The sequence below is a fragment of the Nuphar pumila genome, chromosome 6 (genome assembly GCF_984573655.1).
Source record: "Nuphar pumila chromosome 6, dmNupPumi1.hap1.1, whole genome shotgun sequence".
Classification (NCBI taxonomy): Eukaryota; Viridiplantae; Streptophyta; class Magnoliopsida; order Nymphaeales; family Nymphaeaceae; genus Nuphar; species Nuphar pumila.
Genome location: NC_143254.1, coordinates 34,426,909 through 34,498,997, shown reverse-complemented (window position 1 = coordinate 34,498,997; position 72,089 = coordinate 34,426,909). Strand labels below are relative to the sequence as shown.

The window sequence follows — 72,089 nt, the reverse complement described above, 5'->3', positions numbered from 1 at the left end:
GCAAACAATATGCCATCCATATACAAAACTAGGAAGATAAATTTACTCCCACTGAACTTATGGTATATGCATTCATCAACCACATTCACCTTAAAACCAAACGAGAGGACAACTCAATAAAATTTATGATACTACTGATGGGAAGCTTGCTTAAGTCCATAGATGGATTTCTTTAATTTGCAAACTATTTTCTTGGCATTGTCTGAGCCAAAATATTTTGGTTGGACCATGTATATTGTCTCATCAATGTTTTCATTAAGGAATGCAGTATTAACATCCATCTGATGTAGCTCTAAGTCATAATGAGCCACAAGTGCCATCATAATCCTAAAAGAGTCTTGTATAGAAACCTGAGAGAAAGTCTGTGTATAGTCAATGTCTTCCCTTTGAGTAAGACCTTTTGCAACAAGACAGACCTTATATCTTTCCACATTACCCTTTGAATATTTTTTTATTTTAAATATCAATTTGCAATCAATGGGTTTCACACCTTCAGGTAATGGGACAAGATTTCACATGTCATTGTCCCTCATGGATTTAATCTCCTCATGCATTACTTCAATCCACTTTTGAGAGTTAGAACTTTGTATGGATTGATGGAGGTTGATTGAATCATTTTCCATTAGGCCAGTATCACCCTCATGTTCTTATATAAAGACAATATAATAATCTAAAATTGACATTCTTCTATCTCTAGTGGATTTCCTTAGTGCCACTGGTTCTTGAGGTGTTTCTTGAGGTTGTTAAGTTTGAACTCCAGGAGTAAAACCTTAATTTTGGATAGGGAGATCTAAAACATTACCTTGATTCAAATTTATCGAAGCAATATGAGGAATGAAAATCTGATCATTGTAATCTACAACTGTAGGAAGAGAAAGAGACTCTTTTTTAAAAAGCAATGTCTTTTACTTTATCATTCTCCCCAAACTTAGCACCCTCAAAGAAACAAGTGTTTCTCGTTTCGAAAAAGGACTTATTCGCAGGGTCATAAAACTTATAGCCCCTGTACCTTTCAGAGTATCCAACAAAATAGCAGCTAACCATTCTGGAATCTAGTTTCTTTTTATATGGCCTAGCCTTAGTTGGACATCCCTAAATATCAAAATATTTCAAACTAGGCTTTCGGCCTGTCCATAATTCATATGGGGTCTTGGTAAACACTTTAGACGGTGCCATGTTCAAAACATAGAATGTAGTCTTTAATGCTTCTGTCCAGATGGACTTTGGTAAGGTAGAATGAGAAATCATACTCCTTACCATATCCTTAAGAGTCATGTTTCGTCTTTCGGCAACACTATTCATGCTAGGGGTGCCTGACATAGTATATTGAGGGACGATCCCACATTCCTCTAGAAATTTAGCAAAAAGTCATGAACGTTGTTCACCTGATTCATCATATTTGTCATAGTACTCACCACCACTGTCAGATCTGACGGCCTTAATTTTTTTGCCAAATTGGTTTTCAACTTCAGCCTTAAACAATTTAAACACATCTAGGAACTGAGACTTTTCATGAATTAAATATAGGTACCCATAATGAGACTAGTCATCTATGAACGTAATAAAGTATTGTTGACCATTCCAAGAAACCATAGGGAAGGGTCCACAAATATTTGTATGAATTAGTTCTAAGACGTCTGTTCTCCTTTCGGCACCTAATTTTCTTATGTTTGTTCATTTTCCTTTTACACTCAACACAAACTTGAAAGTTAGTGAAATCAAGAGAATCAAGAATCTCATTTGACACAAGCCTTTTAATTTATTGTTTAAAAATATGACCTAGGCGCTTATGTCATAACAAAGCAGAATTCTCATTTATCAATTTTTGTTTTGTACCATGAAAACTTAATTGCAAGGTTTTATTAAATGAGGCAATAGTATCAAGCAAATAAAGGTTATCAATTGTAGATAAAGAACCTATCCCAATAAGATTTGAATCAAGAAACAATTTAAATTTATTATTTTTCAAATAAACAAAAATAACCGTATTTGTCTAAAATAGAAATACAAATCAAATTTTGCCTAAAAAAATGACACAATAAATATTTCTTTCAAATCTAAATAATTTTTAGTCTTTAATAACAACTTAAATGTCCTTATTGCCTCAGCTTCAACTGTTTTGCCATCGCTTATATAGATAAATCTTTCAGCATCAATTCGCGGTCGACAACTAAAGCAACCTTGCATAGACACACTTATATGAGTGGTAGCACCAGGATCCATCCACCAAGTGTGTTCGGGCACATAAGTCAAATCAACTTTAGAACAAACCAAAGTAATGAGTACATTTTTTCTCACACTAGGCATGATACTTGGTACAATCCTTCTTCACGTGACCCTCTCCTTTACAAAAGAAACAACTAGATTTTTGGCCCTGATATCTTTTTTGTTTCTTCTGCGATTGAGGGTCAACTACAACTTCCTTGGTCTTTTTCTTTTTCTTAAACATGCCCTTAGAGGTTACTGCCAAATGAGCACTCTCACACTAGGCATGATACTTGGTACAATCCTTCTTCACGTGACCCTCTCCTTTACAAAAGAAACAACTAAACTTTTGGCCCTGATATCTTTTTTGTTTCTTCTGCGATTGAGGGTCAACTACAACTTACCCTTAGAGGTTACTGCCAAATGAGCACTCTCAGTTTTCTTTTTCTTAAACATGCCCTTAGAGGTTACTGCCAAATGAGCACTCTCAGTTTTCTCTTGCTTCATTCTATCCTCTTCTTACAATAGTATGAAATGAACTCATTAAGAGTCCATTTTTCTTTTTGGCAGTTATAACTGATTGTATTGTGCTGGAAGGGATATCAAAACCAAGTGCACAAGTAAGTCCTCAGATAACTCTAACCTTAGTGCCTTAAGTTTTGAAGCAAGACGAGACATCTCCATGATGTACTCCCGAATGTTTTCTTTGCCCTTATACCTCATTGAGACAAGACTTGATAGAAGAGTATTTGTCTCAGCCTTTTCATTTTTCGTAAAACGTTTGGCATTTGTATAAGGTCCACGATATTTTTAAGGTAATATTATACGAAGTGTTCTAATGTACGAGATTTTTTATGCAATTTAGAGGATTTCTCATTTTTGTACCTGAATGGATACACGAAGTTTGAAAATCGCGTAAGCAAAATATAAATAACAATTGAGAGAAATCCGTGAAAATTTAACTTCTAAAAATTTAAGGGTGAATTCATAATATAAATATATAGTTTATCCCTGAATTTGAGACCCAAACGACGAAAAAACCTCTTCAGTGCATGTGAATTACTGGAAAACACTTACTGATAGTGCACGAATAGTAATGAGAGCATTTCACGCAAACGATGAGAGATGTTTCAAAGAAGCCTTGAACAATCTATGACATTTGTGAAATTGAAAGAGGATATGTCATGTGCTAGCAGTATATATATATACAAGCATTGGTATGACCATTCGTTGTTTTGGATCTGGATCCGACCAGGGGCAACCCAGACCCATGGGGCGAGTTTTCTTATGGACGGTTGTGGCCATGAGGACCAGTTGGTCAAGGGCTGACCAGTCTGGGCGGTGGCATGGGGGTAATTCCCCAATGTCATTTTTGAAAACTCGACAAGGATTGGCCAAGTGGGCGGCAACCCATGGCAATCCTGTAAAACTTAAAATGTAGCATAATTGGCATCTCACCATTAGCTGTAGTGGGTGGCAGCCTTGGGGCTCCCCTGTAAATTTCCATGAACTATAATGACATTTTGAAATCCCATTGAATGGCGATTTTGAAAACTTTTTAAAGAAATTTGAAAAGAAGGCAACGTATGGCACTCTTGGGCGGCCATGCATGGCAATTACCACATTGCCATGGCATGGAGGGGCGTGAAACCCCCCTTGCCACCCATCTACAACAACTCCAATCTCATCCATTGATTCACTTAGCATAAAGTATAATAACTTTTAGTGAAGGAGAGAGAGAGAGAGCACCCTTTTTGCAGTTGGCGAGTTGTGCGCCTCTCTCTCTCTTCCCTCTCATTCTCACTCTCTTCCCCTTGGTCGAGTGGTGTGGGTGAGCCATCTTGGGCGTAGAGCTCTTGCAATCGAATCCTTCTTCTTTCGGATTTACATGGTGAAGCTTCATTTCCACATATTCATTTTTCTTGGAAAATTTGTATATGGTTTGGAACATGAAGCCAAGAGGTCAATGGCATCCGTGCATGCACGTCTCTTGGTGGAGTTTAGAATGTTTCTTTTTTTCCTCTTTATGAAGGTGAGCATTTCCCATTTCAGTCCATGGAAAACGAGGGTCTTCTACCAACCGAGGGTGGTTGGCCTTGGTTCACCCCTTTTCATTGTTGCATAGTAGTTTTATCAAAATTTCGTTGAAGTTCCAACCCTTATTCTCAGTTTCACACACACTCACACCTTCTGAAATGATTTTCAGTTAGCCAATGATTTTGTACTTGTATTGCTTCTATCAGTTACTCGTATGTATTTGCATTGGGGTCAATCCGGGTTCTGGGTACTAATGGTACCACTTTTTCCTTTTTTTTTGGCTTGTTCTCGTTTTTCCCCTAACCCTCTTTCTCTGACATAGGGACATCTGGGGTCTTCACTCGAACCTTTTTTTTTGGTGATCTCAGTGTCGAACTGGGTTCAGTCGTAGCCAGTTCGACTATGCCGCGTTGCACCATAGTGCAACTCAGTTTTTGTTGTTTTCCCTCTAGCCCAAATATTTCGTGTTGGTGGGACCTTCGGTTTGGTCTGTACCCATCCGAGACAGACCCAGCTAGGCACACCCTGGTCTGAGCAAAGCTCGGCCAGGTGCACCTAGCCACCCTGGCCATTAAGGCCTTCTACCCTTTTGGTGTGTGACGGGCCACCGGGTACCAAAGGCACCCGGGTAGCCTAGTTGGCCTAGACGCCTGATCCAAAGCTCTGTCACAGAACAGAGTCGGGCCTGAGCTTGTAGGTTCAGACCAGTGAGTTTGTCTGATTCAGTGGTCTGATCCAGAGGACCAGACCCATGACCCAACCCAGTTCGTTTAGCCCTAGCGCATAGCGGACCAATGGGTGCTAGGCGCACCCGGGTCACCCTGTTCCGGGACCACTATCCCCTTTTTGTCTTGCATGTCTGGACTGAACCATGGGTTCAGTCCAGAGCATACTCAGACATGCATGGTCTGGTCTAGAGGACCATACCCGCTTTTCCCTGTTCTGTCCTTGGCGCCATGGTAGCCACCGAGTACTAGCCGCACCAGGTTAGCCTGTTTGACCCACAGTTTTACAACAGTGTGTCCGGTCTGAACTGTGGGTCCAGACCAGATCTCCTAGGAGACATATGAGGTCTGGTCCAAAGGACCAGACCTGCACGTTTCAGCCCTGGTTGTTGGCCCCTATGCGGCAGGGTGTTGTCGGGTGTTGAACGCACCCGAGCACACTGCATGTGGGTGCCTTTCCGTTGGCTGCCAACTTTCACAGTCCCTGGTATGACCATAAGGCTCAGACTAGGATCTTGCCTTAGATTGGGGGTCTGATCCAAAGGACCAGACCGCAACCCATTGGGTTGTTTTGGATGGTTCGGGGTACCGGGAGATGACGCACCCAGGCGGCTTCGCTAAGCTAGTGTATTCCCTGCATCGGGCGACACACTAGGCTGAATTCAATGGTCGGGTGTGACCCAAAGTTTCAGTCACAATGACACTTGCTTTAGAGGAGAAATCCCCACGTACATGCATGGTAAAGAAGAAAGAGATTCTGCGATTAGTCTTTGCAATGAACCTAGTGCTAGCCGTTTTGGTGGGTTCAGGTTCACTGACTGACAACCTCTTTCTGCCCCATGGCAGTATAGTAGGTGAGTGTTCAGAGTGGCCCTGGAGCCACAATTGGGTGTTTCATGCATTTCAGCACTCTGTGTCTTAATGCCTTGCACTTTTAGTTTCGCCTATTGTGAGATGAGCCCACAATGGTCTTCGTAGTACCCAGTTGCCTTTTTGTAGCTTCGTAATGGATTGTTGGCGAGCATTAGGTCACCTTCTTATGCGGATATTTTCCACAATTTTAGGGTTTTTGGCTACTTCAGCAAAAACCATCATATTGGCGTAGTTGTTCTGCGGAGTGTGGCGACCCACACCTTGGAAATGCAAATGTAATTCCCATACGTATGAGAATATTGTAAATTCGCTTACAATACGTGTGTGTATGTGATATTACAGAATTTCTATGTGGAATATCATATGATGAGAACTCGTCAATGAATGATGTATGAGAATGCATGCAATACTTGTTTCAACTTATTGTTCATACAAATATGATTAAGTTATGCTCTTGAACTGCATGTCTCCTAGAAATGTAGAATGGTACACTCACTTACACATTATCATGTGATTCAGATGTGTTTCAGTAGATATGCATATGTATCATTGCCCCTGTTAAATAATTATGTGAAGTACTTAAGAAAATATGTGACATTTAGCTTTGCACGTGCACGTGGCACAACTTGACACTTAGTGCGTACCTAGAGAGAAACCTTTGGTCTCGTAGTCGAGGCATTGAAGAGTGCACGAAGTGCACATTTTACATATGATAAAAGAATAACAGAAACTTAGACACCAAAGGTATGAGAACCACATTGTTGTGGATGTTAGTCTTAGTTGGAGTCTTTGGGCGAGGGCCCTTGTTCGTGAGTGAGCTCACGTATGACTATACCCTAATAATGAAAAAGAATAATATGGTGTTTTGATCGCTTTCATGAGCGATGTACTCTTGTTAGCTGCGTGAGTCTGAGCACATGAATGGGCAGGCCAAGTCCTCGTTTGCGTACCCTACAGGGACCACGAGGCATGAACACCTCGAAAAGAGGTATGACTTAAAAGATGAGCCTAAGAAAGATAAACCTGCTGCGCCCCATTCATAAAACAATTCACCTTAGAGAGGGTAGATGGTACAACCCTGAGTGACTTGTCGTTACTACGACACATGTTTTGATAGGAGCTGTAGCGTTATTTGACCTCTAGTCACTCAGAATCAAGGAGGTCGAGGTTACCTTTTTAGGACCTCACTACTACAGTAGTACGGATTGCAATCCTTACCTATGCGGGGGTTCTCTCAGTTGCGGCTGCCTGCATGAGGTTGACTCGATCTGTAGCATCCCCGGTTATCATATTAAAACTTGAATAACAAACGCTAGGTGTATGGCTCACAGAATGCGAGGTTCATTCGCGTACCCGAATGAGTAATCAGAAGAACTTAAATACTAACTAATCACAGCTAATGTACAATAGTAGTCCTCTTTACTTGTTTACTTGCTTCTGTATATATTCTGTTTCTCGTACTTCTCTTAGCTACTTGACTTTGTTATGCGTAATAAATCGTCCATTGTTTTTATTACGCATAACAAAGTCAGTTGCAATTTTCAAATATTTAATAAATATGTTATTTTCGAATTATGCTGAAAAAGTAATTGATACCCTAACAATAATAATAGCATTAATCAAAGCATTAGGAACACTCATATGAATTTTTCCCAGCTATTATTAAACGTAAATAGCAATATGGCATCTACCAACTCTCTATAATTATAATCCCTTTAGGCTACACGGTTCGTCATAAAAAAATATAATCCCTTGAGGCTATTAAGGCTATGTTAAACTGATAGTTGGAGGGATTTAAAGCAGTTGGAAAAATGGCAACTGCCAAAGCCTGGATTTGACATAAACACAAAGTCATTTTCTATCATAAATGCATAAACTTCAATCCTAGCTGTCAATTTTCAAACATTAGGGATGGTGGTGGACCCGGGTGGGTGCAGGGGACAAGGTCTCCATCCCCGCCTTATCTCAAAATAGTGACCTTCATCCCCGGTCCATCCCCGTGATGGGGAGACTTTGGACCATCGTCTTTGTCCTCGTCCTTGTTCCCGTCTCCATCCCCGTTTAGTATTAGGAATATATATATATATATAAGAATATGTAATTTTATTAAAAAACTAAAGGTATTTTAATCATTTTACTAATGGGGATTGGGGAGGGGGGCAAACAAGAGTGTAGCAAAAAAAAAAAGGTGTGATAGTTTGGGGTTCGGGGGGCAGCGCCCCCCCAATTTTTTTTTTGAGATAAAATAAAAAATGGCTACAGTGGTGCGATAATTTGAAGTTCATAACAATGCATAAATTTTATTTATGAAAAAATAAATCAAAATACAAAAGTACCAACTAAAATGGACCCTGACGGTTACCCGCAACAACAAATTCATCTATAAGAGAATCTATAACTAAAGTCATAGTATGTTCTCGTTCGATATACAATATCATACAGTCAACAAAAAATTTTTCATCCATTTTGTTACGAATTTCCGTCTTCACATGCTTCATCATTGAAAATGATCCTTCTGTAGTAGCCGTAGAAACTGGTAATGTCAATATAAGACGAAATAATTTAGTTAACATAACATAACTTTCTGACCTTTTACTTGCAACCAACTTTTGATACAAATCAGGTAGAGTCGGTACTTGAAATCGATGATAAAAAACCACATCAATCTGATAATGTTGTAACTCTGCTTTTAAGTAAAATATATCTTGTGGTGTAAAATCTTGAGGATAGAACTTCTCTACAAGCTTGCAAATATCAGCCATATTAAAGGATTCAAATGAGTTTCTAGGATCCAATGTCGCACAGAGAAAGAAGTTCGATTGATGTGTCATTAAATCTAATATTTAACTCCACCAACAAGAAATCTATAGCTTTATTGAAAACATCAAAATGATAGTGATGCTCAACTGATGAATACTCACGACCATGGGATAAACCAACCATATATGAACCACTGAAGTCAGGTAGGCAAATATCATTTGTTGAACAAAATGATGTTACCTCTTAAAGAAATTCTTCCCAACCATCTTCTCTCAAAGCTTGAAGCACAGTCTTTGTAGTGTAGATAAATTTCATAGCAATTAAGATATCTTGATTTTTCTTCTGAAGGGCCTCACATAGAATATCAATAACTACAAATATTTGATTCATCAAATGCAAGACAAATACAAATCCGAAACTTGTAATGCAAGTGTATGCACCATCAACTTCAGTCTGAGATCTAGTACTTGGAGAATTTTCAATCAGGCACTTAAGTACTTTACATGTTGCAAGGTACATATCCATCAAGTTCTTTACAGATTCATAATGAGAACTCCAACGAGTAGCTCCAGTTCTATGCAAGTTCTCAATCTGATTAGCTCCACTTCTTGTCGATCGTTCTTCAATTTCTAACAAATGCTCAATTTCTTTTCTATGTGCAACTTTCAACTCACTAACGCGCTTAGGCGAAGAAGTAATAATGTTAACAACATTATCCAAATAAGAAAAGAATTGCCAAATGTCACGAACATCCTTAGCTGCAGAAACCAATGTTAATTGCAAACGATGTGCAAAACAATTGACATAATATGCATAAGGACAATCCTTCAGAAATAAAGCTTGGAGCCCATTCTAAGCACCCCGCATATTACTAGCATCATCGTACTCTTGTCCTCGGATATTCTGAATTTGAAGGTTGTGACTACTAAGAATATCAGAAATTTGATTTTTCAAATTCAACAAGGTAGTATCACTAACACTTTTAATTGCAAAAAATCGTTCTCTTAAAATTCCTTCTTCATTAACAAACCTCAATACAATGCACATTTGTTCTTGTTTATATGCATTTCGTGCATCATCAACAAGGATACAATATGGTGCATCTCCAACTTCATTACGAATCATACCTTGTACTCGGTTTGCCATAATGTGCAAAATCTCCCTCTGGGTATCTGAAGAAGTGTACGTGGCATTTCTTGGAGCATTAGCCAAAACAACTTTACCAACATCTGCATTCATTTTTCCAGAATAATCATCCAGCTCAATAAAATTTTCACGATTCAATGAAGATAAAGATTCATCATGGCCCCTAAATGCGCAACCTTGGAACACTAACCACTGAAGAGCTAACATTGAGGTTCTAACTCTCAAACGAGCTTTCTGACATTCCTCTTGGGATACAACATTCATCACTTTGTCAATGTGATGATGCAGTCTTATCAAAATCTTTGCATTTCTTAAACATACATTATGATATGAAGATGGTGAAGAACCGACATGGGTAAGAAAAGCACATTTTTCTCCTTGACTAACCCCCTTCCAATTATTAAACCCAACTGTTGCCAATGCTGAGAGATTCGAAGAAGGGCTATTATCAAGAAAAAGACAGCAATAAAAACAATATGCTTTATCTTCTGTCGGAGAATACTCTAGCCAACGAAACTTATCATACCAATGTTCTTGACATCGACGCACTTGTTTACCACATTGTCTACTTGGGTATTGTGCAAGTTTTGGTTGAAAAGGTTCCACCCTCAGATAAGCCCATCTAATTCGATCTATTTCATTAATAGGATAATCACACATACGCTTTCTTTTACCCGGATCTCTTTCAATATAAAAAACAGATTCTGAAGTTGGATTCGAAGATGAAATATGCTCAGGTGATGAAGGAATGGTCGGAGTAGGACTTGGAGTTTCCTCGACTTGTCCATCTGAAGAGTTGTCTAACTTTGAAAAAAATGATAACAATTTTTTTTTTCTTAGTGCTCGAAGATTGTCTTCTTTTCATTTCAAATTCTACAAATAAATAAGATACTACATGAGCATAACTTTGACTGTTTCAACTTACAGAAGTATTACTTTCACTGTTCAACATAATAATTATACATAAGTACACTGAATCAGATACAATTACTGATTGGTGATAAATAATAAAAAAATAATTGAATAACATCATGTTAAGGTAGTGAAAAAAATTAGAGAAAAATAAGTATAAATTTTTCACAAATTCAGATATAATTACTGATTGGTGATAAAATTATTAATCAAACACATAAACTATCAATAATCTACATAATTAATCATTATAATTCTACATAAGTACATCGAATCAGATACAGTTACTGATTGGTGATAAAATTATTAATCAAACACATAAACTATCAATAATCTATACAATTAATCATTACAATTCTACACAAGTACAGCGAATCAGATACAGTTACTGATTGGTGATAAAATTATTAATCGAACACGTAAACTATCAATAATATACACAATTAATCATTATAATTCTACACAAGTACACTGAATCAGATACAGTTATTGATTGGTGATAAATGATAGAAAAATACCAATATAACATTATAAGTCTATACCAATTAACAAATTGACACTATAACAATTAATACTTAACAACTATAACAAACTAATAATCGTGCATAGGGTATGGATAAGGACAAATAACAACAATAAATTTGTAAATTGCAACTAGATAAGAGTTATGCATATACTCATAAGTCACTAAGAGAGTAACTAAATAAGAGTTAGCACCACTGAAATGATATTCACTAATTCACAACCTTCAAATATATCTTTTTGTCCTTCAAATAAATTCACTAATTCACAACCTTCTCTTACTGTCCAAAGATAATTAATTTGGATATCAGAACATTAAAACACAAGTTAGAAGTCAGGACTTTTCTATAATTCTATATAATTTGAGTAGATAAAGTAGATAATTGATTCTATAATTCAGAAATCAAGACTTATTCTAAAATTCAAAAGTCACTGATTCACAGCCTTCTCCTAGCTTTGTTCCAACTAAAATGAGTAGATAAAGTAGAATTATTGCACCAAAAAACATAAATTACCATCAACAGTCAACATTCATCTTCCAGTTTAATTTAATTTGTGAGTCAAACAATTAACATGAGATAAAAGACTGAGAGACATCTGCATATATGTATATATGTATATAATTTATACATATATACATAGGAATATATGCATAGGAGCTCATTCAGGAACAAAAAATAGGATTTATCCCTAAAATGGGTAAATTATTTTTTTATTTTAAATAAATAAAAAATAAATGCAACGAATTGTTTCAGGTCAGGATCAACCCTACTTCGGAGTTGTTTTGATTAAATCCACTCTAATACACCTATAATTTGATTAAATCAAACTAGCATATATTTGATTAGTCGAATTACCTAAAAGATCGGTGTCTCGTCTTTGTGCTCGGTCAGTGTCTCGTTATCTCGCTCACTCAGGAGCACGGGAGCAACGCCTGAGGCTTGGAGGAGAAGCGTGGGCGGTCGCCGTCAGAGAAGAAGTTGGGCGACGTTGGATCAGTCGTCGGGAGTCAGGGAATTTAGGGAAGACGAGGGCAAGGGTTAGCTCACTCAAAATCAAGATCGAAGAAGAAGAGGGGTTGAGGGGTAATAAGTTAAACGGGTTGGATCCAGCATGGGCGGGTGCCCACCCTCGCCAGGTGCTGGATCCAACTCGGGAATCAGGGCTGGGTTAGGACTGGGCTTTTAATTTTTTTTTTAACTGGGCTGGGAGGCAGGACTATGCTACAACCCAGTCCTGCCCCCCCCCAGCTCCGCCTTTGGGCCTGGCAACCATAGGTATGACAGGTTGAGCCAACGTGACCAGGTTTTTGTGCCAGGTGTGGTTTCTTTCGATTATAAATAAAAAAAGTAGGGAACCAATGTTTTTTTTCTAAAACTCAGCAAACATGGAAAAATCGCCCTTAGAGAAAGAGTCCAAGGGCGTTTGATTGCAGGGACTATGGTGTCCACCATCCGCCCAATGCATGGGACCCACATGCACCTATGCACCCATAAAAACACAGGATGCGTGGATGGGGGAGGGACACCTCTGAAAAGGCCTCCCTCCAGAATATTTTTTCGTGTCCGGAGGAGTTCTGCCCTCCCCCCTGGAACTGGAGAGGACAGGACATGATACCTTAAACACTTCTGAAAAAAACAAAACAAAAAGGTGTTATTGGGTGTCCTTGTCCTGGTCTGTCCGCAGACAAAACATGATAGATAATCCTTGTCCATGCATGTTTGTGAATCAAACACCCTTTTATATCAAACAACTTTCTTTATGGACCTTTTTGTTTGTCTACGACTTTTAAAAAGACTCTTTTTTGCATTTCAACTTGAACAAATTACAATTTCTTTGGATAGATTATCCTTGGATAAATTTGTGTGTCAGACAAATTCCTTCCCTACATAAAAATGTTATTTGATCAAATGAACTGTCAGGTCCTGTTTGATTGCAGGGGAAAAGAGTTGGAAAAGGAAAAGGAAAAGGAAAAGTTCTCCCACAATTTACAGATCCTGCGTACTTTTTCTGGTGCATTGCAAACGTGAGAAAGTTTCCTAAAAAAAAAAATTTATTCAAGCTTTACACCTTTTTGGAGAAAAAAATCTTGTGTGGGCATATCAGACTTTTTTTTTCCTCACATAAGTTTATCTATAGATAAATTTTATCCGAAACTTTTTCCATTGCAATCAGACGGACCCTTAAGGGTGTGTTTGAATCACGGTACAAACCCGCACAGGGGACAAAGCTATCCCGCGCGCGATGTGTACCACCTTTGATAACACTAGACAACGCATGCAATGCCATTCGGTGGGACCCATCATACTGGCAAGTCCGGGACAATGTTGTCAGTATCGGCATCGGCCCTGAATCGTTGGGCTACCGATTCAGCTGTATGGGCCCATACCCATACTCAACTGAATCGTTTTGTATCGGCCCAAAAATAATAATAAATAATAATGTGTCAATCATAACGTGACACGTGTTAAAACCATTAAAATATTATTACAAAGTATTTTTTGGTTTTTTTATATTTATTATAAAATAGCGGATTTAGGCCTGCAACATATCAAATTTCTGCCGATCGGCTGATACAGGCCGATACGCACGGATACTGATAACATTGGTTCGGGACAAACGCTGCACGTCCTGTCCGCTCAGCCTTTGTCCTGCGATGCAAACAGCCCTAAGATTATAATCTATCATCTCATACCCAGATTCCAGATCTCAGTTGGAAATTGGAATTGCAGCAAGTGCCTAGCCAAGTCGAGGTCTCGGGTCCGACAGATTGTCCTATGTTGGTTGGATCCAGGATGGTGGGTCGGACCTATTGGCTGCTCCAATCTATTGAAGACACGACTCTTTGGGAATCAATGATTCGTGTCTGTGACAGAAGCATCACAGGAAGTCGGAGACGATTGTACTTAGCGATCGAAGGAACAGTCCAAGAAAAGGGAAGGAGCTGCTCTGCTCTGCTGAGGGCCTAAAGCACGCGCACCACCATCGCCATGGCAGAGCCCAAGGTCAAATACGATCGGCAGCTCAGGTTCTCCTCTCGCTCTTCGTCGGACACCTTCTTTTCGTCCTTAGAATAGCTTAAAAATCGATTCCTTCTCTCTCTCTCTCTTGTAATTGGGGCTACCACTGCAATGCAAGTCATTCGTTTGTTGTATAGATTATTGGACTTGCTATTGCTTTTGGTGTATATTTTTGAGATTTTGATGGCTTTGGGACTTTACCCATTTCCGTTGGGATTGATCGTCTTCTGGGGTTTCTGGCTCCCAAAGTGAGTTATTTAGAGTAAAAGGGCTTATGGGCTGTAGATATTTGGGTTGGAATTTTTGGTATTCATTGCCCTTTGGGGAATTTTGTGGGACTCTTTTGTTATTAGATTGTGGGAGGAGATTATAAGCATAAATTGATGCATGCACCTTGTGGTATCTTCTGGATCTTATTCCCCCCCTTCGAGTTCGAAATTTTGTTTTGTTCTTTTTTGATTTTTTTATGAAGAGCAGAAAAATTTGAACCATGGGGGTTGAGATTTTGGTTACCCAGATTTGGTTTTGTCATTGGTTTTCCTCAACCGTTGCTTGAGCTTGTTCATCACCTTTTTTGTATGGTGTTTCGCTGCCTTGGTTTTGTGATTGTAAGATATTTGTATGGTTTCAAGGATATGACTAGTGACATGGGTGGCATAGCAGCTCTATTCAACCAGAGTTCAGCAGTGACTTAGGATTGATAGGGCATGAGCATCCGTTGTGCTAGGCGATCTCTGGGCACCAAAAGAAAAAAAAAAACGATAATAGAGCTTCATGCTGAAGCCAGCAAATGAATTGCTGCTGTGTCTTTTCCCTTTTTCCATTGTATTGTTTTTGAGGTTCTTGTTCCCGACAAGTCCGACACGAGACTCGGTAGAGCGTGCCACTTGCAAGCATGCTATCAAGCATGTCGCTGACCAGTGTTACCAGTGACACTTTCAGTGGCTAGTTATGAAACGAGAAAAGCGGAGCTTCATGGGGCTGTCTGGCTGATGTTTAGGCTTAGGTCTAAATGATCTGCCAGATTGAAAAAATCAAGCCTTATCGGTGTCTGTTTCGTTGCTAGTACTCCTGAATCTTTCATATTCTTACCCAAACTAGGCCAACGTTCACCTCCAAGATGCACTGATTTTGTTTTGAAATTCAAATTGTTTGAGCTTTGTTGATTATACTGTCTATGGTGCATTTTGAGTTTAAAATTGGCTCTCATTTAAGTATTTGGAATTCTATCTGTTGAGACTGGTAAAATGGTCAATCTTTTCACATGATTGATGGCTGATTGCGACAAGCTAAATCACAGGTTCCAAGACAAATAGGGAAGACGTATACATACTGCTAGTCATGTTTATAAATTTAGCTGGTGTTTTCTATACGCTTGAGTGAAACATATTTCTGTTGTCTATATGTAACTATTTTACATGTTATGGTTGCATCCTTTTTTGTCAGTAGTCAATATTGGCATACTGTCAGTATTTTTCATAGACCCTTTTTGACTTCTTTAATTTATCTAGTCCTTTTTTTTCAGTGGTTCATTGTGGTTGATATCTTCACTGTGGGAGGAACAGTTTTACTGATTGGGGAAAGTCTTCATTTCTGAAATATGCACAGCATCATCTCAACAGATTCCTTTACAAGATCATTGCCATGTATCATAGTTAGTGCCGTCGTCAGATTTGTTACTAGAACAACATAAAATTAAGTGGGAAGTTGAATGAAAACATGAGCATGTGTCTTATCAAGTTTCAGTCCTTTGATGCAGGACTCTGAGTTTATCATTGAATAGGTTTGACTGATTGAATAGGACTAAACTGCACTGGAATTAACTTGTGATAAGTTCCTGGTTGAGTTGGGGTTAGATGTATCCATGAGGCAATCAAGCCTATGGTTCCATGAGGCTAATTTTTATTTCAAATATTGCTTATTTGCATTTTATTTTTCACATATCTAGAGTTATGTCTTTTCCACTTATATCCCTCTAGAATCTGTGATGTCTGCAACTCTTGCTACTGTTATTGAAAAGTTTAAAATCTCTAAAATATTTGGGAATATTATCTTATTTCATTTGCATAAAGAGTGAAGTGATTCTGCACTATGAGTACCAAGTGTGCCGATTCACTAATTCCATTTTATGCTTTTAAGTGCTTTGGTTATTTATGTGTTTATGTTCATGAATCATTATTCTTAGTTCTGCCTAGCAGTTTTGATAGGCAATTACTTCTCCAAATGTGGGCATGAGTGCATACAGAAATAATTTTGTGAAAAATGTAATGATTTGTTCCTTTTCATGTTACAGGCTTCAGTTTTTATTGTGTTTGTGTATCTCAACTACTTGAATTTATTCTTCATATTTTGGATATTGTTGCATTATGCAATTTTAGTGATAATTAATTTTAGAAGGAATTTTTTGTTAATTTCCTTTTCTTTTTCCTGAAAACTAATTGTGGTTGCAGGATATGGGGAGAACAAGGGCAGGAAGCACTTGAAAAAGCTAGTGTTTGCTTGCTTAAGTGTGGTCCAACTGGCTCTGAAACACTAAAAAACCTTGTTCTTGGTGGCATAGGGAGCATAACTGTTGTAGATGGATCTAAAGTTGAAGAAGGGGATCTTGGGAACAATTTCATGGGTATGTTGTTGGGAACTGTAAATTTTACTTGTTATGAAACTTCCCTTTGGATCTTATGGGGCTTGATGCTTTGAACAGTGGATGAAAGAAGTGTTGGAGAGTCAAAGGCAAAATGTGTATGTGCCTTTCTACAAGAACTAAATGATGCTGTAAGGGCCAAGTATGTGGAAGAGTCTCCAGAGGAACTTATTGAAACCAATCCTTCATTTTTTTCTCAGTTTACCTTAGTAATTGCAACTCAGGTATGTAATTCAACTGCTGCATTGTCTACTAATTTGTGTTTTCACTTCTTGGTTTTTTTCTCTAAGAGAGACTAGAGAGTCCCAAATTTTGTTGTATTGGTTGCACAAAGCTGTTTCTGCATTACATGAAAAAGATTTTTTCACACACACACACACAGATAAATGAACATAGACACTGCGTCTATATCTTTATTATCTTTTATTTGGCTACAAGTACCTGCTATTCTCGTGGCTTGTACTTCATTGACAGCCAAGTGAAGCTTTTCTAGATGAACCAGTGGCTCATGCTGTGTGCAGCTGTTAGAAAATTCAGTAGTGAAGCTTGACAAGATCTGTAGAAAAGAGAATGTCATGTTGATAGTTGCACGATCCTATGGTCTCACTGGCCTTGTGCGGATCAGTGTGAAGGTAATGTGATGTAAGTATGTGGCTGTAATATTTTATCTTTCCTCTCATGATTTTGCCAATATGTTGAAGAAACAAGACAATCAATATACCATAGGCTAATAGTGATTTATACTTGTATGTACAGGAACACACTGTAATTGAGTCAAAGCCAGATCACTTTGTAGATGACCTTCGCCTTCATAATCCTTGGTCTGAACTCAAGCAGTACGGTTTTGGTGATTTCTATTCCATGGGTTTTGTAATAAGTAGCCTGTAACATTAAATTGTGGTTAACATTTCTTGGTCTGGAATGATTTCTTAGGCTAGATTTGAATTGCTTTGGGTGATATGCAAAAAAAAAATCTCCTATAATTTCTGCAGGTTTGTGGAAAGCATTGACCTAAACACAACGGACCCTGTCATCCATAAGAACATACCATATGTTGTCATTCTTGTAAAGGTTGCTTCAGAATGGAAGGATACACATGGTGGTCTTCTTCCATCAACCAGAGAGGAGAAAAAGGAATTCAAGGTTCACATTTTTTATTTCTCTTAGCACTGCTTGTTTTCCTCTGAGATTAAATTAACTCAGTTAATCATTTTACACTTGTACTTTTCATTTCCAAAATAGGAGCTTTTAAAAACAAAAATGGTTGCACTGGATGAAGATAACTATAAGGAAGCAATTGATTCCTCATTCAAAGTTTCTGCTCCTGCTGGAATCAGTGAGTGCACAAATATGTCGGGTTTTGTTTTGTCGCTGCCATTTTAGGTCTTTGTTAGCTTTGTCTCCTAATGGTGTAGATGCTTGCGAGATTGCTTCAGAACCGCATGCCATATGTGCAGAAACATATATAAGTGTATAGTGTTTATTTTATTATATGTTCATGTATATATAGCAAATCTTTAAACATCAATTTGCCAAAGGTTTAAAGTATTTAATCTAGGTTGAATCATGTAACAAATTATTGCTTTACCTTTAGATCGATAGAGAAAAGCCGGGGCTATCAGAGTCGAACCGATGACATCACATTACAAATGCGATGTTCTAACCTCTCAGCTAAGCGCTCTCAACTCACATAACATAAAATAGTGTGGTGTATGAGTTCGGAAAGCTGATTGGATCTTAGCTTATTATATTTATAGCTAAGCTAGTTTATTTAGATATAAATTATAACGGATCTGGCCTAAGAATGCAATCCCGATCATAATGAGATTATGCTTTCTCTGATTTGACTAGAACTTTCATGTATCAATTTATTTACTTTACATACCCAGGTTCTCAACTGCGTTTGGTAATTGAGGACAGTTCTGCAAAAGTTCATGCTGGTTCATCCAATTTCTGGGTGCTTGTGGCAGCCTTGAAGGTTAGCAGACTCGCTCTCACTCAATAACTCTGATTTTGTATTCATATAATCAAGATTATAAGATTCTTTATTTGTGTGGTGCAGTATTAGAATGATAAAATGAACACATTGGACAACTAATTGTATTAATCTCTGTTAGACCATTAAGGTGCTCATATAGCTTATGTTGGTCCTTTTCATCCCATTAGTTAGGCATTCTTAAAGCTTGAAATTATGTAACACACCATTAATCTTCACATAAGTCAGGATTGTGAACATCGAACTCAATGACATTATTTGGAATCTTGGATAATGAAATCTCTCACAACATGGTGGACTTACTGTATATATCTGAGATGAAAACATTTATGTGAAAATTTTGTGTTATCATTCTTTTTGTTTTCAAGAATGTAATTGGCAGAATATCACTTTGTACCTATGTCACATGGGTGCAGGTGCGGGTACGGGTACGGAGCAATTTAAAAAATTTTGGACACAGGGACACGGCTATATGTATGTATATATATATATATATAACAATAATAAGACTTGGTCAAAGTTGTGCCCATTAGGGGACATGGCTATATATATATAACAATAATAAGACTCGGCTATATATATATAAATATATATAAAAAGATCGATTTTTTTTTTAGTTTTTATACTATTTTTTGCCCTAAAAATAGACAAAAATAGACTCGGTCAAAGTTGACCGAGTCCAAAATATGGACGGACTTGGCCCTGATGCGTTGACCGAGTTTGACACTTGGCTGACCGTGTCCGTCCCGTGTCCGAAGCCGCACCCGTGTCGCGGTGTGTCGACGTGGGTGTGTCAACCTTATAGCCGAGTCCGTGTGACTTAGCTTTGTACTATAAAGTAGTAAATCTACAATTCTATTGATATTAGATTATTTTGAATAAAAGCTGGAGTTTTGTTCGATCAAATCAAAAGCAATTAGGGATACATGTCATAGTTCATCCTTTTAGATCAAAGACTTAGAATTTCATGTAACAAGTTAATCTTAAGAGTTTTTGCCATCCTTCACTAATAAAAAGGTAAATGAAGGACAAAGACAGAGAACTCGTTGTGGCAAAAGTAAATGTGTTCAAAGTAAGAGTTTGAACCTATGTCACATAGAAAGACACATGGGTATGGAATTTGACATGGGCATACTTGTTACCACTGTCACCAATATCGGCAATATTTTGAAAATATCATGATAAATATTAAATAACGATATTTTAAGGTAACTGATAATATCAGGAAAATCTTGCATTATTTTCAAAATATCACTGAAACGAAAATATCATGATATTTTTTGCAAAACTTTTTCAAAAACTTATTTTTATGTATTTTCAGTTCAGTTTTTCCCATTTTTTGTTCTTTGTAATTTAAAAACTTTTAAAACTTGTTTCTTTATATTTTTTGTAAGAAAAAAAATAGAAAACCTATTTTTTCTTACTAATATTTATATTTTTCAATTTTCTAAGATTATGAGATTTTCCTGAGATTTTTCACCTTTTGAAATTATCTCCGAGAAAAACCTTTACCTTGAAAGATATAGGTGACTGCTTGTTACAAACGAGTTGTGTAAAACTAGGACATAAGGATCTTGTCACACACACATGCACTATATCTATCTATCTATCTATCTATCTATCTATCTATCTATCTATCTATCTATCTATCTATATATATATATATATATATACAAGTTCAAAATTCTTCAAACAGCTAACCGTGAATACCATCTTAAGTGCAAATTCTTGGACAACAATTCTAAATCATAATGATGATAAACATTAATGGTAAATCCTGGTTGGAAGTTAATGTGTAATGAAATCAGTGATAAACTTTAAAATAAAAATCACACAAGTAAATAGAAAATGAATATTGAAATCATAAAAAGAAATAGATGAGGTTATGAATATGGTTTTGATCATGTCCAGTACAGGTTTGACTGTGTCCATGAAGTGTTGTGTGTATAGGGTATTGTTTCCAGTGTTGACACAGGACAGAGATGATAAGTGAAGTGTCTGTGTGGTTTGAGTTTATCCATCATTAAATGAAGGATATAAAAAATGGGTATTAATTATTAAATATATCCTGTTAATCGAGGGAAAGGGGATTCGTAGATTGGGTTGTTTATCATTCAGGTTCCTAAGTGAATATGAAAGTATTAGCATATGCCATTATTCTTACATTGGTACTGGATTATTTTCAATTGTATTTTCTGTATACGAGTACTTTATATCTTCCTTTTATTGATAAAAATAACAGATATTTGGTTACTTTAAATATATACTATTCTATGAAAAATTTATTAGAGTTTATTGTGATTGGCTGTGCTCTGTTTCTGTGTAAACTTACAAAGACCAAAATTATGAAAGAAGGGTAAGGGAAATAAGATTCTAAATAGTGAATCATTTCTATCCAACTTCACTTGGACTCATTTATTGCAGTGTAAAACACGTGGATGAAGCATATTTGCCTTTCACCAGTAATCTGATTACATGAGATAGATAATATGAAGGGGAGACAATATTTATTCCATGTACTAGTTTTGCTCTATTTGTCTAACAAGAATTGCTTGTACAAATTTCATTGCTTTGGCTTGTGGACAGCCTTCATTCCAGAGTTTTAGTACAATCTAAGTTAGAGGCTCTTTATCAAGATTTGAAACTCCCCTGCATTGTTCATCGAATCCTTATTACTTTCATCAACTCATGTTTACTGCTTTGAAGTGTGTAACTTGTTCCAGAGAGTATGTTTTTGCACTGATGCAGAAAAAAATTACAGTTGCATGCTTACCTGATTTGAAGTATCTGATGTGAACTTTTTTTCCCTAACAGGAATTCATTGAGAATGAAGGCAATGGAGATGCACCTTTAGAGGGATCTATACCAGATATGACATCCTCGACTGAGTTAGTAATGCAGGATTGATTGTTTAGATTTTTTTAATTTGGTTACATCCTTTAAGGATTATAAATGTTACAAAGTTCTATTTACAGATACTACATAAGTTTGCAAAAGATATACCAGGATAAGGCTGAGGCAGATTTGCATGTGATGGAACAACTAGTAAGGAATATTCTTAAGAGAATTGGAAGGGATCTTGGTAGCATTTCCAAGGCAACTATCAAGAGCTTCTGCCGAAATGCTAGAAAGATCAATGTAAGTTCTTTACCTTTTCTCTTTTTTGTTGTTAAGGCAAGGTTTCCTAGGGTGGTTAGTGTGACACTTCTTTACAGTCCAGATACTAAGACTTGAGGTCAAACAAGTTCAACATGTTTCTTGTGATTCATTTTTACAAAACTATAGAGAGTGTGGACAAGTGCATATAAAAGAATCACAAAAATGCCTGAAGGGCCATAAGTTGCATTGGTTCAACAACAAACTTTGGCCAAGAATTTGTGGATTATGGCTGGGATCGATTAAGTGATGGATTCTTCAAAAGCATCAAGGCAATACTGAGGGGTAGATCTTCTATATGTGGTTGCATTCTTGACTTCGAGGCTGCCGTGTTTCCCTAGGCTATGAGTTGAGCTTAACATAACGAGCTCATTGACATAGCTGGTCCTTTTAGCCATTGCAGTTAGATGTGGGGAATGAATTTTATGTTCTGTGGATGAAAAATGTTAAATCTACAGAGGCTTATGAAAGAATTGCTTCTTTTTTATGCTATTTATTTGAAAATTATGTGCATAAGATATTTTTTTTTTGTTTTATTTATATTGAAGCTGCGGATAGCCCCTTGTGTTACTCGAGCCCGAAACCCCTTGGTTATGATAATGTGACCTAACAATCAAGCTATCTCATTCAACCCCTTTGGTTTGACTATGGAACATGGTACTTGTACGAACCCCCCATGACGATGTCATACCCATGTTGTAATTGTATTGGTACTGGGTACTGGTCAACTGGGTTTTAAATTTTTTAATTTAATTTGATACATAATATCAATTTTATTGCCCAATCAATGTTTAGTCTACGGACTGACATTGAAAGTGTCTACTGTTAATAAATTTATTGATCATTATTTGTCAGTTAATTATATATCTTTAATATGCTTTAGATTTTTAGTTTCTAATTGACAGTCTACAACTTCATATCTAGAGTATTTTTGTAAAATGGACTGTAATTGTGCATTTTTGCATGTGTTCATATGCACTTATATAAAAATATAAATATAAATATAAATATAAATATAAATATAAATATAAATATAAATATAAATATAAATATAAATATAAATATAAATATAAATATAAATAAATAAACAAATATATATATATATATATATATATATATATATATATATATATATATATATATATATATATATATATATATATATATATATATATATATATATATATATATGCACACAAACGCTGTCCATGTACCCATCTTTTCAGAAATTATCGTGTCGTACCATTTTTACTTGTATTGCACCCGTCCTGTAGCTGTACCTATGTGACAGGATTTTGATGATGAACTTATGCAAGATATTAGATATTTTGTAAGGCAAGGATGTGATTTTGGATGCATGGGCTCAGAAGGTTTGGAACTCAATGGTGGAGTTTTTTGTTACCAAAGTTGAGATAGGTTACGGCACATTGCTATCAGGGGTGCAAATGGATCAAGTTTGGCTGGACTGGGATCCAAATTATTGTAGATGCATATCTTAAACTAAGATCCAGATATTTGTTTGGATTGTATTTGGAGTTATCTGAGGGTTTTTACTATTTTGAATCCAAATTGCAACTTTTGTTGGATCTATTTCTAGAGTTGATTTATATTTTTTACACATAAAAGTAAAACCTTTGCCTCAACCATTTTTTACTGGACAAGTATGGTAAATTTGAATCCAGATTCACCCCTGATTCATCAGATCTAGTTTAGATCTGGATTCAGATTCAGTCCGACTGCTTGTACCCCTAATTGGGATACTAGATTATCCTAAAATAGTCTTTCCTCAGGACATTCTGTTGTGGGTTTTTTTGGACAAGAGGTGTGGTTTTGGGCATAGTAACAATTATCGCTGAGAAATTCAATTTTTCAAGAAAAAAACTTGAAAAATAAACTTCCCAAATATTTACCGTATTAAATGGATATATTCAAAATATTTCTTCAACTTAATATCTTACAATTATATCATGCAATTTTTTTAAAATGCAATATAAACACATCCCATTTTCTGCTTTGCCTTCCCTAGGAGGCATTAAATGCCATCTTTAAAATGTCTCACCTTCTTCATTTTTGAAAAAAGAGGCATTAAATGCTCCCTTCCCACATCACGTGGGCAGGCACTTGAAAGGGGGAATAGACGAAGCCTTCTATTTATAAAGCAGTGGAGGGCCTTCCCTCTTCAACTCCCTTCGATATGGGACTAACCCATAAACCTAAATGCTATTTGTCTGCCCCCTCTCTCTATAATACAAGATATCTCTCTAATATAAGAAATCTCTCTCTCTCTCTCTCTCTATATATATATATACTTGTAATTTTATACATGCCGAGATTTTCCCTTTTTTTTCCGAGAAAAACTCATTTTTTAAAAATATCCCGAGAACGAGATTTGTGACTATGGTTTTGGGCTATTGGAAAGATGACCTTTCCTTGAGGTTGTGACATTCTTGGCACTATGTGGATGGAAGAGTGTGCCACTATTTGCAAGATCTTAAAACTTGTTCTGTCCCCATTCATGTGGAATGGGGTAGTAGAGCTTTTGATTCTATGGATCATTTCTCTTCATGGATAAATGCTATTGCACTTATTTGCACTAGCTTCTTAAGATTGATTTGATGTGCGTGATTGCTGGTCTCCTTTTCTTTTTTCTATTTCTTTCGTCTCCATCTGTTATTTCATATGATTTTTTTTTTCTTTTGCTCAAAAGGAAAGAAAAGTATCCCTTAAAGTAACCAGGTCAGGCAAGATAATGAGATTTTTTGATGGTTGGTTCTATGACCCATAATGGAGCATCTAGTGGTAAGGTGCTTTAGTGGGAAATAGGACATATTTGTGTGCAAAATTTCCACCTGGTTGGTACACCATGGGAATCCCACTAATCGAAGAACATCCCTGTCTTTGGCTGGTTTCCTTTCTTTGATTTGTTGTGCTTGAGTTTGATATGTACTTTTTTCCTTAAATGTGATATAGCATCTTAGTTTTGGATTGAAAGTTAGAGAAGAGATGGAACAAAACTTGGTCATGGCTGTTACCTTAGTTGTCAAAGGCGCTAGGCGGAGCCTAGGCGGTGAGCCCCTAAAAAGACTAGGCGGTACCCCAAATAAAAAAATTAAAAACACACAAAATATGTAAACAAACTGCTAAAATTAATAACAAACATGTATACAATATAAAATCAATCAACAATAAGCTATGTCACATGGGTGCGGGTGCGGGTGCAGGTGCGGGGATGCGGTACTTCCAAAAAACCCGGGTGTGGGGGTGCGATAGGGGCAAAAATGTAAAAAAAAATATATATATATATATATATATAATTTTGAAGTTTTAACAGTTTAACATTTAACAGTTAACATTGTCATAATATCATTCATCATGCATGCAGTATATCAACCTAAATATCAAATTATCAATCAAATAAGTAAAGCAATTACATAAATCGACCTAAATATCAATCAAATAAGTAAAGCATAAAAGAACTAAATTACATACCAAAGTATATCCTGATGAAGTAATGGATGTTAATAATTTTCTTCTTCATCATCAAATGCATCATTAGAAGGAATACTGGGCTCAGCTAAATCCATGTTTGTTATGTTGAAATCATATTCTCCTTCGAAGTCACACTCTTCTGGGTTTATATCCCAAAATTTGGATGTTTCTTGTCTGCGTTACAAACCCAATTTAAAAATGTTAAATACAATATAAGTATATTTAAATGAAAACTAAGAAATAATCAAATAACTAAGAGAGTAAATTAGTAGCTGTATTCATCATTGCTTCGCGAAAGTAATCGAATATTTGAATAAACATATACTAAATCCTCTGCACGCTTGCTGGTGAGTTTGTTTCTCTTCATGTTGTGGATTTGAGAATATGTGCTCCAATTTCTTTCACAACAAGATGAATTAGCAGGCTGCGATAGCAATCTTAATGCAAGACGTTGGAGAAGAGGTGTTTTTGATCCAAATGTTGACCACCATGTGATAGGATCTATATTATCTTTTTCTCTCGCGAATAATGCCGATCCATATAATCTTGAAGATGAAAATTTTTCAAACTCTTGTGTGACTTGATGTAGAAGATATGCTTCTGGAAAAAGTCTTGTCATACACATATTTCTATGTCTTGATAGCTCTGGGTTTAAATTTGGAGAGAAACGACCAATACCACCAGCCCACCACTTATTTGCATAATATTTTGGATTAAGAGAATGTGTCATGCAATGCAAAAGAGTGTTGCTCTTATCCCATCTTCTGACTAAAATTGAATGAATATGATTAAAAAAATCTGAATCATCCAATGCAGGATTTTTTTCTTCATGCTTGAAAATTATAGCTTGCATTTTTTCAATCATATTATCCCATATTTCATACACTCTGTGAAGCATGTGCTCATCCTTATCAACTTCTCTTAACATTTTCCAAATAGGTTGCGTAAATTGAAGGAAGTATACCACTCTGTCCCAAAACTCATCATCAATAATTGATTTTTTAATTTCTTGAGCCTTGATATCATCATTAGCACGATAGAATGTCCAATTTTCATCAGTGACCATGTTAATCAAAGCATTCTTCACTCTTTTAATCCTCTTTATCATCACAATGATGGACGCAAAACGTGTTTTAACGACCTTCAACAGTTTCAAATCAGAATGCCTATTAAATATAACATTAGCACGATGATGGTTAACAACAAAATTCCTAATGCTTTTGACATTTCTTTCTAAATCTTCAATCCATGAACATAAAGCATATGCTTGTAAATTTTCTTCTTCTTTGGGGTTGCAGATGCTCTTTAGGGCTAGATTTAAGTTGTGTGCTACACAGGGAGTCCAAAAAATATGAGGGTACTCACTCTCTGAACTCAACGCTGCACTTTTACAAACTGGAGCGTTCTCTATAATGATTTGTACCACTTTCTGATCACCCACTTCTTTTATCACTTCTATAAACAATCCCTTCAAATACTTTGCATTTTTATATTACCCAGATGCATCAACTGCTTTCAAGAATATTGGGCCACTAAGCGAACAAGCAATGAAATTGATTAATGGACGCCTTTGAATATTTGTCCATCCATCAGACACAATAGAAACTCCATTTTGCTCCTATGAATATTTTTTAATCTCTAGCAACCTCTCCATATTTTCCCTCTCTTCTGCAAGAAGTGTGGTTCGTATTTTTTCTGAACTTGGAGGCACATAATCACTCAAATTACAATTTGCCAATGATGTTACTAAATCCTTCTAATAAAAATACCTCCCAACTTTTCTATCCAATTCTTCTCTTCCATATGTATTGAATGCTGCTTGTATCGTTCCTCTACCTCCTACATTGACTTTTTTTTTCAGCATCTTCTTGATGACTTGCAAATGACACACTAACTGCAGAAGAATCGGCCATTGCCTTTCTCTTCTCATATTCTTCTTGTATTTTCTTGTATTGTCTTCGCATTGCCTCATCAACTTTTTTGCAAACTGAAATGCCATGTTCTGGTATCTTCAACAAATGAGCCTTCACTCTTGTATAAGACTCAACAAAATCTCTTTTGCAGAGTTTGCATCAAAATCTCTTGTTTCCACCACCTCCTTCTTCAGTTTTTGCAAGTTTATCTACACGTACCCATAGTGGCCCCACATCATCAATCCCACAGCAACTATCAGCAAAACTAGCAGCAGAACTCACATGTTGGGATGAGGATGACGCAAGTCCTTTCCCTTTATCCGTCATTTTTATTCTGAAAACACAAAAAAAATACATTCAAAATTTCAAATTAGTTATACTCGACCCCCTCCCCCTGTCGAAAACACAGGGAGAAGGAGGGGCTCAGCCCCTCCCCTGCCGACCCAACAAGAGAGCGAGAGCGAGGGAGGCTCGGCCCCTCCCTTGCCGAAAACAAAGGGAGCAGGGGGGGCTCAGCCCCTCCCCTGCCGACCCAACAAGAGAGCGAGAGGGGGGGCTCAGCCCCTCCCCTGAAATCAAAGGGAGTAGGGTAGGGGGCTCGGCCCCTCCCCTGCCAAAAACAGGGAGGGGCTCAGCCCCTTCCCTACCGAAAACAGAGGGAGCAGGGGGTGCTCAACCCCTCCCCTGTCGACCCAACAAGAGAGCGAGAGGGGGGAGGGGCTCGGCCCCTCCCCTGCCGACCCAAAAAGAGAGCAAGAGGAGGGGCTCGGCCCCTCCCGTGCCGAAAACAGAGGGAGCAGGGGGGGGGGGGGTCAGCCCCTCCCTTGCCGACCCAACAAGAGAGCGAGAGAGGGGGGGGGGGGGGGGCTTGGCCCCTTCCCTGTCGACCCAACAAGAGAGCGAGAAGGGAAGGGGCTGCTCGGCCCCTCCCCTGCCGACCCAACAAGAGAGTGAGAGGGGGGGGGGGGGGGGCTCGGCCCCTCCCCTGCTGACCCAACAAGAGAGCGAGAGAGGGTACATACCTGCGAAAGGAGAGGAGGAGCCTGGGAGGTGGAGCTGGGGCGTCGGTAGGAGAGAGCTCGAGCTCAGGGGGAGAGGAGAGGAGAGATTAGGGGCAAATTTTTTTTTGCCCCAATCCTCCTTTTTATCGGGGATTTTTTTTAACGCCAAAAAGTGGACAAAAATGACCCTGGGTGTGTTGACCATACCCAAGGTCATGTTGACCGCACCCGGGTGCCGCACGCGCACCCGCATCGCGTTGCGTCGACGCGGGTGCGACACCTGTTTTGCCGAGCCCCTGTGACTTAGACAATAAGTAATAGACAAAACATAACATGTCGTGTTCTGTAAAGCAATTATATTAAATAATCTGCTTAAAAAATGAAGAATAAATAAACAATTGAATAAACAAACTATACAACTAACAATGTGAATGAACAATATACAAAAAATAAAATCATATATACAACAACAAATTAATAACAATAGACATAAAATAAGCAATAGACAGATAAGAAGAAATGAACAATTAAATAAAAACACCATGCAACTGATAACCTGCTCAAAAAAATTAAGAATAAATGAACAATTGGATAATCAAACAATACAACTAACTATGTGAATAAACAATATACAAAAAATAAAATCATGTATACAAAAAATTAACAATGGACTTATGAGAAGAAGAAATGAACAATTGAATAAACAGGTCGAAAACCCTAGTTGGACCCAAATTAGATCTGATGGTTGCCATGAAGTTTAACTGGCACCTAATTGTATCCAGCAAAGAGGGTTTTTACATGTAAAAACTAGAAGGTGATTATGAACTTGGGTTGAAAGAAAAAAATTATCCGGGTCCGCATTTTTATCACCATACCACAATGATAAAAGTTTTAAATGGAAAACAACAACAATTATGATGTGATTATTAGGATGTCAATGGATCGGATTTTACCCGATATCGGACCAAATCTGATTGTTTAGTAGAATTTGGTAAGCCAAAATGATATCCGATTATAATTGTATGTGGATATGGTTTTGATTTTTTGCTACCGAATCTGACAAATATTCAGGATTTGATGGATATTCGAACCCATTTACATGTAAAAAACAGATAGGGATGAGCTTTTCACAATCCAAATCCAAATTCAATTTCGAATCTGTTTAGCCAACATCTAATTAGTTGAATCTGGTATTAGCCACACCCGATTCAAATCTGAACCCTTTACATCCCTACTTGTGAAAAATTGAAACTTTTATAATTTCGGAGTTTTTCTCAGAAACAATCTGCTGAAATAAAATTTTAATAAAAATTTGTCTAAAAATAAGCAACTAATAAGATATGTAAAGCAAAAAATCCCATTTTTTCTTAGTATATAACTAATAAAATGTGAATATTGTCATAGAATCATGATATTTAAAAAAGTAAAAATGGCACCACATTTGCAAAGTATCATATGATATTTTGACCTTTTAAAATGGCTGGAAAAATATCATAAGATTTTTGTGTTATTATTTCCCAAATAAGCAACTGAGAGAGAGAGAGAGAGAGAGAGAGAGAGAGAGAGAGAGAGAGAGAGAGAGAGGAAAATGGGCGAATTAGGCCCCTTTCCCCCTTTTATATGGGTCTTAAGGTCAATGTAAAAAAAACAAAAAAAGACCAACCTAGGCTTAAGCCTAGGCATGAAAATAGGGCCCCACCACCCAGACCTAGTTGCGGTGGGGCTACGCCTAGCTTGCCTAGGCGCCGCCTTTGCCAACTAAGGCTGTTACTGGCAATTTAATTGTAGATGTGGAACAAAAAGAAACTTCAAGTGATTTGATAGCTGTCTATTTTGGAATCCACTCATTCCTTTGTTACACCAGATATAAAGCTAGCTGCTATGACCAGGTGGTCACATGGTGACTTGGAATGGATGGATTTAACAGACAGTGAATTAATGAATATCCATATTCTGTTTGTTACACTGCTTGTTGATTGTGCTGCTTCTTGTTTGATGGCAACTAAATCTCGTCATTCACTACCTCGTTCTTATGTTTATAAAGTTTCTGTTTTGTGGTAAAAAAAAATTGTATGAGGTTTTAGATGAGGCCTAGAAGAGTCAGATCCTAGCCTATGAACCTCTTCCTTAAATATTAATTATGATGCTTATAACTCTTAATTTCATATTCATCCAAGAAGTTTCCTGCATATACCACTGCTAGTTTCTGTTAAGATATGTTATGCTATGCATATACATAAATGTATATGTATATATGTATACATATACATATATGTATATTTAAAGGTTGTAAACCGAAATACCCATCAAGGGTATTTCGGTACTTTCACTGTAAGAGGCATCAGCCCAATAGGGGCTGACAACCCTTTTTTATTTTTTTCCTTTTCCTTTTATTTCTTTTTTGCCTTTTTGTTTTATTTTATTTTATTAAGTTTCGGGTTATTGGGAGCAACTCCAATATGACTGTTGGAGCTGCTCCCAACGGTTAGAATTCTGACCGTTGGGAGCAGCCCAACAGTCACATTGGGCTGCCCCAACAGCCCCCTCACTTGTTCTATAAATTGGCCTTGAAGGCCTTGTATTTATTCAAGGCTCTCTTGAGTGATTTTATGCCATATATTATTTTAGACCCTTGTGTGGGTGGTTCAGTGATTCATTCTACTTGATTGTGAGTGTGCTCTTGCATGTGTATAGGATTCTATCCACTTCATTACATGGTATTAGAGCTTTGATGTTCCAAAGGACGCTTGTTAGAAAGGAGGTCGTGATTAAAAGAAGGATCTTGGTCTTGGGAAAATTCCGGCCGTTGCATCGGGAAGCGGATCATCTCCAGAAAGGCCTTGTATCACATTCTTCTTCTCTCTTCTACTCTTTCTCATCTTATCTTGCTTTTTATTTTTCGCTTGTTTTAAATGGAGAATGAAAGGGAAGTTATTGTCTCCATTCCCATACGCCTAAATGACACCAACTATGTGATGTGGGCATCCATAGTAAAATATAAGATATGTGAAAAAGGGCTTTAGGGGTTGGTTGACGGCACTGACAAGGAACCTAAGCTTATCCTTACAAAGTTAGAAAATGAAAAAGAAATTGCGCTTCAAGGAGAGGAAATTGCTAAAACCGTTTCCGAATATGAGAAAAGATGGAAAGAATGGAGGATGGGTCATTCCAAAATTATTGGATGGCTCATCAATAGTGTGGACATTCACAAATGTTCTAGTTTGACGAAGTTTGACTTCGCTAGTGATGTTTGAAAATATCTTAAAGAAATGTATAGTCTTAAGGATATTGCGCATATATGTAATGTCCAAAATAAAGTAAGGACAATGACTTAAGGAGAGATGAGCATAAGAGAATACTACAATGCTCTCTCTCTACTTTGGGATGAATTGACTCTTCTTGAGCCAAAGTGACATTGCCCACAAGATATTGAGCTCCGCAAAAATCAAATCAAAGCGGAACATTTTTATCAATTCATAAATGGGCTTAGACCCAAATTTGAAGGAACTAAGTCCGCTCTTCTTCATAGAGGAGGGGTTCCTTCCATAGTTGAGATACTTGAAGAATTAACGATGAAAGAAAATAGATTGAAAAGGCCATCAACTTCTAAGGATGAAGAATCCGTGCTTGTTATGTCAAAGCCCGGAAACCATACAAAGAGTTATAAACCACCTCATTTTGTAAGAAATGAGAATGAAAGAAACTTCAACAACTATGAAAAGAGGGGGTGATCATGAGTCAAAGAAAGGTGAAAAAATTATTTGCTACCATTGCTATGAATCGGGACACATCAAACCATTTTGTCCCAAAAGAAAGAAAGAGGATTATAAAGAAGATAAAAGAGTAGCTTCGATGAAAATGAGTGAAGTAGATGACTCCAAATGCATCGGTTCGCTCTCTTTAGCTCAATTGATGAAGGCATTGCAACCTATGTTCAAAGCTCAATCTTCCTCGTATTCGGGAGCGACTGTATCAACAAGTGACAAACATGGTAAGACCTCTTGGATCTTAGATTTCGGTGCTTCATTTTATATGACTCCTGATGAGTCTATATTATCCGAATGCAAGTTTAACTTAAATGATTCTTGTGTTTTCACTGTCGATGACACCGCTTTAAAAATCAAAAGTTTTTGGTATTTATCAAAAAACACCTATATTTCACATACCAAATATTCGAGTAGTACCAAAATTAAATTTAAACATCCTATCGGTTTCTCAAATTGCGGAGTATGGTTGTAAAATTGTTTTCTCATCCAATGATTGTCTAATACAGGATCTCCAGTTCGGGAAGCCGATTGGGCAAGGCCATAGAAGAGGAGACCTCTATGTTATAGACAATCTTGAATTGCCAAAACAACTTTTTTGTAATTTTGTGAAAAAGAAAAATGTAGGAATTTGGCACAAAAAATTAGGACATCCTAGTATGACCAAATTACAATTATTTTCATTTCTTTCAAATTGTAAAAGAGAAAATTTTGTATATGAAGATTGCATTTTTGGCAAAACGAAGTCTTTACCTTTTGGAACAAGACATCTTATAACTAATAATCCATTTGAGCTTGTGCATTCGGATGTATGGGAACCGCACCAGTCATATCCAAAAGAGGTGTTTCTTATTATGTTGTGTTTGTAGACGATTATAGCAGACACTCTTGGATATTCTTTTTAAAACACAAATCTAAAGTATTTGATTGTTTTAAAAAATTTCATAGTTATATACAAAATCAATTTAAAACCAATATCCAAATTTTTAGAACTGATTATGGGGGAGAATTTGTGTCAAAAGAATTTAAAAATTATCTTGACTCAAATGAAATTGTACATAAAAAATCATGTCCCTATACCCTCAACAAAATGGTATTGCTGAAAGGAAGCATAAGCACATTATTGAATCCACTAGAACTCTTCTAGTATCTAGAAATGTTTCAAATTTTTTTTGGGCTGAAGCTGCGCTTACGACAGTCTACTTGATAAATAGAATGCCCTCAAAAAATATTGAAAACATTTCTCCTATTGAAAAACTTTGTAAAATGTCTCCCGATTATAAAAGATTAAGGGTTTTTGGGAGCAAATGCTTTGTTCTTACAAACAAAAATGATAAACTCTCCCCTAAAGTCATTCCTTGTGTATTTTTGGGCTATGCCGAAAGCCAAAAAGGATATAGGTGTTATGATATTGAAAGGAACAAGTTATATGTTTCTAGAAATGTTATGTTTCTTGAAAATGAAAGCGGGTTTACCAATGATAATATCCAAGAAAGTTGTGATTATTCGTTCCTCTTTGACCTTGTCAATGACAAGAGTGAAGCTATCCATAAGAGTCAAAATATTCATGAGGCAAAATTGAGAATATGAGTAGGAGTTCTGACAATGTGGGCCTACCTCACGATGATTTACAAACCTATGCTCATCGTACTGAAGATCACCCACAAAGTGCTTTAAAAAGATACTCCCAATGCCAAGAAGAAGATTCTTCTAACCTTAGAAAATCCATAAGAATTTCGACAACTCCTAGTAGATTCATATCGTATGATTCCTTTGAACCTAAGTTTAGATCTTGCCTAATGGGCCATTCACTCGTATTCTGAACCTCAATCATATCATGAGGCTAAACACCGACATGAATGGATTAAGGCCATGAATGACGAGTTGGAAGCATTAGAGAAGGTAAGAACTTGGGAGATCCAAACATTACCTAAAGAAAGAAAAGCTATAGGATGTCGATGGGTTTACAAGGTAAAAATCAAGTACGACGAAACATTAGAAAGATATAAGGCTAGGTTAGTAGCCAAGAGATACAGTCAAGAATATGAGATTGACTATGATGAGACATTTGCCCCTGTTGCTTGCATGACTACCGTTAGAACTCTCATTGCTATATCATCAATTAGGAAATGACCCAAATGGACTTTAAGAATGCCTTCTTAAATGACAACCTAGATGAAAAAGTTTACATGAATCCTCCTCTTGGTTTGCCTTTAACACATGTAAAAGCTCTCCGGTTACGTAAGGCCTTATATGGCTTAAAGAAAGCTCCAAAAGCTTGGTATGATAGGTTCAGTGATGTGATGATTCAATTTCATTTTAAATCTTGCTTTACTGATACTACATTGTTTGTTAAGTCTTCTAATGCAGGAATGATGATTTTACTACTGTACGTAGACGATATGATAATCACCAGAGATGATAAGCAAGGAGTTAACCATATCAAAGATGTGCCTAAAGCTAACTTTGATATGACATATTTTGGTTTTCTACGATATTTTCTTGAAATAGAAGTTGCTTACTCAAATCATGGTTATTTTTTGTCACATACTAAATATGCAGCAGAAATCATTGAAAGATCAGGACTCTCGAATGAGAAATTTGTCGATACTCCAGAAGTCATAAATGCCAAAATGAAGATAGATGATGGAGAGCTCTTGCAAGATCCAACGCCCTATAGATAGACAAATGATAAGGGCTTTATCTTATATCTCTATTACTCGCCTTGATATATCCCATGCTATTCATTATGCTAGTCAATTTCAACATGCTCCCACTACAGTACATATGAGTGTTGTAACGAGAATTGTTAGATATATTAAAAAATCTGTTAACCTTAGTTTGTTTTTATTATCCTCTTCATCATTAGAATTCATTGCATATTTTGACTCTGATTGGGAAGGGGATGTCAATGATAGACGCTCAACCACTGGTTTATGTGTTTTTGTAGGTGATTCTCTAATTTCATGGCGATGCAAAAAACAATAGAAGGTGTCACTCTCCTCAACTGAAGTTGAGTATCGGGTCATGGCAACCACTACGTCGGAATTAGTTTGATTGAGACAACTTCTCGAAGACTTGGGGGTTCATATTGCAGAACCTTCAAAATTATGTTGTGACAACAAGAGCACTGTTTACATTGTAAGCAATCATACGTTTCATGAGAAAACGAAACACATTGAGATGGATTGCCACTACGTTCGTGAAGAGTTCCTGCGGAAGACCATCACACTACTGTATGTTCCATCAGAATACCAACTCGCGGACTTCTTCACCAAAGCGCTACCATCACCAAGATTTCACTTCCTACTGGGCAAACTCTCGGTGGTTGTACCTTGAGTTTGGGGGGGGGGGTTAAGATATGTTATGCTATGCATATACATAAATGTATATGTATATATGTATACATATACATATAAATATATTTAAAGGTTGTAAACCGAAATACCCATCAAGGGTATTTTGGTACTTTCACTGTAATAGGCGTCAGCCCAATAGGGGCTGACAACCCTTTTTATTTTTTTCCTTTTACTTTTATTTCTTTTTTGCCTTTTTGTTTTATTTTATTTTATTAAGTTTTGGGTTATTGGGAGCAGCTCCAATATGACTGTTAGAATTCTGACCGTTGGGAGCAGCCCAACAGTCACATTGGGCTGCCCCCAACAGCCCCTTCACTTGTTCTATAAATTGGCCTTGAAGGCCTTGTATTTGTTCAACACTCTCTTGAGTGATTTTATGCAATATATTATTTTTGACCCTTGTGTGGGTGGTTCGGTGATTCAATCAAGCATTCTACTGGATTGTGAGTGTGCTCTTGCATGTGTATCGGATTCTATCCACTTCATTACAGTTTCTATAGTGAAATTCCTCACATTATTCATTGCACTTTTCTTATTCACATTACACAGATTCTGAAATAAGTGAAACAAGACTTAGCATTCTGAATTTATTTGAATTTATGATTTTTTTTACAGGTGTGCAGGTACCGATCCATTGACGAGGAGTTTACTTCCCCTCTTCTACCAGAACTCCACAAGTACTTTATGGATGAAGAATATAGGTGCATCCTTTTTCCCTGTAGCTGAATAATGAAGAATCAGAGGATTTTTTCAAACAATTATAGAAGGAACACTGTGATTTTTTTTTCCTTGATAGAAAAATGGTTTTGAAGTAGTGGGACATTAGTGAGAACTTAGAGCAAAAAAGGTGTTCTGCATTTCTTCACTCATATTTCCCTAAAAGTGTGTAGGCACGTGCATGTTGTTGTTCTGGCTATTTATTAGAACTTAAACTACTTGCCACCTAATCAATTCCCCTCTCTTTAGTGTGTTTTGCATTACTTTTCTAACAAATAGTGCACGACTTCAGCAGATATTTTATCCTGTCCATTAGATTTTTTATCATCAATATCTTTTCCTTCCCAGATTTTGTTGATGGTCTGAGCATCTGGTGGTTGTATAAAATTTAGGTCCTTTAACCTGCCTCAAGTAGAATGTAAGGTACCTTATAGATCTTACCCTCTCCTCTGTTTGTAGGTAGAAGGGCTATCACAATATTGGCAAAAGGGTCTGAAAAATTGCAAGACTATTTTTGATATCTAGTGTCTTTTATGGCACTTCTTTATTTTTTGCAAGAAATATTGTCTGCTTAGCCTTAGGCATGGATGCCTGTCCACATAACAGCATCCTATTGTGCTCTATCGAGCCAGTTTTTTCAAGGGCAGAGATTGCATGATGAATGCAGGAACTTGCATAGATACATACATGGTAGTTGTAATATTATGCATATAATTTGGTCATTAATAGCCTAAATTAAACTGAAACTGACCTTTAGAGGTTGCTTGTAGCTGGTGATGACATTCATCACTTAGAAAACAAGTGTCTACATGTGATGAATTTTCCCTTGATTACATAATAGTAAATTGCTGCTATCTGGTTGGTTGAAACCACTGAAGGTTGTGTGTTTCCTGGTGTAATTTTTTCGCTCATACTTGATAGCTATATGCTATAATAAAGGGACTTACTATTAATACTTAAACAGTTATGTGTTTTTTGGTGTAAATTTGTTGCTTCTACTTGATACCTATGATTAATGGACTTATAGTACTATTAAAATTTTAACATGGTTAGACTTGGTTTCAGAATAGTTCAATAAATTCACAAGTATGGAGTCTTAGACTTGATCAACCTGATGTTTTGAACTGTCCCATAGGACCTTGAAGAATTAGACCCTAAATGCTGACCAGTAAATTTATTATAAAGCACATTGATTACTTTTAAGATCCTAATATGAGATAGCCAGTCACACCTATCTGCTTGATACTTAAAGTAGTTGCTTGTATATGATATTAGCACATTATTGCTTAGAAAGAAGACTCCATGGCAGGAACACTGGATGTATTTGCATGGCTTGCATTGGAAAATACACTTTTCTGGTTAGGTGTCGCCACAGGCGTTAATTGGCTTGTAATATTTCATAAGTGGCATTGGTCTAAGTTATTAGGCTGTGCTTAGTATTTGGAATAGCTTTTAGTAAATTGTAAGCAGGTATTCAGGACTCAATTAACCTGTTACTAATCTTAATCTGTCAAGCATGGGGCTTGCAGTGAGCTAGCATTTTGAAGAATTGAATCCATAATTATCAACAGAGAAGCGTGATGCATAAAACAATTTGATGTGGAAGTTTTAAGAAATTTTCAGTGACCAACTGAATCTCTTTTTGGACCTGTATTGACACACCTGTGGAGTTGTGGCACTTGAATACTGGTATTGCGGGCATCCTATGTGCACTGAGGTTTCAAAATTAAAGATGAACTTTCAGGTAGGAAGCGTTTGCTTCAGGGTGGACCTAGTGATGGAAATTCTGGATATGGTTCTTCTAATTTATTTGTTTTTGGGAAAGTTGTGAAACAGTCTGCTGCTGTTACATTAATCTGATCACATTCTATAACTTGATCACAAACCAAGCTTCATTGTAAGAAATCTGCAACTACAGTCCTTTGAAATTTGAGTCCAGAAAAGTCAGACAATTTCACAAAACATGGGAAAATTAAGAAATGATAAAAGATTGAGACTTGACTTTTCTCAAACTTTAGCAGTCTCAAAGCTGTCTTTGGATGTCCATGGTTCATGGGCCTGCTGTTAATTTATGCACTGCATATACAAGTGGCATGGTATATTCCCGTTTTTCTTCTTTCAATCTGAACTTTGGCTATTGTATTGCAGTGCTGCTGTTAGCTTTTACATTCTGCTTCGGGCTGTTGAACGATTCACCAGTAATTACAATAGATTCCCTGGGCTTTTTGAGGAGTATGTACTTACATTCATCATGACTGTCCAACTATGTTCATGCTCAGTCTCTTTGATTTCATAGTACAGTTCGTGGTTTACTTAATGCTAGCAGTGAATTGGATGAGGAAATGTCAAGGTTGAAGACTGTAGCAGTTGGTATCTTGAGTGACTTGGGCGCCAATGGATCCACTTTGTCCGAGGACCTCATCAATGAAATGTGTCGGTTTGGAGGTGCTGAGCTCCATGCAGTTGCTGCATTCATTGGAGGGGTTGCATCACAAGAAGCAATCAAGGTCTGTTTCAATTGTTTTTGCTTCAAGAAGTTGTTCTCAATGTCTTTTTCTTATCAACACTGATATTTGTTTCCTACTTTTCAGCTCATTACCAAGCAATTCATACCCATGCATGGAACTTTCATCTTTAATGGCATTGATCACAAATCTCAAATATTGGCCTTGTAGCCTGCAGCTTGAGAATTTGCCTCACATGGTTTCCATATTTTAGCACAGACATTATGTAAGTTTAAGTTTCTATCTGCAGATATGATCAAGTTCTTGGGCGTTTCCATTTCATGTTGTTTCTTTGTCTACTTCTCCTAAGCTTTACAACTGTGATGTAATTTGTAGTCCTTTCCATCCAGGAAGACACATGTTTGTTGCAATCCTGATCGAGGTACAAGTCCTGATCGACAATCCATTTTTCTGAAATGATGCATATGCTAAGCACAACTCCCTTAGGAGCTGGAGGGGCAGGAAAAAGGGGATCTACATGTCAAACCACTGTTTTCTTTTCTTTTCTGTTTTGACAAGATATATTTCTGGCATTTTCTTGGGTTAAAGGTGCAGGACTTGCATTTGCGTTCGATGAACATTTTGAAAGTTTTTTGAGATCTCTTTTTCACCTTCCCTGAGTGGAAGTTTTTGTGCTGCATATAATACGTGGATGAATGGAAAAATGTAATTCCTGATTGTTATGAGAAAAACCATTCTCTCTTCTTGAAGTGTGATGGCAATTGATGAACCTAAACTGAGCCTTTGTCAGCTGTTAAAAAATGTTCTGAAATTTTGTGGGAGAAGAATTTTCTCTCATAAGTTTCATGCCCCACTTGATCTGATGCTTTCCAGCCATAAGATGACTGGAAAATGGTAGAAGCGGCCAGTAACGGTCATTTTATATTGATCCAAGGAAATGTCTTATTAAGAAGATGCTGATACTGAATACTAATATTGGTTATGCTTAAGTGATGGGGAATTTTTCTGATTAGGTCCCTCGTTTTACCTGGTATTACAGATCGGTTACCACTGTCTTTTAATTCCAATTCCAGGCTTACGTTTCCCAAAGTGTCTAGTGCCCTTGGTTTAACCCAGGCCTGCAAACGGATCAGATATAGGTTGGATCTTGCTATATCTGAATTTGAATCCAAAATGTATATTGTATATCTGAATCAGATCTGATGTGGTAGGATTGAATTCGGATAGGAAAGATGTGGTAATATTGGATCAGATAAAAACAATAAAAAAATAAAATAAAACTATGCTCTTTGCATGTGAAAAATGAAATCGGATCAGATTTTGATGGAGCCAAATTTGCTCTGACTCTTAAATCACTGATTCAAATCAGTACTAAATCCGATTTAGTAAACTCCAAATATGATGTGAATATGCATTTGGATCCCAATGTAAGGAATTGAATATGAAGTGATGCCTCAGATTTAGGTTGAATTACATCAGCTCCATTTGTAGTTTAACCTCCTTCAAGCAAAACGGTGGAAAGCTTTTGAGGGTAAGTAATGATTAAATAACATCCCAAGCTGTAAAAGCAACTACTAACTAAAACTAACACTCTTCGCCCCCCCTCCCCCCAAAGAAAAATGAATAAGAAATGAAAAAGGCTAATTGATGAAACTAGTTAGATTGGATATCTCCGAGATTATAAGTGTTAAGGGCTTGCATCAATGATTTATAGGATCAGGTTTTGATCTGCTCCAATTCCATATGAAAAGGGATGTGCATCAGGGCTCTGATCCGGCTCAGCTGAGCCAATGGAATGGGAAATATGAGACATGGGCCTGGATGTAGATCCGGGTATTCCTAACATGGATCAGGTCCCAGGGTTGTAAGACACGAGTTGCTGGGGGGGCTGGACCAGAAGCCCCAAGAGAGTCCATTCAAAGGACCTATAAAGAAGCAGGGAATGGGATACGTATCAGGTTGGGTAACTTGGGGAGGCCTAGCATACAATACGAGCACTATTCAAGCTAGAATTACTAAAATAAATACCGAATATTTTTTTGGAATGGAATAAATACCAAATATATATCCTACCATAATCAGTGACTTCCAAATATGAGAATACTATTCTATCAATGTTTTCTTAGTTGCATCTACTGCATATAAGTGCGAATAAACAGTGGTCACATCTTTCATCATGGTAATCTCTCTCTGTGTGTCCATCGACTCCTCCCTCTTCTAGCAATATTGCCTTTTGCGACAATAGTGCTTTTTTCTGACACAAGTTAGTGTCAATATAAATTTATGCCATTGTCTTAGGTAATTTCATTAGCATAAGTTTGTGACAGTAAAATTGTTTTACAATTGTTTAAATGTCACCAATATATAAATAATCATAATTACAATTGAAACACTAATTAGTAATAAAAAATAATAATACACTTGCTAACAAGTAATATAAATCACAATTGAAACTCAAATTTAACAATTTGATTCAACTTTATTCATGGTCTTACAATGATACATCAATTTATAAGATTTGTGTTTGGTTTACAAACTTTATTCAACAATGCTTACCCAAAGGCAATAAAAAAGTACATCATAATATGGTGGAGTTGGAGAAAATACAACACTATGAAAAAAGAAATGTAGCAAATCAGAATATATATATATATATAGGTAACTGGAATATGTAAACCAGGAAAATATGTAAACCAGTAGCAAATCAGATTTTTATATTTTTTTTTTCTAAAATTTCACCGTACGGATGCAATCTAGATGCTTGGTTTTATAGAGACATACTTTTAGATTAAGATGTATAAGAAGAATCTTTTAAGGCTTGAAAATCAACAGTTCAGAATTTTTGTAAATATTCAAATATACAAAATCATATTTCTTGATCCGATTATGATGATGCAATAGTTTATTCCAAGCAAATGGATCACGCCGAATGCATATGTAGGGTTAGATTTGCAAAAAACCTATGAAAATCTTGGTTCATACTAGTTTACATATTTTGCTAATTTACATATTCCAGTTTCTCTCTCTCTCTCTCTATATATATATATATATATATATATATATATATAGAGAGAGAGAAGGTAATACTTGAAAAGCAAGCGATAGGCAATGAACGTTCATACTACTAAAACATCATATAATTAGAACAGGCAATCACAATAGTGCATAAAACATGAGACCTTCATATGTTGCATCATATGCTCTACTTATTCCTCCCCTTTTCACAATTAAAAGAGAAAGAAAAATCAACAAGAGTCATATAAGCCAAACAACATTCACCTGTACACAAAACATCTACATATACATTATTGCCCACCTATCTAAACCAATTAACATCCACCCATATAAATCAAATAACATTCACCCATATAAGTCAGATAGTGTATATGATAGGACTCATGAATAACAATGAGTCATATAAGTCAAAATAGTCTATAGCAATGTTGTCAAAATGGTATCGGCTATCATTTGCCCAATGATTCATCGGCATATACCAATTCTCAATCCGATCGTTCGAATCGGCTAAAAAATAATTAAATAATATCCCATGTCAATCATAACGTGACACACGTTAAAACTGTTAAAATAATATTAAAAAATTAATTTTAAGTATTTTTTATATTTATTAAAAAATAACCGATTCAGGTTAGTATTGTATTGATTTTTGTCGATACTAATATGAATCGGCCGATGCTGACAACACTGGTCTAAAGATATTCAAAAAGTGATTTGGATTCACATCATGTACAAAACCACATCATGTTTATGCACAAACAACCACCCATATAAACAAAATGGCCCAAAATCTTCACTAGACCTAAGCATTGAGTTGCACCATGCATGTAAAAGAACTCAAGACAAAGGCGTAGCTAGGGGGGGCAGGACTGGGCTGTAGCCCAGTCCTGCCTCCCGAAACAGTTAACAAATTTTTTTTTTTTTGTAAAAGCCCAGTCCTAGCCCAGCCCTGATTCCATATGAAATAGATTTTTATCCATTTTTGTAAGCCCAGCCCAGTCCTAGCCCAGCCCTGACTGCAGCAAATAGTTTGATTTGTCTATATGAAATAGATTTTTATTAAGAATTGTAGCCATTTTTTGTTTTATCTCAATTTCGGGGCCGCTGCCCCCGAACCCCCGACTATCTCACAAATAAATTTTTTTTTGCTACACCCCTGTTTGCCCCCCGCTCACATGAATCCTAGCTACACCCCTGCTCAAGACAGATGCCTTCAAAATAAAATAGAAAAAAAGAACTACATATATAGTCAAACACAAACTTTTAACATAATTAAAATATATTGTTATGTCAACTTGTCTAAGAGGCATATGAATAATTGGGCTGGTTGGTGTCCATAGTGGCCATCAATTTATGCTTTAGCTTTTACAGCTCTTTCTCCTTTCCAACTTCATTTTCCATCACATTAATTCCTTGATTTCCAAGGATGGCCAAGAACACCAAATACTCTCATTCCTTATAGTTCTGGTATCATATAGGGAAAACCCCTACCTTTGATCAAGAAGAAAATACACAACCCAAGTTAGAAAAACCCAGAAAGAAAAAAGAGAAAATCACTAGTATTTCACTTGTTCATACAAAACTTCAAGTCCCACATATATGTAGGCATTGGGGCCCCCCTTTTTACATACAGCTAACATAGTTTCAATGACTTTACCTTTATTTTTTACAGGCCTCAATACCAACTAGGAAATTCTATTTTAATTATTACCATTCGCTCTATAGGTCTCTTCACATACCAACTTTTCACATTCCTGTAACTTCTGCATGGACCCTTTACATTCATATGCCTTATAATAATTATTATACATTAAATAAATTAACATACCCACCGATGCATTATTTTCAAATACCAACTTTGCTCCTAAAATCTATACACAAGGCATATTAATTGAAAAGCCCAAAATACATAATTGGACGACAAAATTGATCTTCGACTAAGGCCCTAACGCACACTACAATTCAACACTGCCTCTTAGTGTGTACCTGCAAATCAATCAAGGATTGACCGAAAATGCTTCAAACTTCGGTTGTGTGTCTTCCCCTATGGTGGTTTCGGCTCTACCAACAAGCTCTCACACATCTTGTCGTTGGAGGTACGACTTCTACGTAGCCTCCAATGTTGGTAATTAGAATTGATAAGTTTCTTTACTTCAAACTTGTCTCTATCAAATGACTCAGTAGATGGCGTTAAGGATTGCTAAAAGCACCAAACACCTTTTCCTTATAGCTCTGATACCATATAGAAAAAACTCCAACGATTGATTAAGAAAAAAAATACTCATTTTGAGAAAAAAAAAGCAAAGAAAAGAGAAAAATATCACTAGTATTTCACTTGTTCACACAAAACTAGGAACCTCCTCAAACACATACACATATATATATATATATATATATATTGAGGCCCTTTCTCTACACTCTTAACATAATTTTAATGACTTTTACCCTTATTTTTATAAGCCCCGATACCAACTACGAAATTCCATTTTAATTACCATTTTCCTATAGGATCTCTTCATATACCAACTTTTCACATTCTTATAACCTTTACATGAACCCTTCACATACTAACTTTTTACATGCCTCGTAACATTTACTACATATTAAATAAATTAACATACCCATGTTGCCCATGCATTATTTGCAAATACTAACTTTACCTCTAAAATAGCTACACGAAGCCTATTGACCATAACACTTTCACAACAAAATTGATCTTTGACTAAGACCCAAGCACACACTACAATTCAACATAAAGAAGATAGACAAATGTAAGAGCTTGTCATTAGACGCATTAGCTGCAGGTGCACCAACTATGGTACATTTTACCTTACACAAGCTGTACAGAGTATATTTCTGAAGCATTGCATATATATATATATATATATATATATATATATATATATATATATATATATATATATATATATAGAGAGAGAGAGAGAGAGAGAGAGAGAGAGAGAGAGAGAGCAATGGATGCTTTTTTCCAAATAAACAGAAAAATTTCCTTGGTATTGTCATTCCTTTCCACAAGCTAAAGCAATAGACTCCCTTAGCATTGAGATCAGGTGCAATGTGATTACATACTTTGAGTGTGCTGCTGCACTAATCATCCAGCATCTGTTGTTGGTCCCCACAGCTGACAGGCTGTACCTTAAAGATGGAGGGTGATAAGGTGCAGCAGCACACTAAAAGTTTGCAATGACATCGCTCATGATCCTTATCTTGGCATGATTTTCCAGCATGACAGTCTCTCAACAAAGCATTGATTTCTCAATGCAATGAATTGAAAAAAAAAACTTTGGTATTGAAAATGTACTCATGATAGAATTGTATTATGTCTTTAAGAAATCATGTTTTTGCTATAAAACCAACATTAATGGTAGGTAGCCTTTTAGCAAAAGGCTTAAAAATGCATTTAAACAGAAACATAGAGTTTATGCAGCAAAAGGTCCGAACTGAATCTTATTAGGTCAGATACAGTAAAGCATAGACTGGATCTGGGTCCAACCCATTTGCATTCCTATATCTAAGTTCTCTATGGATCCAACCCAACGATGTGGTGGCCCGCTTTTCATTTCTTACGTACATCTGGAAACAAATATACCAACAGGGGCTACGCTTGTCTGGTAGGAGCAGCTAGTGCACGTCACCTTGTGTTGGGACGTTGCAGGTTCAAAACCCATTGGTATAGTTGTATAACTGGTAGGGGTCTGCCTAACCACGGCTTGCCTTAAAAAAAAATGGGACGAGTCATTGACCAATCCATTCCATTTTAATGGATTTAAAAGAGTATAAGATAAATGAAACAATAGTTACGAATATAAATAGTTCATATTTGGATTGGATGTGGCCCAATACCATATCCAACTAACTGAATTAGAATTTGGAATCAGAATCCGGACGCACAGTGAAAAGCTCGTACTGAATCCACTGCAGATATTTGTTGGATTCAGTAGCAAAAAAATCAAAACCACTTACAATCGGATATGGTTTTGAGTGACCAAATCCAACTAAATGGAGTTGGATTCGGTTAAATATCGGATAAAATCCCATTCATTGACATTTCTAAATACAATTTAGACTAACTGCATACGGGTTTGGACCAAGTTCATCTAGAGCATGGATCAGTTTAAAACTCTACCGGACCTGTTGTCGCCTTTGACTTCCCAATTGCCCCCTTGTTTCCCTCTTGTGTTGCTTGATTTCAAAAAGCGGTTTGCCATCTCAACGGTCAAATTTAACCAAAATATGAAATGGGGCAACTGTGCTTTGCCTCTTCCATGCCTTCGGGCGCTTCCATTCATGGCTTCCCACAGACCAACAATGGAAGAAAAGAATGGAAGGCCAAACCCGCCAGCAGCATTGTCGGCTCGAAGCCGGCAGAAGATTACGTTAGGAAAACCGCAAGCAAGAAACAACTGAAGGAAACAATAAACAAGAACGATTAAACCAAACACAGAAAGGACACACAAATTTACGTGAAAAACCTCTCCTCAAATCCGAGAGAGAGTAAAAACCCATGTCCGCCCAGAGAAAAAACTTTATTGCTCTTCTTCGACAGTTACAAGAGAGAAAGGGCGACAACCCTAAACCTAAATAAGTTGGGTCTGATCCATAAGAAACCGGGTCTCAAACCAGGACCCACACTGGGAGGAGCCCCTGGACCCCCCCTTTCTGCAAGGGCAAAAACTCTGATAAGATTAGTCAGGCTGTTGCAGCCGGCTACAATTTCTCAGTGGTGAGTTATGGAGTAACCATGGTGAACAAGCAGGCAGAGGAGAAGCAAAGGCAAAAGGGGCATCATAATTCAGAAGCACGGGAGGGGAAGATCTCAGAGAACTGTCCTCTCTGTCGTTCGCCGATGTCGCCGAACCTCTGAGAGTCCACCAAGTTTGGCCTGGAAAAAACATACGCCTTTTTCATGTTTGTACCAATGCCTGAATCCTGACCGCTGCTGGTTCAGTTGTGGTGGTTGCTGGTGCCGGACAGGCATGTCTTTGGCGACTTGACATGGACCCATTTGTTGGGTTTAACTCTGGTCGCTTGTGGAGAGAGTGACCAGGCCTGTGATTACATAAAAACCGCCAGTTTCTTTCTCTACACAGAGACAGGATGTGTTTGATTTGATGTGCCTGGTGAGGCACAGCCAAGTTCATGAAATATTGATGTTTCATAGTTGCTGAGTGGGGCTAAGAATGTTCATGATCAGCATCAAACAGATGATCTCTCGTGTAAAGTAAATTGGGAGTGGACGTCTGGTGGGCACGATCCGTTTAGGAACCGATATGGGCTTGACATGCCTGAGCCCAACTCAGCCCAGTTATAATCGGGCTCTGGCCGAACTCAGGCCAGACCCATCTATCGGGCTGGGCCTGTCTGGTGTATTGAATTTGTAAATAGGCCTGCTCCATTTCAGGCCTGAATACCTTATATGGCTCGGCCCAAGTCTCACCCCGACCCATAACATGCCAGGTACCCAGACCGTTGGCCACCCTAATGTGAAGGCTAAAGCATGTTTGGGCAATGTGCGAAACATGACAAAGTTCATGAACTCCTTGTTCCTTTTGTAACCGGATGAAAACAAGACAATATAACCAAGTTCATGAACTCCAACATTCCATATGGAACGTTCGATGGGCTAGAACTGGGTCATTTCTGGGTGGAAATAACTAGGTTCAACCGAGTTCGATATGATGAGATAGAGACTTGGGTAAGGTTTAGTCAGTTCCAACCAGATGCATAGATTTGACAAGAAACTAAACGTATATATAAGCTTCAAGAGAGAACTAAAAAGGGAGGTCTTCCTTCGTATTTGAACCAAGCCATTTTAGTTTCACTGGTCCACTACCTGAAACCGATCAAATAGTCCCTGTTGTATTCAGATTAAGTCCCCACTTTACGGTAAATTTTGGACCTGGACCTGGACCAGGTTACAGATCCTGTTTTGATTGATTCAGGCTTAACACGGAGACTTATCAAACCAGGACCTGGGCTTTGAGCATGTAAATGTTTGCATAGAGCTCATTAATATCCTATTTTAATTGTTCTGATTATCACATCAGGTGTTTTTCTGTGGAGGAGGTTTGGTGTGCGGTCCGGACCCAAAAGGCTTCATTTTGACCACTCTTGCGATCACATTGTCAAACTGGTTCTTCTGCCCATATGTAGGAGTCACCTTTTCTATCATATTAACATTACTTGTGAGTATGCATCTCTCTCTCTCTCTCTCTCATGCCATTTCCTCTAACGGGGAAGTACTTTCCCTCCTTGGTGTCCCTTTCAAGAGAAAGTGGCTTTCCTTTGGTAGGGGTATCAATGGATCAGGTATGACCCAATCCTAACCCATAGCGGATCCTATAGGTTCAGGGTTTGGTTTCAAAGAAGAGAGTCTGATTAACTATCTGGCTTGGACTCATGAGGTCCGATTGTTAAATGGGTCGGGTATGCTTTATGAAGTTTTTATACCAAACCCGGGTGTGACCAGAGTTCCAATTAAGATCTGTATTTTTTCAATGCAAAAAACTTATAAAAGATTATTTTACCGGGCATGAGCCTCAAAATCTGACCCTGTGACAATTACGCATACACTTCTAATTTATCATCACAAATTTCGTCAATATTAATTTTGCAATTATTGTGATTTTAGCCTGATATATTTAATATCCTTAATAATTTCAAAAATCACTTATTTTGAAAATATCACAATTTAACATGATATTAAGCCAATAAAAACAATTCTTTGCAAAATTATTTGTATTACTTGCATTTAACTATATTTTTGTATATATATATATATATATATATATATTTGAAATTTCTATATGTTTTCATGATATCATGGTCTTGAGCTTGTTCAGCTTCACTGCTATATGTTTTCTTGGCTGCCTAACCAGCTTCCACATTTACCTAATCTCAGTTAACCAGGTTAGTCTTTTTCTTTTTCTTTTTTTTCTTTTTGTTTTTCTGAAGAGAAACCATCATTATGGTTCGAAGATCTTGGTGGGCTAACCTCCCCATTGCTTTGGCTTTACGGTAAGGAGGTGCACCTAGGGTATCAAACTTGTGACATAACTGACAGTTAATATTGTCGATTAGTAGCTCCTAAACAGTTTTATGGTGTAAACATCCTTAACACTTCTAAAATCCATAATTGCAGGTGTTTCTTGCTTAATTCAAACTTATCAATAATTTTATAATTTAATCTATTTGACACAAATCAATTTAACCAGTCGATTTGATTTTTATCTGATTAATTTCTAATACAATATCAGCAGTTGAATTTTTCTTTCCCTCAAAAAAAAAAAAAGAGCAGTTGAGTTTTGGTCGCTCTAAAAATGCATAGTAACATGAAAAATACTTTAAATAATACATACTTTTAGCCTAAGTAAGCTATAAAGAATATATGTGTAAGTTTAGGTACAACATCAGAACTGGAGGTGATATGGTTCCCAGGGATGAACCGAATACGAATAGTTCTAACAAGATCTCATTCTTGAACAAAAACCCATTTTGTGAAGGCGAAAATCGAGTTATTTGGGTTCTTCGGGATTGACAGGAAGAACTGTTAGTTTTCGGATAAGAGATATCAATTCTAGTCACTATGAACGTATTTACCCAAATTGACATGTCCAAAGAAATCAATGTTGGACTTATTGGGTGCTTAGCTATTCATGCAAGGGTTGGTGATTGGGGGTCTATAGATACCCCACAACTGGTGGAGTGATATCATTTTGGTATGTTGGGAGATATCATTATTGCCGAACTCAATGCTTACATTGCATTTGCGGGTAAAAGAGAAAATAGTCTTCTTTTTTGTGGGTCATTTGTAGCATGCAAGAAGAGCTCGTGCCACTGGATCAAGTTTTGAAAAAGGAATTGATCATGCTTTTTAACTTGTTCTTTTCATGACTCCTCTTAATTGAGACGAGAAATAAAGAATAAGACGATAAAATAGCAATACCTTGCTTTGGTCGCTCCATTGCTTGCTTTTATTGCTTTCCTTGTTACACTACAAGAAACCTGTGGATTAGCGATGACCTAAATCTGGCGCTAATCTGTCGCTAAACAGCTTAGCGATGGATTAACGGTGGATTAGCGACGAATATCTTTCATCACAAAATTTTTGATGCTAAATAGCGACAGAATATATCTGTCGCCCATTCCGTCGCTAAGTACCGACGGACGTATCTATCGTCAGTTCCGTCGCTAAGTTGCGACGGAATAACGAATGCCAACATCCGTCACAAGGCCGTCGTTACTATACAACGACTTTGGTTTGGCGACGGATTTATAGGCATCGCTAATCCGTTGCTAAATTCAACGCTAATAGTAATTAGCGACGGATATATCCGTCGCTAATCCGTCACAAACAAAGAAAAAAAATATTTAAAAATTAACTATTGAGAAAAATTTTCTCGTGATACAATTTATATTTCCTGTGAATAAAAAATAAAGTACACATCAAAATACATATAAAAGGAAACTAAAACAATTAATCGATCCACTTTAAAATTTGCAAGTTCTAATTATTTACAATTCAACATTTACATTTTTGAAACAAAAAGAAGGTAGAACAAATTCAACACATGAATCTAATCATCGCCAAGATTTTGTGCGTCCTCTTGTTCATTGTCTTGATCTGTCCCTTCAGCTCCACTACGCTGATTATCGCCAACAACCTACACAAGAAAAGAAAGGTCAGTATTGATAAACAAAATATATTGAAATAAATTATACTCTATATGTGATTCTATCATCCTCATATGTGTTCTAAGGCAGTAAAAAAATTGTATATATGATTCTATCATGCTTATATGTGTTCTAAGACAGTAAAAAAACTGTATATGTGAATCTATCATGCTCATATGTGCTCTTAAGGCAGTAAAAAGAACTTATATGTGATTCAATCATGCTCATATGTGCTCTAAGGCAGTAAAAAAAATGTATATGTGATTCTACCATGCTCATATGTGTTCTAAGGCAGTAAAAAAACTTTATATGTGATTCAATCATGCTTATATGTGTTCTAAGGCAGTAAAAAAACTGTATATGTGATTCTATCATACTCATATGTGTTCTTAAGGCAGTAAAAAAACTTATTTGTGATTCAATTATGCTCATTTGTGCTCTAAGGCAGTCAAAAAAACTATATATGTGATTCTATCATGCTCATATGTGTTCTAAGGCAGTCAAAAAACTTTATATGTGATTCTATCATGCTCATATGTATTCTAAGGCAGACAAAAAACTATATATGTGATTATATCATGCTCATATGTGTTCTAAGTCAGTTAAAAAAACTCTATATGTGATTCTATCATGCTCATATGTGTTTTGAGGCAGTAAAAAAACTTAATATGTGATTCTATCATGCTTATATGTGTTCTAAGGCAGGCAAAAAATTGTTTATGTGATTATATCATGCTCATATGTGTTGTAAGCCAGTAAAAAAAATTGTATATGTGATTCTATCATGCTCATATGTGCTCTAAGGCAGTAAAAAAACTTTATATGTGATTCTATCATGCTCATATGTGTTCTAAGTCTGACAAAAAACTATATATGTGATTATATTATGCTCATATGTGTTCTAAGGCAGTAAAAAAAACTATATATGTGATTCTACCATGCTCATATGTGTTCTAAGGTAGTAAAAAAACTTTATATGTGATTCTATCATGCTCATATGTGTTCTAAGGCAGTAAAAAAAACTATATATGTGATTCTATCATGCTCATATATGTTTTAAGGCAGTAAAAAAACTTTATATGTGATTCTATCATGCTCATATGTGTTCAAAGGCAGTAAAAATATTATACTGAAATATTATATAAAAGGTCAGTATTGATAAACAAAATATACTAAAATAAATTATATCCAATGCACCTAAGTTAAGGCAATCAAAGTTATATGAAATCTAACGACATGCAATATATCAAATGAAACTTTCATACCTGAGAGGCACCTGCAATCGAAGTTCCCCTGTTCTGCAAAAAACTGTTGAACTCATCTCGGAGAACGTCGACAATTGTTTCATGAAAATAGTCGCGCATTGTGTTTTTAACGATCTGACGTACATCATCACCGAAAAAAATAGAATGCTCGGAGCTGATGTTGACGGAAGAAGTCTGTGAGCCATGACTGGAGGAAGCAACAACTGATGAGGTGTTCATACTACTCCCAAACCCGAACACACGACCCTTTTTGGGTTCACCTGCTGCAGTCACCCATGCTGCAGGATCAAATGATGGATGCTGAGTAGAGTCATCGTCATATCGCTCTACCAACTATTACTCATATGCCTCCTATAAAATAATGTTTACAGTATGCATTAATAATTAAGAATTACAATGTTTATGATAACTTGTATATTACAATGATCATTAATACAATAAATACATACCGTTGTCGTTCTCGCCTTTTCTGATACGAACTCTCCCGTGGTCTTACGTTTATGTGTTTCAACAAACACATCCTTGTATGGTACAATGCCTCTTTTTTTTGCTTCATGCGAAGTTAAATGATAAAAGATTTAGTTAACAGGTTTGCAACAATACTTATAAAATTGATAATATATATTGATGTGTTACCATTTTCTTCAGGTGGATCCCAAAAGTCCTAGATCCACCTGTGTGTAGATAGGCTTCGGGCATTTTTGCTCGATTTTGTGCAGCCTTCGCTAAGTGATTTCGAAATGCATCCCATGTCCACTTGTCGCACATTCCCTCCCAATAATCTCTCCTGACAGTAATAGGGTCATGGCCCTTCCACTGTAGTGAATCATCTATTCCGCCAGATGCTTTTTTTGCTGTAGTCTTCATATTGTATAGCATGTCTGCAAATCGATTGACAATTACCTTCTGCCACACCTTCCTTGCATCATGTTCTTCCATCGTAGTCGCGAAGCGATTCAAAACCTATATATATTTTTAGAAAGTTAGTAGACATGACTATAACAAAAAATTAAATATGAAACACATTAACTATGATGGATGACTGTATACCGTGAATGAGGACCACAATCAGTCTATCACCTCTTTTGGATACTCTTTCCATTGAGCGACTGGTTCTGGTAGAGGTTGAAGAAGTGAATTCCTAATATCACGTACTACTTCTTATGGCTCAAACCTCGTGTTGCACATGAATTGATACGCAGTAAATATCAATATAAAATATTTATAAGATATGTAATAAGTGAAAACGAAATACTTACGGTCGATTATCGATATACACTATTCGAATGAGTCTTCTTGTGCCAGACTGAGAAGACTCTGCATCCTGTGTTGGCTCCTGACTTCTATGATCAACTGGTGTAGATGGGTCATGTACAGGCAAAACATCATCTATAAAAAAATACGTTAGAAATTCTCAGAATGCGCATTTCAACTAATCAAGCATCCAATTAGTTAAATGATATACCTATCAAAGGAGCTCGTGAAGATGAAGGTTGAGCCTGACTACTACTGGATGAACGACCACTGTAAGCTCCATGAACCATATTCTAACAAATAAAAAATGTCATGCAATACATTCAAATTGTTTCAAATCATTCACATCAATGCAATACATTTCAATACATTCAAATAATTCAAATCAAGTATTGCAATACATTCAAATCATTCAAATCATTGGAATACCTGCAAATCATTCACATCATTGCAATACATTCAAATCATTAACATCAAGTATTGCAATACATTCAAATCATTCACATCAAGTATTATAGTACATTCAAATCATTGAAATACATGTAAATCATTAACATCATTGCAATGCATTCAAATCATTCATATCAAGTATTGCAATACATTCAAATCATTCACATCAAGTATTACAATACATTGAAATAATTCAAATCATTCACATCAAGTATTGCGATACATTCAAATAGAGGTTTGTATTACAAGATTTTGCTCACTAGCTTGAGAATTCTTCCTCATCACTTGTTTGATTTTCATATTCTGCTTCTTCTTCTTCATCTTCTTCTTCATTGTTTGCCCATCCACTTGGTATATCATTTGGATCACATTTTTCTATGAATGTTTCATCGACCAATGGAGATATGACATGCATATTATGCGCAACATCGTGAGCATAAGAGAAGTCATAGATATCATCCAATTGATAGTAATTACTCTCTTCAGTTAACTTGTCTTCCTGTAACTGATCATACTCAGGGTATAGTTTGGACTTCACCTAGCAAACTGCCTACCATTCATTTCTATCTGACTTTTTTGTACTCGGATATGAAGTATAATAAACTTGTTGAGCTTGTGAAGCTAATATGAATGGTTCATATGTTCCAAACCTTGATTTATAATTCACCTCCACAATGCCTGAGGCTTTGTCGACTCTTGTTGCAGTTGGATCAAACCAATGACACTTGAATAAAGTTACCCTATTATTTATGCCTAAGTAAGTCAACTCCATTATTTCCTCTATAACACCATAGTAATCATGTTCATTTTCACTGTAGCTGCTACCCTTGACACACATGCTACTATTAATCGTTAATTTTTTTATAATATAATCTTTTGTATGGAATCGATAGCCATTTATGATGTATCCGTTGTATCATTGTACAACTTTGGTCAGACCATTTTCTAAATCACATATTTCTTGATCTTTAACATCACCATGGTGGACCTACGCACAGACAAAAATAATGATTGTGATCACGACCAATTAAGTAACTTAGTGTTGTTTACAAGTACAAAATTTATGTTAGTTTCTTTACCAACTGTTTCAACCACTCTACAAACTTAGTTTCATGTTCTTTTTGTACTTCTGCATCAATGAGATGTGAAACTTCTCTTTGCAACTCCCGATCAAATTGTCTGCAAAGGACAAATACTTATATTACCGAGCCATGTATCTACGTATAAAACATAAAAAGATTTAGAATTGTGTTGCATCTACATATACTTACTCGATGTATGGGTCGATCGCTGAACAATTAAAAAGAATATAGATGTGTGATGCATCTTGCTCTCATTCTGTCAAGAGTCTTGATCGGCAACTACCAAATGCATGCCCAAGTGGTTGAAATATCGACAGCTTGTCAGCTACAGTTACTTGTTCTCCATCATCGTTACAAGGCAGGCATGTATAACGTGTTGGAATGTGAGGTTCAAAGTACATAAATGAGAAATTTGAAATCTCTTATAAAGTGTACGCCTCACAAATAGAACCTTCTACTCTTGCTTTATTACGAACCTTTTTTTGTGGTCAAATATGCATCTGTCAAAAATATACATTTCAAATTTGAAATATCTGTCATTGAAGAGACAAATATAAGAAAATATATACCTTTTAAATGATTACATCCATCAATATTGCATAGGACCACCAACCCTTAGTTTATATGGCAAATGTATGATCAAATATTCCATAACATCGAAAAAAGCTGGCGGAAAAATCTTTTCTAGCAAACAAACAGTAGTGATGACAGAGTCCTCAAGATTCTTTACATCAGATACTACAACTTCCAATGCACACAATGTTTTAAAAAACCCACTCAACTCCGACAATACCCCCCATATAGGTTTGTCTAACATATCATGGAATGCTAGGGGTATCAATCGTTGCATAAAGATATGACAATCATGACTCTTCAACCCATATAATTGTCCATCGTCAATCTTCACAGCCCGAGCAATGTAAGACACATCTATCTGAAAATCTCAACTATCTCAACCATTGACATACCTACTTTATTTGATCAGGTCCAAGCACGTACCTTGCCTTTGGTTTCAGTACTTTGCCATTGTACTCTTTGAGTTCCAATTCTGGTCTTTTATATATTACTTTTAAATCCATACGGGCCTTCAGTTTATCCTTTGTTTTCCCTTTAACATTCATTATTGTATTGAACACATTATCAAACACATTTTTCTCCACATGCATCACATCCAAATTATGTCATATCAATGGGGTCGACCAATATGATAGTTCCCCAAAAATAGATTTTTTTGTCCAATTGTGATCCTTTTCAAATTCAAGGAAGGGCGTCCGACTACGGGCATCTGTTAATACATCTGGAAAGTATCACAATCTTCTTAAAATCTCTATGTCAGATAATCTTGTAGGTGGATCTTTCATTTCAATTATGCCTGCTCGAAACACATTTCTTTGTCGTCAGAACGGATGATCGCTGGGTAAAAATCAACGATGACACTCAAACCAGCGAGGCTTCCTTCTATGCGTTAATCTAAAAGTTTTTGTATCCTCCATGCAGTACAGACATGCCAACCTCCCATGTCTGCTCCAACCAGATAACATACCATATGCAGGGAAGTCACTGATTGTCCATAGAACAACGACCTTCATATTGAAAATTTATTTTTTGTGGGCATCATACGTAGTTACACCGTCATCCCACAGTACTTTTAGTTCATCAATCAATGACCTTAAATATACATCAAGATTTTGGCCTGGTGAGGTCAGACCAGGGATCAATAGAGACACAAAAAGATTTGGATGCTTCATACATAAGCTTGGTGGAAGGTTGTATGGAGTTACAAATACTGGCCAGCATGAGTATGAAGTTGATCTGCCCCCAAATGGATTAAATTCATTTGTACATAGACCGGGTCTAACATTTCTCGCTTCCATTGCGAAGTTCTAATAAGTACGATCAAAGTGCTTTCAAGCTTCCACGTCAACAGGATGCGTGATCTTGTCTTCATGATGTCGAACTTTATTTGCATGACATCTCATGTGTTTAGCTGTCCTTGAAGACATATACAATCGTTGCAATCTGTGATAGAAAAGTAGCAGAGCAACTTGTATGGAACTTTTTTTGATCTCGTGTTACCATTACCTCTTGTCTTTGGCTTGAATCGAGGATGCCCACATGACGGGCATAATATGTTGTTTTCCTGATCCTTGAAATACAACATTCAGTGATTTGGACAAACATCTATATTTTTATACCCCATATCTAGAGCATTGACCATAACCTTCGCACGATAGAAATTTTGTGGCAATTTCTCATCTTTAGGCAACATACTCTTCACAATCATGCACAAACGGTCAAAACATGATTGACTCAAATTATACTTGGACTTCAAATTCATTAGTTGAAGAACTACAGACAAGATAGTGTGACTCTCGCAACCGTTCTAAAGTGGCTTATCAGCATCTTTAAGTAAATCATAAAATCTACAAGCTGCATCGTTTGGTGATTCTTCATCTACTGCAGTTGTTACATCATTAAGATCCATAGCAGAACCCAGTTCTGTTCCTGCGGCATCAAATATCAAATCCATATATGGATTATTGTGCACCACACTCACCCGTGCATCAAAATTGTTTCTAAATTCTTCACCATGAAACGTTCAATTCTGATAATCGCTCACAAAAACCTTCTTGTATAGGTGATGTCTAACGCCGTGAGGTTCTACAAATCGATTGTTCTTACAAATCTTGCAGGGACACCTAATCCGACCTGTAGGATCCACTATATTGACACTTGTCATTGCAAATTCAATAAAACTTTCAACACCATCCATATATTCATGTGATAACTCATTGTCAACTATCCTACGATACTTCCATTCACGGTTTACAGTCATTTTGTCGTATGATGTTACAAATAGTATCCTAACCAATTAAAAGAGAATCATCAGTTTGATGAAGAAAATATCAATTTTATCATGTAATATATGATGTCATACAATCACAAGAATTATGATGCATGCATTGATAACTTAATATTTTCATGTGCAAACTATTCATAACACGATACATTCATTTGAAATATGCTTTCATTATACAATTTCACATGTAAGTCATAATCAAATTGAAAGTAACTACATGCAAACATGGATACAATCACATCAAACATTGCAATACATCGAAAACATTCATATCAAAAAAATGTCAAACATATACCTGCAGCAAACACACTCCAATATCTCGCTAACTACTATCATGCCTAGCATGGAATCCGTACTCAAAAAATAAGAACACTTCTATTCTCATAAATTAAAATCATGCTCAACATGATTTCCAAACTCCAACAAAGCAGTCCTAGATATCAACAACTAAGTGAGTGTGTGAACAGTAAAGTGTTGCATCCAATAAATTAAATAACATGTGATGCGCTTGCATCACTTACTCACCACGAGTATTTACCCGATTTGCATTATTTTTGTCACTTACTTACCACGGATGGCAGGGCACAAGCGGGATCCGTTGAGAAATCTGCAAAAGACACTATGTTAAAATGAAGTCACCCTCTGCCGAAAGGAAAAAAAATAGAATAAATATCGAAGTCGGACAGGATTTCGACGAGGCGGAATGCCTCCTGGGCGTTGACCACCTCTTCGTTCGGCCCGACCGCCCTCGAGTTTGGCCGGCCAGTCAGTAGGCCAATGATGTGCGACAGCAGTACGAGGTCTCTAGAGGCAGTGATCGTCCACCGAAGCGGCAGGCATGGGGTGATGCCGTGGTTCAGGAACCCGACGATCGTCGGGCGCCACTCGGCCCATCACCCCCTTGCCAAAAAAATGAGGCAGGAGGGGTGACCCCCTGCCGAAAAAAAAATGAGGCAGGGTCGCCCCCCTCCCCTTTGCCAGAAAAGCAAGGGGGGCGACCTCCTGCCTGAATAAAAAAATGAGGCAGGGGGGTGACCCCCTGTCGAAAAAAACAAACGAGGCAGGGGTCGCCCATCGTGCCGAAAAAAAAAAGAGGCACGGGGGCTAGCCTCTGCCCGAATAAAAAAATGAGGGAGGGTGCAACCCCCTACCGGAAAAAATGAGGCAGGGGGTTGCCCCCTCTGCCAGAAAAAAAAAATGGCAGGGGGGCGACCCCCCACGGAAAAAGCAGGGAGGCGACCCCCTGCCCGAATAAAACAACGAGGCAGGGGGGTCGCCCCCCTGCCGAAAAAAAAATGTGGCAGGGGGTCGCCCCTCTGCCGAAAAAAATAAACGCGGCAGGGGGCGACCCCTTGTCGGAAAAGCAGGGGGGCGACCCCCTGCCCGAATCAAACGTCGAGGCAGGGTGTCGCCCCCCTGCTGGAAAACACAAAACGCGGCAGGGGGGCGACCCCCTGCCCGAATAAAACAATGAGGCAGGGGGTCGCCCCCCTTGCCGGAAAAAACAAACGAGGCAAGGGGGCGACCCCCTGCCAGAAAAGCAGAGGGCAACCCCCTGCCCGAATCAAACAACGAGCCAGGGGGTCGCCCCCCTGCCGAAAAAGCAGGGGGGCGACCCCCTGTCCGAATAAAACATTGAGGCAGGGGGTCGCCCCCCTGCCGGAAAACACAAAACGCGGCAGGGGGTCGCCCCCTCTACCGGAAAATACAAACGAGGCACGGGGGCCGACCCCTTGCCAGAAAAAAATAAAAGGGGCAGGTGCCCCCTTTATCGGAAAAAAAGTAAAAAGGGATTTACCTGGGAGATGTCGGTAGGCGGACTGGGGGGCGACGGGCCGGGCGGTGGACCGGTGAGCGACGGGCGGCGGAGGATTGCGTCGGGCGGGTGGGAGACACGAAACAGGAAAGTGGAAAAAGGGCTCTGATTAGGGATTTACGCAAAAATTAGCGACGAATTTGGTGATGGCCTAATTTCGTCGCAACACCATCGTAAATTTAGATGACCAGTTAGTGACAAAATATTTCTGTCGCTAACATCGTCACTAAGTAGCGACGAAAAAACGTTCGTCGCTACCCGTCGTGTTTGTTCCGACAAAAATCTATCGTCGCTAACTGGCGACGGAAGTAGCGACAAAAGTTTTTTCGTCGTTACTTTCGTAAATATTACAAATCTTAGCGATAATTAGTTTCTCTCGTTAATCCGCCGCAACTTGGCGACGAAAAAAATCTGTCGCAAATATCTGTCGCTAATTGGCAATTTTCTTGTAGTGTTACTAAGGTTTGCTTGGTTATATTTAAAAAAGAAAATTTGTAACTGGCTTTATGTGCTTTACTTTTTTTATGTATAGATTTGTTAGCAATAGAGGGGTGGTGATGTCCCTTATATTGGAATAGGTGTCCCAACCTAACTTAAATATCTGTTTATCAAAGCTTGAGATAACCTGAAGGAGTTGTGGGCTTTTTTCTATTAATTAGAGCCCTCCCTTCACCACTTTCATGAGAATGGTCTACAGGGTTCATAACTATTCCTTTTACTGTAGTTAACATTTAGATCCGGCTCTACATAAACTTTTTTTATTCATCCCAACATAATCCACTTGTCCGACTCTAATAAAACTTAAAACTATTGCCTTTGAAGCTGTTTATGATGGCTTATGGGCTAAGAGTATTTAAGACATACTTATCAAATATATATATATATATATATATATATATATATATATATATATATATATATATATATATATATATATATGAGTGACACCTCGGCTAGGTCATCATAGCAAAGTGGAATAGAGAAGGAATTTGTTGCTTCCGCTGAAGTTGATAGATAAGTATGTGTAAGCACATTCCCTGCACGTCAGCTTGTGTTGTGGGGTCTGCCTAACCCCAACCCCAGCTTGTACGTGTAAATTGGAAAGAATGCCTAAAAAGAAAATTATTTGATGAGAATTTTGTTGAGTTGTAATAATGAAAAGCAATCATTTTTCCCAAGTAACTATTTTTCCAAAGTAACATAGTTACCATTTCCAAAATGTAGTGTCCCCAGTTAAAGAACCACTAGCAAATAGCACTTTGAATAATTTAAGTATCGTTCAGAAGTTTGTTAGCATTTGCTTAATTTTTATTTAGAGAAGCATGACCTTTTGGCTTTTGTTCACTGTATCTAGACAATGTATGAGAATTTCGAAGGACGATACATAGGCACCAGTAATCCCTACGACAAAGGAGTGTTGAATAACATCAATGAGATTTTGTTTGTGAAATTGGCCCCTAGATCAAGAGTCGACTTCCGGGCTGAATTTCCGTCATGGTGGTCTCCGGACGATGCAGCACCGGAGAAAACATTAGAAAGCCGTTTCCCAGGTGGGAGTGATGAAGTTGGTGATGCTGAGAAGCAGCGGATGAAGAGCAATGCTTTGCAGAGGTCCCCATCGGAAAGGTCTAGCAGCGAACGTTTTGAGGATGTGGATTTGGAGTTTAAGTCCTAAATTTGCGAGAAGACAAAACATCAAGCACCAGTCTAACTTTTTTTTTTTTTAACAGATTATTTTGGTTTTTGTTTGATTTTTGACGTTAACATCGGTTTATATTGCGCGTGTAGATCGTGGAGAGAGAGAGAGAGGACCTTATCAAATATTTAATTTAGATCTTTAGACCAACCAAAGCAAAATTGAAAAGCTATAATACGATTTGATCAATATTCATGAGTTATTTATTCCTGGCCACGGTAAACTAGCCAATAATACGAAGACAAAAGTTTGAAAAGGACATTGACTAGTATCTGGCTGTTGATTAAAGTAGACTCTTGCAGCCATTGTAATAGTCCAAAAGTTGTAATGACGTATAACAGCAAAGATCTCGCTCTTCAGGTGTGAAAATACAGGGATGCCTGATTTTGGATGGTGTCCCGTTAAAGGCACGTTCTGATCTACTTTCTCGTTTGAATAAGAAAGTGAATCTGATTTGTATAAGCAGCTGAAAATAAAAAGTTAACTGTGAAAAAGGAGAGGGTTGAATGAGCACCACGTATACAAGCACATGGGGCTCGTATTCCCGTGTATGTTGACATAACTTTGTATCGGACTCCGGTGTTGTTGCAAAGACTTAAGTACCCTTTCTTGTTATTCTTCTCATAAAGTGATGGTTTGAGAAAATGACAAAAATGCTCTTCATTCAAAAAAGAAAAAACAAACAATTTAAAAAAAGAACAAACATGTCCTCCATCCAGAAAGTCGAGGATGATGTTGACTCTTCAAAGTCTTCTTCTTCTTTTTCCGTTCAAAAAAAGGACAAACATGTCCTCCATCCAGAAAGTCGAGGATGATGTTGACTATTCAAAGTCTTCTTCTTCTTTCTCCGTTCAAAAAAAGGACAAACATGTCCTCCATCCAGAAAGTCGAGGATGATGTTGACTCTTCAAAGTCTTCTTTTTTCTCCGTTCAAAAAAAGGATGCACATGTCCTCCATCCAGAAAGTCGAGGATGATGTTAACTCTTCAAAGTCTTCTTCTTCTTTCTCCGTAAAACACTGTAAAACCCTCTCTCTCTCTCTCTCTAGAGAAGAAATCAAGGGAGGCAAAGAGTTCTCCCTGGAGAAGGCCATGAACATCAACCCTCTCACTCTCTCTCCCTTCTATCTCTACTTCTGTGCACATCCAACAAACGATCTTACATTGCTCCATCAAACACCGATTGACCTGCACACTGATTGTAGCATCGTTCAACTTGAAGAGTTGTGGAGTCTGATTCAAAGTTTTTGACCTTACAGGAGAAGGGTTTGGGGGCTCCTCCCAGCGTGGGTAGCATCGTTCAACTTGATTCGTTGTGGAGCCTGGTTTAGAGTTTTTGCCCTTACAGAAGGGGGGTCCGGGGGCTCCCCCTCCGGACCAAATTTTTTTGGGGCCTTCCAACAGCGATTTGTAGTGTTATCAGGCTTTCCTACAACAATTTGTAGTATTTTTGGGTCTCCAACGAGCCTCACAACGATTTATAGTGTTATCCGACTTTTCAACAGCGATTTGTAGTGTCTTCCGCAAATCACTATAGCAATTTTTAATGTTTTTGGATCTCACTATAGCGATTTGTAGTGTCTTCCGTAAATCGCTATAGCGATTTATAGTGTTTTTGGATCTCACTATAGCGATTTGTAGTGTCTTCCGCAAATCGCTATAGCGATTTATAGTGTTTTTGGATCTCACTATAACGATTTGTAGTGTCTTCCGCAAATCGCTATAACGATTTATAGTGTTTTTGAATCTCACTATAGTGATTTGTAGTGTCTTCCGCAAATCGCTATAGCGATTTATAGTGTTTTTGAATCTTACTATAACGATTTTTAGTGTCTTTCGCAAATCGCTATAGCGATTTATAGTATTTTTGAATCTCACTATAGCGATTTGTAGTGTCTTCCGCAAATCGCTATAGCGATTTATAGTGTTATTCAGTAAGCAAATCGCTGTAAATCGCTACCCGAATTAGGACCAACTTGTCAGGGCCATATCTCCTTAACTAGAGGTCATATTCCAAATCCGTAAAAAATGGTGTCTTCGTTATTGAGTCTAGTTTATTCCTGTAAATTTTAAACAATTTCTATTGTCTATTCATTCCCCATTTTAACTAAAAACCAGACCCTTATTATTTTATGTTATTTGAGTTGCACAACACCATTCTCGCTTGACATCCATATCTTGATTCTCGCATGCTCCCTGTTGGATTTTCCATTGATTTCTTCCAACCTTGCTTGAAACAAACATATGTCTTTCGCACCATGACACTCTGTGTATTTTTTGACCACGACACCCGGGACCCGTGCCAGGGGGGAGCCCCCGGACCCCCCTCCTGTAAGGGCAAAAACTCTAAATCAGGCTCCACAATGAATCAAGTTAAACGATGCTACCCACGCTGGGAGGAGCCCCCAAACCCTTCTCCTATAAGGGCAAAAACTCTGAATCAGGCTCCACAATGAATCAAGTTGAACGATGCTATCCATGTTGGGAGGAGCCCCCAAACCCTCCTCCTATAAGGGTAAGAACTCTGAATCAGACTCCACAACTCATCAAGTTGAATGATGCTACCCACGTTGGGAGGAGCCCTCAGACCCCCTTCTGTAAGGGTAAAAACTCTGAATCAGACTCCACAACTCTTCAAGTTGAATGATGCTACCCGCGCTGGGAGGAGCCCTCAGACCCCTCTTTTCTGTAAGGGTAAAAACTTTGAATCAGACTCCACAACTCTTCAAGTTGAATGATGCTACCCACGTTGGGAGGAGCCCCCAGACCCTTCTCCTGTAAGGGTAAAAACTCTGAATCAGGATCTACAACTCATTTAGTTGAATGATGCTACCCACGCTGGGATGAGCCCCCAAACCCTCCTCCTGTAAGGGTAAAAACTCTGAATCAGGCTCCACAACAGTCAATGTGCAGGTCAGTCGGTACTTGATGGAGCAATGTAAGATCTTCTGTTGGATGTGCATAGAATCATAAATAGAAGGGAGAGAGAGAGTGAGAGGGTTGATGTTCATGGCCTCCTCCAGGGGAGATTTCTTTCTCAGATAATCCTGCAGTGCAGAGATTGGGTCTTAAATAATCATCTTTGGGGTACTTAAGTCTTTACAACCACTCCTTTTCAAGAATCGTCATTTTTTTTTGCACCAATGGAGGAGAGGGTACTTAAGTCTTTGCAATCGCATCAAACTCTAACGCTAATTAATGTTGACAAACATGGGGATACGAGACACACATGCTTACATACGTGGTGCTCTTTGGGACCCTCGAACATGAGATGTAGCTAACTGCCCTGTTCGGGGGAACATATAACCTGCTTCGGTGAAAAAGTGAATCTAAATATATATAAATAGAGAGGTAATGTGTTGTCAGGACCCACTTTTGTTTTTGTTAAGCCCTGGTCCAAAATCATGCATCTGCTTTTTGCTTGGTTTGAAATGACAGATGTGTCATAATATATTCAGTAACAGTAAACGTTTATTGCATTATTTTTCATGCACTTGCATTTTGTATAGGGATGACACATCAACAGCTCAGATTCTAGAAAAACTTGTTAATAAGATAATAATATTAATTATTATTATTTAAAATTAATTTGATCTAAAACGTGTTCCTTGATAAATAAATAATGAAGAACACAACTGTAGGGTCAGATTGGACCCCCCAAAAATTATGTACGTGCGACTATAATGCAAACGTGGCCCATGGTGGGCCTCCCGGTCCGTTCTCACTCTTATTTATAAGGGCAGTCGTCCCACACTTGCTGCACATGCACATACATTTCTCCAGAAAAAAGAAATGGCAATTCTGTCTTGCTTCACCATCAACCACGCAAAAATGCCATCGCCATCTGCACGTTCCCACAATCCATTGCCCGTGCGCGCAAGCAAACTGGCCCATGAGCATCCCACGTTCGACAAGCAATCCTACTGGAACTCCATACAAGCGGAAATAGCCACCTCCCTCAGAGAGGCCATTCCTTTACACTCCAAACTAACCAAAAACCTGGATTGCAATCCGTTTCGCTACACAGTGCTCTCCACCCCCATGACCTTGGCACCCACCCTCTGCATGGCAGCCGCGGAACTCATTAGCGGCCAAAGGGAGCCTGCCATGCGTGCGGCGTGCGCCCTTCATATCATGCAAGCCGCGCTCGAGACTCACAGCCGCATGCCGTCCCTTCTCGATATCCCTGCCAAGCAAGGAAAGACCTCCACCCATGTCGCCTTCGGCGAGAATATAGCCCTTCTCACTGCGGATGCTCTGATAGCATTTGCTTACGAATACATCGCTGCAGCATCAGATCGTACAGACCGTGTTCTGCGCGTTATCATTGAGTTGACGCAGGCTGTGGGTGCACAGGGTATGTTAGCAGGGATGTATCATGAGGTAAGTAATGCTCGCGGCACGGGCGAACCATGTGAGGTTGAAAAACTTGGCGTTATGGTGGAGAAGAAGGGTGGGCTGGTTGAGTGTGGTTGTGCATGTGGGGGGATATTAGGAGGTGGGTCTGAAGAGGAGGTTGAGAGCTTGAGAAGGTATGGGAAGTATGTGGGGATGCTCTATGAGGTCTTCCAGCATGTTGGGAAGGGAGAGAAGTTGGGGAGCATAGAGGATGCTTGTTATTATGATGGGGACAAGGCCTTGGAAGTTGCGGAGGATTTGAGAGCCAAGGCCGAGAGGGAGTTGGGTGGTTTTGACGAGAGTAGAGCCATGGGGCTCTATAGCCTTGTGCAGCATAGTCTTGATGATATCGTTGGCGGTGTTCAATTGACATAATTATGATTCATTTCAGATTCTTCTAGTGCTTCTACTTGTAATTCTTTCTCTCTCTCTCTAGCCTTCTATAAAACTATATTAGTTACACAATAGAATGTTGTTTGAACCTTTTATCTGCCATCAATAAAAGAGCCTTGTTCAAGGGTCAAGATGCCATATCAAATTAGGAAAAAGGAAAACGAGCTTATGATGAACAAAATGCAATTGATGCCAAGACCATGTGGTGAACAAAAAAAATGGTTCATGTTGCAGTCATCACAACAACTTCACTAACTGCTCACTAGATAAAACCCAAATCATGCCAAAACTTGTGCACCCACAAACATTTCCGGCATTTGTTGCAGGACACTACTCTGTTTATCATCCCCAAAACATAAGGGAGAAATAATCCTATAGGGTCAGCAAAAGAAATAAATATCACCTACTTGACTAGCATTTGCTCAAGAAATTCATGGTCGACCGAAGTATAATCTGTGGGCATTGCACTAGAAACGAGTAATTCAATCCAATAAGAGAAAAATGTTATTTCAAAGCAACCACCATAGAAATTAAAAAGAAAGCCTAAACAAGAAACCGCAAGATAAATAAAATTCCTAAAAGGGGACCAATCTCACGCCTAATGACGAGGAAGGTTAGAGAAAACAAAGTATTCATTGAGAGAGATAGAGAGAGAGAGATGCCGGAGTGTGCTACTGTCCCGTTGGAGAAGATGAGCCTGTTCAATTTCCGGAGATTTGCATCATGGGGCGCGGGGTTATGTTGGTCATTTCATTGACCACTTAATCATGGTTAATTTAACTTCACGCTGACAGAACGATGCATTTGTCTTAACAGTGAGAAAGGGAGGTATGATTTTGGCAATAGTGATAAGGCAGGGATAATTTTGAGAATAGCTTATAAGGTAGGGATAATTTTGGAAAAAAACAATAAAATTATTGATTTTTGGAGCTGGTTATCTACGTGGTTTTCATGTTCATTTCTATCATTCTGGACTTGTTCATTGCATAACACGTAGCTTTTTATTACAGTTGCTATCACTGTACTGGTGGGCAACATTACAACGTGCCTAAGTTTTAGGTTACATCTAGGAGTGTCAACGGGTCGGGTTTGGTTCGGACCCAGGTAAAAGCAGACTTGGACCAGATTTTTGGATATGGTATTGAGTCCGGACTCGAACTTAATCGGATTCACTATAAGAAAAAATCATACTCGGACCCAATAAAAACTACATGAAACAAACCCGGTAAACCCATATTTTTATTGTTTTTACATTAAAAAATTGTGGGTCTTAATCGGAACTCAGGTCGAGTCCGGGTCTGATATAAAATTTTACAAACTATACCCGGGTCTATGTATTAATCGGACCTTCGGGTCCAAACCCGGGTCTTCTTACTTATTACCATTCCCGGACCCTATATAATTTAGTTCGGGTTGGATCTAAGTAAACCAGGCCCGTTGATACCCCTATTTACATCACTCTCAAAAAATACATTACGGTTACATCAATCAATGCCTTTCCTCTTCTACATTTTCCTTTCACGCGTAGTTGTTTCTCTTCTTTGAGAGAGAGAGATTTTTCTTTTAGGGTTTTCTCTTTTTTATTCTCTTCGGCAAAGGCTAGCAGGCATATAAAACTTGCGTGTAAACTACAAAATTATTTTTTTGGGTTAATAATGCCAATTTGTTGGATATACGTTAGATCAAGAAGATTTAAAACCAGATCTAACTAGAAAGAGGAATTTATATCCTACTCTCTTACAAGTGTCAGTATACATTGTAGAGGTCAGCAGTTCAATACCGGGGGTATGCATCCTTTTCCACAAGTCCAAAGCCAAATGGAAAACAGACTCCGGTAGGCAGAGCCTAGACCCGACCTGTACCAAACTGTATAGGATAAGGGTTTGGTGATAAATAAGAAGACCCGATTAGAATCTGGGTTGGACCCGAAGGGTCCAATTAATACATGAAGTCAGGTATGCTTTGTAAAATTTTATTTCAGGTCTGGGCCCAATCCGAGTTCTGATTAAGATCCACAATTTTTTTAATGTAAAAATGATAAAAAAATACTATTTTACAGAGTATGGTGTCTGGTCCTTGTAGTCCTTATAGGATCCGGGTATGGTTTCTCTTGTTATACCACTTTAGCAAAAATGCCTAAACAAAGTTATCCTAGAGTTTATAGTCAATTATTCACAATTAAAATCCTACTCTGCATTTGATTGCATTTTTAGTGAACATTAATGATTAACTTGTCTAAAATAAATCTCCAATTTATATATTATGTATATTTTTAAGCATTTGAAGTATTTTAAAGCCAAGAAATTTCTCAAGATTCTAGACAAAAATGTTTGACATTGATTCCTCCCAACCATCCATACGGTATGGACAGTTGTTTTTTTGTTATGTTTCGGTAAATCTAACCTCATAGGTGTGTTTAGGATGATCCAAGGAATCAATTGTTGGATCACATTTTTTGAATGAAAAAATGATTTTATGAGTTTTAAAATTTATAAAAATTTAGAGCCATTGATTTTTTAATCCTTATAAAGTCTTACTCACATGTCAGATGATTGAAAAGTCAGTTTATATTAAAATAATAAATGTAGATCACATATGTAAGGTCAGATTGCAAAAAAAATGTCAGAAAACTAAAAAAATTGAGACTGTCCGCACCCTTCTGCTATTAGGAGGTACCAATCACTATATATATATATATATATATATATATATATATATATATATATATATATATATATATATATATATATATATATATATATATAGAGAGAGAGAGAGAGAGAGAGAGAGAGAGAGAGAGAGAGAGAAGTAAGTATTTGGGATTAAATAATTGCAATCTTTTATTTGTCTCACACAACTTAATAATTGTCACATCTCATGCATGAAATTTAGGGGTGCCCACATCCCAATTTTGACCATGAAAAAGTTTGGCCAAATTTAAGATTTTTTAAACTTATGCTTTGAACACTTTAATTTTTTCCAAGTTCACGTGTTTTTCAAGTTTTGGATTTTCCAACTGTTCTTTTAACCTTTTCTTGCCTTGGATTTCTATTTGCTTGCATTATTTTGTGTTTTTCACTTCTGAGCAACAGTGGTCTATTTTACACATTGTCGCTTGCCCAGGCATTCAAAGTTTGGGGTAAACGACATGCAATAAATAGTCCAGGCTCAATCAAACACAATCTTGCAAGTGAAGAAAGAATGGCACCGTCTCGTACACGTGGGGTCCCATCATCTTTCAATTCAAAGCAAGTTAAAGATTATCAAAAGATTTATAAGAGTAGAACAAGAAAGAGCTAGAGTGGACACATCACCTCGGACATCTCCATTTCAAGTATCCGTGAGGAGCAAGTTATTAACAAAAATTTCCTGCAAATGAAATACACTCACCTTGATTTTGCAAAATCTATTTTCAAAATCATTAGGATGCCAGCCTCGATCATCCGTTTTCATGAAAAGGTGAAGCAAAAGCAAGCAGTTCAAAATCCACCTAAAGAGAATGTATAAGTACTTACACAGTAGATAATAAAAGATAAATAAATATAAAAACCAAAGTAAAGAATAAATAATCGAATGTATCTGAACATTACCTTTTTTGGACTCGGGGTCCGTTAGTCTTTAAGGCTTTAATTGGTAGTTTTTTTTCGGCCAAAGCCTCCTCCTGAGAAGTGTATAATAATTCAAGTGTTGTTTTTCTTAGGTCAAACTGTACCTCAGTGGTAGGTATGATGGTTTAGGGGATAAAACTGGCAGTACCTCCGTGTAGGTATGATGGTTTAAGAGATAGATTTAGCAACACCTCCGTATAGGAGTTTGATATTGAGACTAGAGAGGGACAAAGTGAGGACAAGGTTGGAGAGTTCTTTTTTTTACAGGGTCAGTACTCAGACAAGAACCTCTCAGATGGATTAGGTTCTAAGGGCCAAACTATTTATAGATGTTAAGGACGAGATATGGGTTAAAAGAGATATTTGGATTCAAATTTAACCCAAATAGATCCATGTTTATCCATAAAGAAGGAATAAAGATATCCCATAGAGAGATTTGTGTTGAAAATGCATGCAGGGTTTTGGGATAAGGCCCAAAGCCTATCCTTACATTTAAGGTAGTGGAAGGCAGAAAACAAAAACTTATGCCATTCGGACCAAAAGGGGCAAGAAAAAAAATGGGGATGACAAAAACTTTTGTCGTCCGGTGGTTAGACAATAAAAACTTTTGCTATCTGAAAACAGATGGCAAAAACTTTTGTCGTTGGACGAAAAGGGGGAAAAACTAGAAGGGGACGACAAAAACTTTTGTCGTTTCGGTAACCAGGCGCAAGAAGTTTTTGCCGTCCATCAACAAACGACAATAACTTTTGTCATCCATACCAAAAGGTACAAAACTAAAAGGGAGATGAAAAAAACTTTTGCCATCCGATGATCACACGAAAAAAAGTTTTTTTGTTGTCTGTAAAGAACATTGAGGAATTTGGTTTTTTCTTGAATTTTAGGATTTATGCTTATCTTTCAAGGTTTTTTTATTAATTTAGGGTAGAAAATGATTAGGTTTTTGAGACTTTTGCCTGAAAACTTATAAAAACATTAGCACTTAGGCATCATAAAAAATTGGGTGTCTATAGATTCCCTCTTTATCATTAGTCGAATATGATTTGATTTATGATAAAGAAATAAAAACCCCTAGATCTTATTGAATGGGGTCAAACAAACTTTAAAACCAACTAAATTGTTGAGGCAGATTAGATCTTGTTGAACGAAGGCATTCCAATTTTGAAAACAACTGATTTGTTGAGACTGTTTGGATCTTGTTAAACAAGATCAGGCAAATTTTGAAAACAACTAGGTTGTCGAGACCATTTGGGTCACATTGAATGAGGACAAGATAGTTTTGAAAACAATTGCACTGTTGAGATTGTTTTGGTCATACCAAACAAGGTCAAACCAATTCAAAAATATGAACTAGTTTGCCGAGACCGTTTTGGTCTCACTGAATGAGGTCAAGCGTTTCAAAGATGAGAATTGTATTGTCGAGACTGTTTGGGTTTTACAGAACAAGGTCGAGCCAGTTTAAAGACGATAACTGAATTGCCAAGACTGTTTGGGTCTCGCCAAACGATGTCAGGCTAGTTTTGAGAACGAGAAATGGCTTGTCGAGATCATGGGTCTCGCCAAACGAGGTTGGGCCAGTTTAAAAAAAAATAGGTGAATTGTTACGAAGGCAACATATGACAAAGATTTGGATGGAAAAACAATTTGCCATCTTGCATTGGATGACAAAACTTTCTTGCCGTCCCGCGGTGAACAACAAAGTGTTTTTACTACCCGGCGGTGGACAACAAAAAAGATTGTGTTATCCTGTGCTGGATGGCAAAAAGATTGTCATCCGCACCATGCCAAGGAGTTCTACTCCTATTAAAACTGTACTTCTTACTTTTAAATACAAGTTTTGTGTTTGATTATGTTTTATACTGCACTAAATTTCTGATTCTTTCGTTTCTTGTCCCACTTTGTTGGTGTCTGGCTTTTGTAATGGACATCTTCACAACCTGGTAAGAATCTTTTCTTCTGACTCTTTGCTTGTTTGTCACTTTTTAGTTCTTCACCTTCCATGCTTTCTTTCTTAGACTGATTATGGATATGATGGGGAAATTGCTGCCCCTTACTGGCTCAATGGATGATATACCAAACATGGAATTGTCCATCGTCAATTTTTAAAAGATTTTAGGATATGCCATGTTTGTCGCTTGAAAAAGATGCAGATTAATGGTGCCCTTCTTTTTGCAATGATAGAACGTTGGGATCCCCATATGAATACCTTTTGGTTTCTTTCATAAAGATGACTATCACTCTTGATGAGACGATTCACCTTTTAGGATTGATTTATTTCCCTTTTCCTCATCCATAGATGTGTTTATGGTGAGCAAGGGTACCATGAACGTTTCAAAGCTCTTATCTTGTCTATTAAGACATTCACACTTGGACTTGATTCATCCTTTTTGGGATGCATGAAATCGGCATCCTCATATCATGCTGGAAGACTTAAAATTTGTCTTTCAACATCGCAGTTTCATAGCTATCAGTTTGCAGGCAAAGAATCATATGTTGGAGGCTCTCTATTTTGCACTGTGAGACTTGTTTTTTCCTGATGGATACTGGCTTATGGACCTACGTTATATGCACATGCTGAAGAGCTGATGTGTTAGTGACTAGCGCCTATCCCTTGGCATGGTTGTCTTGGCGGTGAGTTATAGGGGCATGAGCAAGTTCTCTTTGTCAACTAACCCGAAGTTCCTTAATTGCAAGATTCTCATTCAGATGTGGTTCTTCGAGCATTTTTGCTCTCAACGGTCTCTTGCCACCCTTCCTTAAAATCTAGTGGAGGCCTAGTATCACCGAGTTCGGGATCATAATGGCTCAACTTTGCTTCGTTTTTATTGATAGCACCTAGAGTGCTTAACTTCTTACTCAGT

General features: G+C 37.5%; 3 protein-coding genes across 4 annotated transcripts; 2 read left to right on the top strand and 1 right to left on the bottom strand.

Moving 5' to 3' along the window:
• Window positions 1–8,843: 8,843 nt before the first annotated feature.
• LOC149834602 (uncharacterized) lies at window positions 8,844–9,839 on the bottom strand. The gene is made up of 2 exons (XM_090009410.1): window positions 9,728–9,839; window positions 8,844–9,358 (listed from the first exon to the last, which is right to left on the bottom strand). Exons 1-2 carry the CDS (start codon window positions 9,837–9,839, stop codon window positions 8,844–8,846), a joined length of 627 nt encoding a protein of 208 aa, XP_089865536.1.
• A 4,225-nt stretch (window positions 9,840–14,064) lies between these two features.
• LOC149834601 (NEDD8-activating enzyme E1 regulatory subunit AXR1-like) lies at window positions 14,065–39,443 on the top strand. 2 transcript variants are annotated; one of them, XM_090011493.1, is made up of 15 exons: window positions 14,065–14,208; window positions 16,651–16,823; window positions 16,902–17,065; window positions 17,363–17,473; window positions 17,598–17,677; window positions 17,834–17,984; window positions 18,084–18,177; window positions 18,731–18,819; window positions 21,652–21,725; window positions 21,813–21,975; window positions 36,135–36,220; window positions 38,385–38,468; window positions 38,587–38,743; window positions 38,828–38,966; window positions 39,091–39,443. In XM_090011493.1, exons 1-14 carry the CDS (start codon window positions 14,171–14,173, stop codon window positions 38,909–38,911), a joined length of 1,548 nt encoding a protein of 515 aa, XP_089867619.1. In that variant the 5' UTR covers window positions 14,065–14,170; the 3' UTR covers window positions 38,912–38,966; window positions 39,091–39,443. The 2 variants fall into 2 exon arrangements, with proteins under 2 accessions (XP_089867619.1, XP_089867617.1); XM_090011491.1 differs by having other exon boundaries at window positions 38,563–38,743.
• Window positions 39,444–64,621: 25,178 nt separating this feature from the next.
• LOC149834600 (heterodimeric geranylgeranyl pyrophosphate synthase small subunit, chloroplastic-like) lies at window positions 64,622–65,602 on the top strand. The gene has a single exon (XM_090009409.1). It carries the CDS (start codon window positions 64,622–64,624, stop codon window positions 65,600–65,602), a length of 981 nt encoding a protein of 326 aa, XP_089865535.1.
• Window positions 65,603–72,089: the final 6,487 nt, after the last annotated feature.

Bases quoted from the DNA above. Each gene is read 5' to 3' on its own strand.
- LOC149834602 (XM_090009410.1), bottom strand. From the start codon at position 9,839: ATGAATGCAGATGTTGGTAAAGTTGTTTTGGCTAATGCTCCAAGAAAT. The intron at 9,359-9,727 runs GTATGATTCGTA...TGGTTTCTGCAG, and splicing joins TATGGCAAACCGAGTACAAG to CTAAGGATGTTCGTGACATT.
- LOC149834601 (XM_090011491.1), top strand. From the start codon at position 14,171: ATGGCAGAGCCCAAGGTCAAATACGATCGGCAGCTCAG. The intron at 21,976-36,134 runs GTAAGTTCTTTA...TTTTTTTTACAG, and splicing joins GAAATGCTAGAAAGATCAAT to GTGTGCAGGTACCGATCCAT. The intron at 38,469-38,562 runs GTATGTACTTAC...TAATGCTAGCAG, and splicing joins TTCCCTGGGCTTTTTGAGGA to TGAATTGGATGAGGAAATGT.
- LOC149834600 (XM_090009409.1), top strand. From the start codon at position 64,622: ATGGCAATTCTGTCTTGCTTCACCATCAACCACGCAAAAATGCCATCG.